General features: G+C 33.0%; 4 protein-coding genes across 5 annotated transcripts; 1 reads left to right on the forward strand and 3 right to left on the reverse strand.

Moving 5' to 3' along the window:
* Positions 1-8,100: 8,100 nt before the first annotated feature.
* LOC115962118 (transcription initiation factor IIA subunit 2) lies at positions 8,101-12,727 on the reverse strand. The gene is made up of 4 exons (XM_031081002.1): positions 12,611-12,727; positions 12,307-12,455; positions 12,118-12,168; positions 8,101-8,449 (listed from the first exon to the last, which is right to left on the reverse strand). The coding sequence occupies exons 2-4, from the start codon at positions 12,433-12,435 to the stop codon at positions 8,309-8,311; spliced, it is 321 nt and encodes a 106-aa protein (XP_030936862.1). The 5' UTR covers positions 12,436-12,455; positions 12,611-12,727; the 3' UTR covers positions 8,101-8,308.
* Positions 12,728-13,887: 1,160 nt separating this feature from the next.
* Positions 13,888-15,135, forward strand: LOC115960728. The gene is made up of 2 exons (XM_031079706.1): positions 13,888-14,221; positions 14,978-15,135. The coding sequence occupies exons 1-2, from the start codon at positions 14,063-14,065 to the stop codon at positions 15,101-15,103; spliced, it is 285 nt and encodes a 94-aa protein (XP_030935566.1). The 5' UTR covers positions 13,888-14,062; the 3' UTR covers positions 15,104-15,135.
* An 851-nt stretch (positions 15,136-15,986) lies between these two features.
* LOC115960726 (probable rhamnogalacturonate lyase B) lies at positions 15,987-27,673 on the reverse strand. 2 transcript variants are annotated; one of them, XM_031079704.1, is made up of 15 exons: positions 27,450-27,673; positions 27,140-27,261; positions 26,929-26,988; positions 25,846-25,965; positions 25,428-25,547; positions 24,955-25,096; positions 24,669-24,839; positions 24,125-24,280; positions 23,936-24,042; positions 18,937-19,027; positions 18,413-18,554; positions 17,839-17,995; positions 17,324-17,440; positions 17,062-17,188; positions 15,987-16,457 (listed from the first exon to the last, which is right to left on the reverse strand). In XM_031079704.1, the coding sequence occupies exons 1-15, from the start codon at positions 27,486-27,488 to the stop codon at positions 16,188-16,190; spliced, it is 1,941 nt and encodes a 646-aa protein (XP_030935564.1). In that variant the 5' UTR covers positions 27,489-27,673; the 3' UTR covers positions 15,987-16,187. The 2 variants fall into 2 exon arrangements, with proteins under 2 accessions (XP_030935564.1, XP_030935565.1); XM_031079705.1 differs by lacking the exon at positions 25,428-25,547.
* A 7,670-nt stretch (positions 27,674-35,343) lies between these two features.
* On the reverse strand, positions 35,344-42,447 carry LOC115960725 (probable rhamnogalacturonate lyase B). The gene is made up of 15 exons (XM_031079703.1): positions 42,288-42,447; positions 41,985-42,106; positions 41,806-41,865; positions 40,568-40,687; positions 40,205-40,324; positions 39,963-40,104; positions 39,594-39,764; positions 38,798-38,953; positions 38,572-38,678; positions 37,945-38,035; positions 37,438-37,579; positions 37,197-37,353; positions 36,718-36,834; positions 36,453-36,579; positions 35,344-35,762 (listed from the first exon to the last, which is right to left on the reverse strand). The coding sequence occupies exons 1-15, from the start codon at positions 42,324-42,326 to the stop codon at positions 35,487-35,489; spliced, it is 1,947 nt and encodes a 648-aa protein (XP_030935563.1). The 5' UTR covers positions 42,327-42,447; the 3' UTR covers positions 35,344-35,486.
* Positions 42,448-62,712: the final 20,265 nt, after the last annotated feature.

Consider the following 62,712-nt stretch of genomic DNA (forward strand, 5'->3'; position numbering starts at 1 on the left):
CAAAATTCACATTAATTAAAAATATATTGAGTGAAGTTGTAACCTTAGGCTGCAACCAAGGTTGTAACCAAACTTTGTCATTTCAATTTTCTTCTTGTGTATATGTCTATTTGATAATTCAATAGTTCAAGTTGGGGGTTTTGAACCTTAAATGTCTTAATTCAAAATATTAAAAAGTGTCAATTGAGTTATAAATTTTTTAGTTTGTTATTATATATTTAATTGTCTCAATTTTGTACATCAATTTTTAATATCAAATCAAGTATGGATGGAAGGATGAAATATAATATATTGATCAATCTAAAATATTAAACATTACATAATAAAATTTAAATGATCAAATTTATTTCTATTTATAATTTGGTAATTACAACAATAAGGGAGGAAAATGTGAATTTTAATAGGTAGTATCACTGAACATATCCAAATTAAAATAAAAAATGTAATTTACAATTTAGTCTAATCAACATGGTGTAAAACTTTTGTTAAAACATGGAAGACATCAAATGGAATTAGATTGGCACGGAACTTATAAATATTGACATTTATTTTTTGAGACTTTTTTAAAGATGAACACAAATAATTTCAAATATTTACATATGTTCTCTCAAAAAATATTAAAGCTACATTTTCAACCACTTTTGAGTTTTGATATGTATTTCAATGTTTTTTTTTTTTTTTTTTTTTTCCACCAAATGACTCCATTTTGAGTTAAACTATGCGTTATTTTCTACATTTTCCTTCCATGACACTTTTCAACTTTCAACAAAACATTAACGTCATTCTCCCCACAAAAAAAAGAAAAAAAGAAAAAAAGAGAGAGAAGAAGATCGACATACCATCTAGATTTTGCTTGACCAAGAAGGACAACAATTCTTTATAAACTATAAGGCCAAAAATGCAATGCCCAATATGTAGAAATGGATTCAAGCGATTCAAATTCTATTATATAAATATATAATATTTTGAAATATGTTTTTACTTTGAGGGCTTAAAATTTGAAATAACTACTTGCTATCAATTTTTTATTTAAAAAAAAAATGCTATCAAAATATACCATATGTCCAATATTATGTTATCTATAATTTTGCTTTTTTTTTTTTGGACATGACCCATTTTATTATTAGAGAACTCTTTGATGATGGTGCTATATGAATGAGGTGCAAAATCTGCTTTTGAGTTTTGATCCAATGAACCTCACACCTTTTTTTTAATTTTTAATGAATACATGCACGATAAAATCTCTTCCTTATCTTACAAGTTACACTTACAAGTGTAATTACTTGTCTCTTGCGTAAGCTTAAGATGGAAACCTTGGTGTACAATTGAAAATAAATCATGCAGGATTATAAGTTCTAGCTAATTTTGGTAGGCAATCTTAGAATATTTGTGCAAATATGAAGAGTTAATAGGAACAACAAATTTATTAGTTGTTAGTCTTGAAATTTGAGTATACCATGTCTTGATGGATAACATTTTACAACTATAAATGTTGCATAAGAAGCATATGAAAATATACCTCGAGGCCTATATAAATCCAAGTGCAGCACCTATTCTGATCATTGGTCTAGTGAGTTAAAGAAAAAGAGTTAATTAGAGAGTGTAGCTGATGGAGTTCCTTTCTGTTTTGAAAATTTTCTTCTTCATGATGATGCTCAATTTATTGGAAACATTTTTGGTTATAAAGAGTTCTGTACCAAAGCTGATCAAAAGCCAAAACGAAGGTCGTTGTTCTTGTTAGAATATCAAGAGAGTTTTTTCTAATTTGGATCTCTCCTAAGCAACAGGTAACCAATCAAGTTTTTAATGTTAATTTTTCTCAAGAATAGTTTTCAATTCATCTGGTAAAAATGTTAGTTATAATTCTACTTAGATATTGGTTTTATTTTTTATTCTTTCATCAACTGAAGGTTGTGCTTTTCTTGAATGTGGCAGGAGGTAAGATGTACTGTGAGTGCAAGCAACATGGAGAAATATATTCATTACAAGAGAAATTCCCTTTGCTTGGAAAAATAATTGAAATATTAATAAAAGTTTGAGACTTTCTTGTAATCTGTTGTGACTTTCATTTTGGGACATAATAATTATATTGTTAACTGTGCATGGGTTTAACTAAATTAAGTGGCATATTTCATGTGGTTCAAATTGTGCAGACTGCAGACATTATCGCAATTGACAAAAAGATATAATATATCCATATATTGAGAACTAATTACTCACATTATGTGAGTCACATAATATGTTGAATATAAACCAATTTTCAGAAAACATATGGTCCCCCCGAAATGAATAGTTATGTCAATTTCATTTTTGAGATTTGTAACTGCTACGAGCCGATATAAGCACAACGCTATTCTATTTAAAAATTTTCTTTCGCTCTTGTTTATAGAACTTAAAATTGCTCAAAGTTTTTGACAGTAAGAAACTCCTTCAAGATTCACAAAGAAAAACCAAACTCGATCTAATTTCGCAGCTCGTTAATTCAAATTGGGTTTGAGGAGTCCGTGACTTGATTTGGCTCCACTCATATATAGAGTCTAAAAATTTGGACTCAACTCAGAATTCTCTGATGAAACGACAACTCTATATCCCATTAGAACTTAAAAAACCCGAAATGCAATTCCCCCAAGAATTTAATTTTAATTAAACGAATAGAAGTGTGCGGAAAAAACATTTACAAGAAGTTTTAATAGTGTCTTCTTTTGGTTGGACTGTCAAGACTCAAGAGTCAGCTACTTGGTTTGTGCTATAGTATCTCCCAACTCCCAAGTTTGCTGTAGCCTTCATGTTTTTTTTTTTTTTTGGTTTTGTTTTCCAAGTAATAAACTAATTTACTTTACAACAAAAAAAAGTAAAAATACAAAGATTCATTCAATAAATTTGCAACATAATCCATGTAACATCAAATAACTATAAATCTCAAGGGTGATGGCTTTACAATTTATATTCAATCTCCCACTGTTTACCAGTTCCTGCAGGTAATAATACAAACTTCAACTTTTCTTCCTTGCCACCATATGCCCATCTACTCACAATAAGGGGGCAATAAAATTTTTGTTATTAAACAGACCACTGTCCTCAGACATTTCATTGCGTGAGCAACTTTGAATCACATGCCACTATTTTCACCCTGCCAACATTCTCTTGGTTCTCCTCACTCTTAAATGCAGCATCCTGTAAGATGAAGGTCCATACATTGTCGCAAAATCTGTAAGTGTGCAGATGTCCCTGTAAGATAAATAAGGAATAAAGTATCAGAATTGGCACTGATATCACATTGCACACTACTATATATGTTTGTTTGAGGACAATTTATTTAGTTTTTTGATGAAAGTGTGTACCTTGAAAAAATTTGAAAGTTTGAGAAAATGCGGGATAAAGTGAGATTTTAAAAAGCTGTACAGAAAAGCTAAAAACTAAAAGTTAAGCTTATAAGCTGATGCTAAACAACTACATTTTTTTAAGGCTAAATTACATTTTTGATCCTCCAAAGATGAATGACGGTATTTTAATTTGGAAAAAATTTTACTACAAACTTGGTCGTAGTTCAACTTTTTTTTATTTTTTTTTAAATTGCTACATATTTTGAAAATTATTGTTGGATTGCATGTTCTTTATACTTTTACGCACATGTCAAATTCTGTGTCAATCGAATATTATTTATTATATGATTCATAAAATTTTTTTTATGCATAATTTTAGACTATAAAAACTTGCAATTTAAACAATTAATTGATGATATAGCAATTAATTATTGGTCTTTGAGAAATTTTGCATGCATGGAGGATATAAAAAGAAAATGTAATCTAATGGTGGATTTGTTAAATTTCACATCAAATAAAAAGATATTGAATAAAGTTGTAACCTTAGACTACAACAAAATTTTTAGCCAAACTTTGCCCTTTTGATTTCCTTCTTGTGTGTATATCTATTTGATAATTCCATAGTTTAAGGTGGGGGGTTTTGAACCTTAAATGTCTTAATTGGAAATATCAAAAAGTGTCAATTAAGCTACAAGATCATTTTTTGTATGTTGTTATATATTTAATTGTCTCAATTTTGTCCATCAATTTTTTTATATCAAATCAATTATAAATGGAATGATGAAATATAGCGTGTTAATCACTCTAAAAGTTTAAACATTACAAAATAAAATTAAAATGATCCAATTTTTTATATTTTAACAATTACAACAATAAAGGGGAGATGTAATCCTAATAGGCAATATCACCGAACTCATCCAAATTTAAAAGGTGTAATTTACTATTTAGTCTAATGTGGTGTAAATTTTTGTTAAAATATGGAAGACATGAACTGGAATTAGATTGGCATGGAACTTATAAATATTATTCTTACTGATTTTTTTAAATAAACAAAAATAATTTCAAATATTTACATATTTTCTCTGAAAACATATTGTTTTAAAAAAAAAATACTCATCTTAAAACAACATTTTCAACCACTTTTAAGCTGTGTTTGGATAGCGACAGAAGAGTTGCGTTTGTGCGTTTTGTTGAAAAAATGTGGGTCTTACAGTACTGTTCACAAACCCACAAAAGTCATCAAAACATAGATTTTAATATAAATCTAGGTCCCATAGCACTATTCACACATTTAAAAATTATTTTGCTATAATGTTATCAGCATTAAGTTTTCAATTTTCAGTAAATAAGTGGTATCCAAACATACCCTTAGTTTTGATATGTGTTTTAATGGTTTTTTTTTTTTCACCAAATGACCCCATTTTTGAGCTAAACTTTGGGTCGTTTTCTACATTTTCCTCCGGTGACACCGTTTCGACTTTCAATAAGACATTAACGACGTACCATCTATATTTTGCATGAAGGACAGCAATTCTCTATAAACTATAAGGTCAGAAATGCAATGCCTAATAATATGTAGAAATGGATGCAAGTGATTCAAATTCTATTATATAAATATATAATATTTTGAAGGGCATTGGTTTAGGAACTAGTTTTTGAAATATTTTATGGAAAAATGATAAAACAATTAATTTTTCTGACAGTTTTTTATATTTCCCATGAAAGTGATGTTAAAACTTTCCTAATATAATTTATTAACAATTACCCTAGGGACACCAGTTAACATGACCATATTTTGAAATATGTCTTTACTTTGGGGGCTAAAAATTTGAAATAAATATTTGCTATCAATTTTCCCCCAAAAAAAAAAAAATGCTATCAAAATATACCATATCTCCAATATTATGCTCTCTCTCTCTCTCTCTCTCCATTTTATTATTAGAGAACTCTTAGATGATGATGCTACATGAATGAGGTGCAAAATCTGCTTTCGAGTTTTGATCCAATGAACCTCACACCCTTTTTAAGTTTTTAATGAATACATACACGATAAAATTTCTTCCTTATCTTACAAGTGTAATTACTTGTCTCTTGCGTAAGATTAAGAAGGAAACCTTGGTGTACAATTGAAAAATAAATCATGCAGGATTATGAGTTCTAGCCAATTTTGGTAGGCTATCTTGGGATATTTTTGCAAATATGAAGGGTTAATAGGAACAATAAATTTATTAGTTGTTAGTCTTGAAATTTTGGGTATACCATGTCCTGATGGATAACATTTTACAACTAAAAATGTTGCATATGAAGCATATGAAAATATGCCTTTAGGCCTATATAAATCCAAGTGCAGCACCTATTCTGATCATTGGTCTAGTGAGTTATAGAAAAAGATTTAGTTAGAGAGTGTAGCTGATGGAATACCTTTCTGTTTTGAAAATTTTCTTCTTCAGGATGAATGCTCAACTTATTGGGAACATTTTTGGTTATAAAGAGTTCTGTGTCAAAGCCGATCAAAAGCCAAAACGAAGATCGTTGTTCTTGTTAGAGTATCAAGAGTTTTCTCTCTAACTTGGATCTCTTCTAAGCAACAGGTAAACCATTCATGTTTTCAATGTTAGTTGTTTGTAAGAATAATTTTGAATTCATTTAGTAGAAATGTTCATTCTAATTCTACTTATATTTTGGTTTTATTTTTTATTCTTTCATAAACTGAACCTTTTGCTTTTCTTGAATGTGGCAGGAGGCAAGATGTACTCTGAGTGCAATCAAAATGAAGAATGCTACTACTTTCAAGAATAATTCGTGTTGCTTTCAAAAATAATTCTACAATTAATAAAATTTTGATTTTCTAGTAGTCTCTTGCATCTCTTATTAGAAGTATGTACAATTACAGCTCTGATCACTTTGGATTTTTCTAGAGGTGTATTTGGTATTGCTTCCTTGATTACAGCAACAATAATGTCACCAATATGAGCAGATCGTCGATTACTAGCTCCTATTGGGACTCAATAATCCTTCAGTTAACCTTACATTGGTTTGACTAATGGCCTATATGGAAGTTTAAAAAAGGAGGGGGAGTAGAGTAGAGGGAGAGAGAGTAATTCGATTACCTTGTTTGGAAGTTTTTTAAGGAAGGAGGGGGAGGAGTTTGGAGAGGTTTGGAAGGGTTTCAACCACCTCTAACCCCTCATTTTTAATTCCCCCAAATTGAAGAGATTTGGAGGGAGAGTAGAGTAGATAAATTATTGACTAGATAAATTTCTCAATTTACCCTTTCTAAATTAATAATAGACCAATGTTGCAAGTCCATTTTCAAATAGGAGTAAATTTGTCTATTTTAATCATTTCCTCTCCTCTCCATCCTAATTTTTAAAACATCCAAACAAGGGGAAGGGCTAATTACTCCCTTCCCCCTTACTAATTTTAAAAATATCCAAACAAGGTGGAGGGGAACCATTTCCCTCTACTCTCCTCTCCACTACTCTCCTCTTCTCTACTCTCCTCCCTCTCTAAACTTTCAAACAGGCCATAAATTAAGCAGCATATTTCATGTGGTTTAAATTGTAATAACATGATGGCAATTGACAAAAGATATGATAGGTTTATTTTAGAAAAAAAAAAAAAAAAAAACCATGTCCATAATTGAGAACTAATTTCTCTCATAATATGTTGAATATGAACTAACTTTCAGAAAACATGGGTTTCCTCAAAATGGATAGCTAAGTCAATTTTTATTTTTTTATTTTTGAGATTTGTAACTGTTTCAACTTTCGAGCCAATATAAGCAAAATGCTACTCTATTTAAAATTTTTCTTTCCCTCGTGTAAATATTATTTGAATTGCTCGAAGATTAACAGTTAAGAGGCTGCTTCAAGATTCACTTAAAAAAAACACCAAACTCAATCTTATTTCATAGCTCGTTAATTTTCAAACTAGGTTTGATGAGTCCGTGGCTTGATTTGGCTCCAATCACATATAGGGTATAAATTTGGACTTATAAATCTGCCAAATGCTACTCTATTTAAACTTTTTCTTTCCCTTGTGTAAATATTATTTGAATTGCTCGAAGATTAACAGTTAAGAGGCTGCTTCAAGATTCACTTAAAAAGCACTAAACTCAATCTTATTTCATAGCTAGTTAATTTTCAAACTAGGTTTGATGAGTCTGTGGCTTGATTTGGCTCCAATCACATATAGGGTATAAATTTGGACTTACAAATCTGCCAAGCACTGGCCATGCGCCACAAATTAACAGATTTTGGGAACCAATCTCAAGTCTCAACAGTCAATCGTGAGTGTTCGATTTTCTTACAAGACCAAACTTCCTTACTTCTTTGCAGAAAATTAGTCAAAATTCGGGACGCTTTTTGTTTGTTTGTTGATTATGCTCCAATTAGAAAGAGGATACTAAAAGCCACAGTTTGTGTATCCCACAATTCTCTGATGAAACGACAACAATTCTATATCCCATTAGAAGAACTTAAAAAACCTGAAATGCAATTCCCCCAAGAATTTAATTTTAATTAAACGAATAGAAGTGTGCGGGAAAAAACATTTACAAGAAGTTTTAATAGTATCTTCTTTTGGTTGGACTGTCAAGACTCAAGAGTCAGCTAGTTGGTTTGTGCTGTCTTGACTCTTGAGTGCCATAGTATCTCCCAACTCCCAAGTTTGCTGTAGCCTTCATGGTTTTTTTTGTTTTGTTTTGTTTTCCAAGTAATAAACTAATTTACTTTACAACAAAAAAAAATAAAAATACAAAGATTCATTCAATAAATTTGCAACATAATCCATGTAACATCAAATAACTATAAATCTCAAGGGTGTGATGGCTTTACAATTTATATTCAATCTCCCACTGTTACCAGTTCCTGCAGGTAATAATACAAACTCCAACTTTTCTTCCTTGCCACCATATGCCCATTACTACCAATAGGGGGGCAATAAAATTTTTGTTATTAAACAGACCACTGTCCTCAGACATTTCATTGCGTGAGCAACTTTGAATCACATGCCACTATTTTCACCCTGCCAACATTTTCTTGGTTCTCCTCACTCTTAAATATAGCATCCTGTAAGATGAAGGTCCATACATTGTCGCAAAATCTGTAAGTGTGCAGATGTCCCTGTAAGATAAATAAGGAATAAAGTATCAGAAACGGCTCCGATATCACATTGCAATGCTAGCACAGTCCATCATAACAATATATTAACTAGGAATAAAATTGAAAGGGAAATTGCCAGACTGACATTAGTAGCGATTTGTCAGCTAAAGAACAAAATATATGGTACCTGAATCTCTGAGAAACTCAACCCTATGTTTCTTGTTAAGACGTAAACTTAAGCAGAAATATAATCAAGTGTTATGAAAAGATAATGTATTCAAAACTCAAGAATAAATAGCCAATAACAGCAGGAATTTACAAAATTTCAGATACCCATATCACATGATGCATTTCATAAACTGGCATGCCTAACATTTCAAATACTAGTCTTCCTAATCAAAGCAGCGGGTAAGAATCAACCACCACATTAATGTTGACTCAAGTGAGATGCAAAATTTTATTCATTATATTCTACTTTGACCCAAAATCATAACTACAAGAAGGGCAAAAAGATAGCAATTGTAGCAATTAAGGCAATCAGTGTGTTCTGCTCCAACATTCTACTTTGATAACGTGTGGATATCTCTTCCATATTAAGCATAACAGACTACAAATGGAATTTCTTTACTCTTTTGCTCATAAACAACTCTTAAAAGATTTTTCCACTTCAGCAGCCATGTAATAGGATCCTTAAAGGAAACACACACAAACAAGCAATTTAGTAGAGAAGAGATTTATAGACGTTTATGACACCTATATGAAATTTTGACAGTATATTGTATAAGTTAAAGAGTCAAAATGCTTCGACTTTCCTTTTAAAGAATAAGTAGCATGGAAACTTCTAGAAGGGGTTATAGCAAAGCATAAGCAAATACAATACTTCTAAGATACTCCTAACTAGACAGACATACATACATATATTGATATATACAATAGTCATTAAATGCATGCAAATTAAAAATAAAAACTTCAAATTCCAAAAAAGTAATAGACACTTATTAAACTGTACCATGGGGTACACTCAAGTGTTAGACTACAACCATCTGAGCGTGAAATATGTACACAACCCTATTAAAATGCATAACAAGGTTTTATAGCGTAACACTATTGTTTAGGGATGCTTGGATGGTCAAATTGTTTTAATTTATGACCATAGAAAATTTAACAATATTTTTTTTTTTTTTTTGTCCTAGAAATTTAAAAATTATCTCTGCCATAACTGTACAATGTCACTTTCATGACTTATATCCATATATCTATCTAACAAAAACGATAGCCAATAATCCTATAGTTAAAGCCTTAAAGGAATACAAAGGATCAAATAAGCGAAGCCATTTACATGAGAACCATTGACAGAAAACTGGAATGTTCTCTCGTCTACATTACTCATGTATGAAAACAGTATTGGAGGTAGTTCACCATGCTCAGCTTACTGCAGAGAACTTCAACAGCATCTCACTCATTTATTTCATTTATTATTGGCAAGTTATACACACCCAATGACTATTGAACCCACAACCTTACTCAACACCTTACTCTTACAAGGGAAGAGGTGCCATTTGAACAAGAGCTTATTGGCAGACATCAAATACCTCCACTCTATGTTACTTCACTTTGGCTCTTTAAAGCTTTTCCTTTGTTCAATTGGTGACGAAGTGGGTGTTTCCTGAATCAATCATTACATTTCTGTGCTATTTTTGGCACTTTGAAGAGGAAAGAACAATTTTTTTTTGGTCTCATGAAAGCATCTGCCATTACCACTTGTCCTCCCCTTACAAGTTGGTAGTGGATAAGGACTTTGAGGTGTCCTGATGTATGCTTTTCTTTTAGAAGGCTTGCCAATTGGGTACATTTTTTTGTTAATTGAAATTGATTACTTTTATTTTATCTATATCTGCATCTGATAGCCATACACTCATTTTAATATCATTTTGTTTAAATCTCTCTCAAAAGAGCTTGTAGAAATCAACTCTAGATATCACAATATAATTATTTCTGAACATATATAAATTTTTTTGGATAGGTATTTCTGAACATATATACATGAAGGCAAGTTATAGATTAACAATTAATAAGCACCTTTGTTGTAAAGTGGAGACGATTATAAGCTATAAGCAATTACTCCTTGCAAGTGCAATTTGTCACCACTAACATTAACAGCAGACAATTAATCCAAAATTTAAGAAAAATAATTGTATCTCATTCTGATGCTATGAAAATCTGAGTCATTCAAGTCAACAAGCGCAAAACCAAAATGTAATCCACAGGTAGAGTGTAATTTTTATTCTATTTTTTATTTTAATGCTTCTTTAAGCCAGGAACCTAGGAACATCTGCAAGCAACTTTAGAAGTACTGGTGACTTGCAAGAGAAATATGGAAAGCACCCACTAAAATAGGTCCACCCTAAATTTGACAGAATAATAGCAAGGCAGGACAAACTCATACCAACTGATTTAATCAATTTTCTGTCTCCAATTATAGTTCTTCAGCAGAAAATAAAAAACCTTAATAATATTACCAATTCATGATTCTGTCATTTGAAATGTGATGGGACATAACACATCTCCTGATTTAGTGTTTTTCAAAGAAGAAAATATTACTCAAGAATTCAAAGGTGCACCTCTTTAGTCTGTTTATTATTTGAAGAATTGTACTTAAGAATTGTACTAATAAAATAATAATAAGGAACCCATGTCTTATAATAGAGTATAGGAAATTGATAGCACTTGAAAATCCATTTCCAAAATAAATTTAATTTCCTTTTTCCCTTGGGGGAATTAGGGAAAAATAAATAATCAAAGTATAATATACAAAAACAATAATAACCATGTCTTAATCCCAAAACTTTGGGAGTGAGCTAGAGATCTGTGATAATCTGAGTTGGCCACATGTATATATATATATATATATATATATATTAATGTTTTCTTTTTAGCCCTTCTATGTGTTCTATCATATCCAAAATCATAATATATGTCACCTCCTTCTGTAAGAAGTTCTTTTTAACTACTATTGATATTATTTTGGGTGCGTTTGTATAAGCTGCTGCAAAATAACATTTTGGGTTTAAAATGAGTATTTGTAAAAAAAGCTATAAGGAGTTGCTCTTGTGAAACATCATTTTGGGTTTTAAAAACGTGCTTTTAAACTCCCAAATCGCTTAACCAAATGGACTTTTTACGTCTTCCTCTATCTTTTTTCATTCTCATCTTAAATTAGCTCACTCTTCCTCTAGTATATTTCTTGCATACTGAGCTTCTTTTCTAATTAAATTTTCTTATTCATCAAAATCAGCTCACTCTTCTTCTCTGGTGCATTAACTGCTCCCCTCTACATACGGCATATTCCCCCAACAAAGTTCACCATTGTCATTTTCAACTTGAAAACAGAAACAACCAGCATGCTACGCAACCCAAACAAGACGCTTTAAAAAAAAAAAAAAAAAAAACCAATTATTCTCAGAATCTCATTTTTTTTTGAGAAAAGAATCTCAAATAATTATAGTTTTCTATATTCTCATCAATAACATGAAAAATGTTACTATAAATAGGTGAATATTGCATTAAATTTATCTCATTAAAAAAAAAAAAAAAAAAAAAAAAACTACGACACTACCTGATCCATAATCAAAATTCAACAATAACATAAACTCAATTTGAAAAAGGAAAAAATAAAATAAAAAGTTTACCTTAATGGTGACCTTGCTTTTCACCTGACTTTCCAAAGCTTCAGTCATAGACTAAAAATAATATTTAAAAAAATTAAAAAAAAAAAAAAGTTAAAAAATAATATTAAAACAAAGATTCCAAAGTGCGAAAAAACAGTGACTCATACACAACCAGCAAAGCGCAAAACCATGAATGACCTAAAACTGTACCTTATCGAACTGAACGAGAACCTGAATGGCGAGCTCAGGACTGAGCGTACCGCTATTCACCATCTCATCCAAAGTCTCCGTCAAGCACATCCCGATCGTCGATCTACGGTACAGTTCAAACGTCGCCATTCTCCGTCACCGCACACGATCTGAACCAATTACACACACACTCATCATGAAAAATGAAAAAAAATAAAAATTGGAATTGAAAATTGAAAATTGAAAATGAAAAACCGAAAAAGAGTAAAAGATGTGAATGATTTGAAGGAAGAGAGAAGAAATTGAATGAGATTTGAGAGGTTACAGATGGTTTTGGTTTTGGTTTTTGGTGTTGAGCTTGTGATTCTTCTTCTTCTTCTTCTTCGTCTCGTTTGTACGTTTAGTCTTCGAAGAAACTTTGGGCGGAGAGATTTGGGGCTTTTTATACCCTAGTTTTTGTAGCTTAGGGGTATATATAGACGCGACAGATCTAGAAATATACGAAATGACCCATTTGCCCTTCCGCTTTTGCTTTTTTCTGTAAAAAACATATTATCGTTTTTTTTTTTTTTTATAGGAAAAAAATATATTATCGTTATTAGTTTCCTGCCACAAAGAAAACTAATAACGATAATATTTTTGGGCCAAGACTGGATTGGAAAGAACAGGACTTAAGGAAAAATACGGCCCAAACTTATCTCATGGTTCTCTCTCTCTCTCTCTCATAGATGGGTGGGCTTATCTAAGATTTTTTTTTTAAATCTCATGGAGCCATAGCATAAATCATCATTTCTAAGAACACACAACTGTAGGTCCCATATGTTGGAAGAGGAATGTTTAACCAAACAATTAAGATAATTTTCCATGTGTTATATTAGTATTTTTTTGACATTATTTTGGTTTGTGCATTAAAATAGAATATTTCGATACTAGTTTATTTTGGCGTACCGTCTTGGGCTTATCAACCGAAATCACCATATCAGATAAAATTTAGTGGAATGGATTAGAATGGGCCAAAATTTAGAACGATAGAGAATAAATAGGTGATTCGTACTGGTTAATTAATTAGAATGAAAAATTTTGACTATTTCGAATGAAATGAAATGAAATTCATGCTTTTTGTTGGTATGTGGTTGTGATGAGTGATTACACCATAATATGATGTACCTTCACATAGACAATAATCCCACTTGATGGACAATATTGTTTCACGAAAGCAATATTTGTTTTTATAGTGAATAAATGATATTTGGATAAGCTTGTAACTGTTGGGTGGATATACCTATTCATTCAAATGTGCCTATTCCTAAGGATGCAAGAAGATTATCTCTAAGTACTAGGAGACTAGGACATTCATTTACATCACGACAACACAAGCATGCTGTTTGACCTTCTAATGTGATTTCTCTTTAATTTTGTTTCCATTCCATAATTTACTGCTAACTGGGCCTAAGCCCAATAAAAAGAAAAGAAAAGAAAAGAAAAAGATCATTGTTCATTGAGCTTGATTCGATTTCGAGGCACATGAAGAGTATCCCATAAAGTCCCACTAGTCACAAGATAATATTTCAATTTTCAAGCACGAGTCATATAGTCTTTTGTTTCGCTGGCGTGAGAATGTAGTTGTGGGTGAGCTCTAAAGCTGCCACGTAGAGCGAGCTGCACAAACGTGTAAGCGTCGTGGCCTTAAAGGAGGAAAATTCAGCACCATTCTCTTCTCTTCTCAGTTCTCACATACCACCACAGCTTTGTTAGAGAGAGAGAGAGAGAGAGAGTAATGGAAGAGATCAGGTCGTCGCCACCGCCAACAGCCGCAAGTACCACGAAGAGAGAACAAGAAATTTCAGCGACGTCACGGTTGAAGAAGGATTGTAGTTGGTTCGCAGTTTCAGTGCAAGAGGGTTTTAGCTATGTCAAAGCCTTCTTCTTTGGCCTGGTACGTATTTCACTCTCTTCTTTTATTAGATTCTTCTCTCTTACCATGTTCGCTATTACTATTATGTACTTACTACTTACTACTTACCCCATAAAAAGAAAATGTTCCTTAACTTTATATTAAAGTTTAAATATTTCATAGAAAAAACAAATGTTGGATGATGGTATAATATGGAGTATACATTTATGCCATTACACACACTTCAAGTCAGGATTTTAATTTAAAAAATAACTTGTGTACTGTGTGCATAACAAGAAGTGTGTATTGACAATTTTCCTACCCTTATATTTTAGTATCTTATCTGTTCATAATTTCACTAATTAGATGCCTTACCCCCACAAAATGGAGGTATACTTTATTAATGTTATAGATTTATTCAAATGACACATTCAATAAAGAATTAAGGATTGTCCCATGGACAAGATGGGATAAGATTAAGTGTGCGTTTAGCATTGCTTTAAAAACCAGCTTTCTTTTTACTATTTAGCCTATTTTGGTTACTATTTATGGGTTTCATTACACTTATTTATGAGTTCCACGATATTATTTTAGCTACCTTTTAGTTTTATCTATAGTACTTTTAGTAAAGAGTTTTCAGTTTCAGCTAAATAAACATAAACTGTTTTCAGACGGACCCTAAGTAGTTATGCACCTATTTTCAACTTAATTCCCTATTTAAATATATACACTTTTACACACACTTTTTGGGGACCGAATGATCGATTCCTTTTGTTGATATGGGAAAATTGGAAGCAGGCGAAAAAAATGACGGCAAAGAAGGAGAGGGAAGCGACTGAAGCTGATCTAAAGGCTGCTAAGATGCAGGTTGAAGCTACTGATGCTGCCGAGGAAACCAAGAAGAGACTTGACAAATCTATGTAATTGACTAATTGTTGTACACGACATTTGTATTATTAGAAATGACAAATTAATGAAAGTATGTTTTTGGCTTTCATAAAAAAAGGGGAAATATGGAGGCTCATTACCAATGAGGAAGGATGATATGGTGTTGCAAATCTTAATTTATTTAGGATGATTTTGTCATGAAAGTGATGGTGAATCAGGCCGATGATTATAGAGGACTTAACTCTTCAAATGTGGCTAGTGTTCATTTGAATACTTTTATAAAGAAAAAATAATAATTTTATTTAGTATTAAAAATTAGTTAAAGGATAATTCTACCAAAAATAAAAAGAGGTTTTAAAAACTATATATAAACAAATAAACTAAAAATAGGTTTAAAAACTATATATAAACATATATATATATATATATATAAACTAAAAAGTTAAAAAAGAAAGTTACTGTTATTTTTTTTTAAAGTACGTTATTGGCGAGTGCATACTAACACGTGCAAAACTGGTTCAAATTGGGTGGTTGTGGTCTAGTTCGAGGTAAAGTTTGTATTTGTATTTGTACAATTGTACTTATACGCATGTGTGTGTTTTTATAACTGAAAACTTTAACTCACGTTTTCCAGTTACAACAATACAGTGTTCCTAAACACTAGCGTGTAGCTAGGGGGACTTTCATATATGCATGATCCGATGTGATACATCATATATGAGATACTTTGTTATGTTAATTAGTTTGAGGCCAATCTAATAACAAATAACAAATATGTTGTAGGAATTACAGCTTTTTAATTTTTGATGTCATTTTGGGCCAGTGGGCTCTTGGTAAAGTTACCCAATAGCCCATTTCCAATTTTGATGAAATAGCATACAAAAAATATTTTTCATTTTGCAATTATTAAAGCTATTAATTATAGAATTATAAAATCTTCAAAATAAAATACAATCATCTTTATGCCCATTGTTGGAAGGCAATTTGTTCTATATGCTAATTAATTAATTATTGGAGATAAAAGATATTTCTTCTATAAAGTATATGCAACAATGTAGATTTATATATATATATATATATACTTATACAAACCTAGATTTATATATATACCTATACAAACCTAGTTTGTTTTTTTCTTGGAATTAGAGGTTGATGGGCCTTCAAAACGAATATAGTCATACATAATCCCTTGCAAAGCTGGAAATTCGCCGGAGGCCATTGTTTGTGTCAAGAAAATGGTATTATGCCCATCCACAAGCTGAGTGGGTGGTACTTCGACATTGTACAGCCGGTAGAGTCCATGAATTCCATGTCTAGCAATTGTGTTGTCATGACCAATTACTCCAGTTGAAAATAGGGGAGGACTTGTTTTTGGATCGTTTACTCGAACCTTTCAAAAATCAGTCAAACAAAATCAATAGGGTGTAAGTCCACATGCATAGCTAGAGTTATAGGAAATGTGTTAGAAGAACAGTTTTGGGAAGTTGCTTAGGTAAAATAATTATCTCGTGTTTCCGGCATATATAAGGTATATGTCGGATTTGGTTAAAATTAAGTAAGATACAAGTTAGACACAAAATTATGGGTTATATGTCTGGTTCAAAATTTTGACACTTTTAAGTGGAGAGTGAAAGTTGTACTCTAGATGTCTTCGTTAGAATCATCAAAACATGTCATTTTGATCTAAAGATCATTGTCTGCTGATGGGGTATGTGAATATTATGTTGGAAACATTATTTTTTTCAACTCAAAAACTGAAGCTCAAGTTAAGATGTGTCCAATTTGTGTTTATTAATCATTTACTTAATACCACTACTTAATTTGAAACTTCCCTTTAACATAATATCCCAACGAATGAAAGAAAGATCGACCATCATGATCCTTCTCAAAAAAGAAAAAAAAAAAAAAATCAACCATCATGACAATTCATTAACATGCTATAATTAGTTATTACGTGTTAATATTTAATGAAAAGTAATCTTGAAGTTCCATACCTGTAATTCAGATATTTGGGCTGTTGCAAGTGCCAATCGCAGTGTATAGGATCCATTTGTATCCACCAGGTCAAGTTCGAACTTGATTTGCCATGTAGTTCCTTGGTATGTGTTATCGCTTAATTTTCTGCCACACAATAATGTCTAGATATCATGAATTCTATTTTATCATTTACAAGAAATAATAACTTCAATTTGAATTATTATTTGATTAATGCAATCATGAGATAAAAGATAAGCTGATGATTGGAAAGAAATGCACCTGGTAACCTGAGCAAAGAACCAATCTTTTTTATAGTCACTAACACCCACTGTGTAAACCAAATCTTCATCAGGATATAAATCTGCATATCTTTCCCAAAGTCCATACTGCCTATACCTGCCAATATAAAACAATGATTTACAATTCCCTACTCTCTTAATGTGCTTTATTTGTTTTTTTCTTATAGTGTCAAGGTCTCTTAGAACAACAAATTAATCTCTCCTAATGCAAAGTCTATGATTTTATGACTTTATCACCCTAATGCAAAAAAAAAAAATGCAAATACAAAATTGATTTTATACTCTTTAAATTTACAAGGAAAATACTATAAACACAAATTATTTTATAAACTGCTGATGTAGTAAATGGTTATATATTAGTATTTAAAAAAATGATGTTAATGGTTAGTTTAGATGAGACTCATTATAAAAATTTGTCAAATCAACAGTTTATAAAAATGCTTTAAAATAGTTTATAATTATAGCATTACTCAATTTACAATAGGAATTGCTGACCTGTCAGGATGATTGACATAAAGTTTGTTAATATACTTTGGATCAGGATCAGGAATGTAAAATTCAGCAGCAGTGCGATCTGGGATGCCTATTTCCCACAGTGTTGGGCCATCTCTTGGTGGCTCAAATACAAGATTACCCAAATCAATATCAAAGCCTGTTTTTGCACAAGTTATTCATATAAGACAATGTATGAACAAAATGAGAACTTATAAAGGGCAAAATGGCCACATACCACTATTTAACAATATATCACTATTTGTGAAATATTTAGCAATTTATCACATTTTTGAAACTCGAGTTTGTTGTATAACTCAATTTCTTTGAAAAAATAGCTTTTAAGTTTGCCGTGCTATTTTTTTAAAACTCATGACAAACTCAAGTTTTAAAAAAGTTGTAGATCTCTAATCATTTTGCAAACAGTGGTAAATCCATACATATTTTAACTCGAGTTTTAAAAAAGTTGTAGATCTCTAATCATTTTGTAAACAGTGGTAAATCCATACATATTTTAGCAAATAATGATACTTGGCCATTTTGGCCCTTATAAAGGTTCAGAGGTAAAGAATAGGACCTGCGTTTATGGTAATGAAATCATCATGTTTATAATCACCAATGACACCAGGAACCCATGCATAAAGATTATAGCTGCCAAGTCTTATATTTTTGATGGAGAAGTAGCCATCTGCATCTGCTGTGGTCCAAAATTGATAACCCTGATGATGTTGAATCAATAAAATTATTATACTTCAAGATTACTTCGAAAATTTTAAATGTAATTATTGTCAAGACAAAATTTAAAAAAAAAAAATGAAGTTATTGTTCAAGATGTGTACAATATTCATTTTAATTTTTTTTAAGTGAATCAAATCAACAACAAAAAAAAAAGGGTAAGGGAAAGATTGCTATTCATCTACTCCAGGACTAACTATTAAACAGATGGCATAGTAGAAATGAAGGGAATTAACTTTTAAACACAACACAATATTAGCATGTCAATTTTTTTAGTACTATTAGCATTTTTCTTTTTTAATAAAAGAATAGAATATGTTGATATTCTTGTTATAAGTAATAAACCGTGTGATGAACTAATATCACCTTGCATTCTCTTTGCCAGGATCCAACATCTCCAGGTGGTGCCAGTCCCACATAAGCACTGTTTGCAGAAATGTACTCATCACTTAAAAACCTGGGCAAGGGCCATAAGAGATGAAATAAACCATAAATAAATAAATAAATAAATAAATAAATAATCCCCTATAGCCAGATAAGAGACGAAAATTTTAGTTCAGGATCAAATATAAAGAGTAAAGACAATCAATAGATGTGTGATATCTCAAATGAAGTAAATTAGTTGTGCAATCTTGTAATATCAAGTGTTTAATTACTAATTGTGGGGTCCAATAATTTGTGGTCCTGGCCCATTTTTACGTTAGGGCCTAAAGTCCGAGCCGAGGAAGGTTATAGCCGGGGATAGGAAATAAAAGTCCAAATAAGTCTTGAGATGTAGCTGAGGACGATTCTGTCCTTGGCATATCCGAGGTCTCCCTGGAAGGAAAGGCAAAAATGGTATAGGAATAGTTTGAGAAAAAATCTTTTGGGGTCCAATAATTTGTGGCCCTGGCCCATTTTTACGTTGGGGCCTAAAGCCCGAGTCGAGGAAGGTTATAGTCGGGGATAGGAAATAAAAGTCCAAATAAGTCTTGAGATGTAGCCGAGGACGATTCTGTCCTCGGCATATCCGAGGTCTCCCTGGAAGGAAGGGCAAAAATGGTATAGGAACAGTTTGAGAAAAAATCTAAAATATCTAGGTCAATAAAGACAGGTGCGCTGGACAGTATAACGACCAAGGACAAAGGGAAAGCTGCCCTTACTGCCATTCAATACTCTGCACCTGACAGAGCCATACTCTTCAGCTTTTCACAACCATCCCCAACTACTTTGGGTATGGACTGATGGGACAAGTATCAGTCCTGAAAAATCGAACCCCACACGTGGACGAAGGATAAGGGACACTTGCTAGTATAAAAGGAAAAGGAAGCAATCCAGAGCGGAGGCTGGGAAAAATGGCCAAAAACCAGAGCCTCCCAGCCCGCCTCCTGGAGAAAGACTCCTAGGACGTACACACTTTAATTATGTATGAACACCACAAAAAACTACCGTCTGGTGACCAAGACCTAACCTTTCAAACCCACGCTCTATAAATGATATTGTTTGAGCCTTTTTACGTACGAACCCAACACTGTTACGGGTCGTTACAAATCGTGTCCTCACAATTGGCGCCGTCTGTGGGAAGGCTTGTGTGTTGGCATAGACGGTAGGTCGAGACAGTTCTCTTGTCATTTCTAACAGCCGGTTGTAGTGTTCTAGCGTAAAGTTCCACTAGGGGCTATGTTTCTTTACTAAGGGCTGCGCTTTGTAGCGTCAGCATCACGGATGGTTCTAGGGGCTTGGCCGAGGAGCTAATTCCCCTAAAACCAAGGTCTCATGCCATAACCGGGGGGTTAATTCCCCCAGTAACTTGTAGAAAAACTGAGTTTTGGACAGAACCAAGGTATTGCATGGTCCTCGGACTCAAACCTATGGGGAAACCAACTACTTAGAGGAAAAACTGAGTTTTGGACAGAACTAAGGTATTGCATGGTCCTCGGACTCAAACTTATGGGGAAACCAACTACTTAGAGGAAAAATCAAGTTTTGGACAGAACCAAGGTATTGCATGGTCCTCGGACTCAAACTTATGGGGAAACCAACTACTTAGAAAAACTGAGTTTTGGACAGAACCAAGGTATTGCATGGTCCTCAGACTCAAACCTATGGGGAAACCAACTACTTAGAAAAACTGAGTTTTGGACAGAACCAAGGTATTGCATGGTCCTTGGACTCAAACCTATAGGGAAACCAACTATTTAGAGGAAAAATCAAGTTTTAGACAGAACCAAGGTATTGCATGGTCCTCGGACTCAAATCTATGGGGAAACCAACTACTTAGAGGAAAAATCAAGTTTTGGACAGAACTAAGGTATTGCATGGTCCTCGGACTCAAACTTATGGGGAAACCAACTACTTAGAGGAAAAACTGAGTTTTGAACAGAACCAAGGTATTGCATGGTACTCGGACTCAAACCTATGGGGAAACCAACTACTTAGAAAAACTGAGTTTTGGACAGAATTAAGGTATTGCATGGTCCTCAGACTCAAACCTATGGGGAAACCAACTACTTAGAAAAACTGAGTTTTGGACAGAACCAAGGTATTGCATGGTCCTTGGACTCAAACCTATGGGGAAACCAACTACTTAGAGGAAAAATTGAGTTTTGGACAGAATCAAGGTATTGCATGGTCCTCGGACTCAAACCTATGGAGAAACCAACTACTTAGAGGAAAAATCAAGTTTTCAAACTTATGGAAATGTCAGCTACTTAATAAGAATTCTAAGTTGCTCAATCCTCGGATCAAGTACCAAAAGAGGTTAAAGCTATGAATGTTATTAGGAAGATGGTGAAACGCCTTATTACTCGGCAACCTGTAGGGGCTGTTCATTTTTGGGTTATATGTCCTCGGATGATTACCTCCTACACCGCACCGAGCATTCAGCTGTCATCTTGGCTATTTTGGGATAAGTATTGTTTTCTCAGGTCGGCATTATTGTGCCAAACAACTCTGTTAAGTTCATAATAATATGTTTTCTTTAGCAAGGGTTTCGACCCTAAGTGTCGTTTGTTCAGGTTGGCATTATTGTGCCGAACAACTTTCATAAGTTCATAATAGTATCTTTTATCTGAGTAAGGGATTTTGGCCCTATGTATCGCTTTCTCAGGTCGGCATTATGGTGCCGAACAATTTTATTAAGTTCATTATAAACATCATTTTCTCAGTAAAGGTTTCTGCCCTAAGTGCCATTTATTCAAGTCGGCATTATTATACCAGATAGTTCCAATAAGCACAGAGCAAGATCTTTTTATTAACTGGGATTTCGGCCCCAAGCATCGTTCATAGTATAAAAATAAAATTAAAAAAGTTACAGGATAGTACGTCTATTCACGGCATAACTATTTCGAAAGAAGAGATGGAATGTACGAAATCAAGAAAATGACGACCTTTATTAATGTAAAGAGGTGTTACAGCGTACAATGAAGGGCTTAAACAAAGCCTATATAGAAAATAAGTTACAAAAACAATTAAAAAAAAAAAAAACAAACAGAAATCTTGTTAAGCTCTGCTCCCAAGTCTTTCCAAACTCTGCTCCAGTGGTACCCATATTGAGAGGAGGACCTTCCTTGGTGGGAGAGGAGAAGAAGAGGAAGAAGGAAAAGCACCAGGATGGATCTGGTGGTGGAAAGAAGAAGAAAGAGAGGCAAAAGGAGGCACCAGTGAAGGAAGAGAGGAAGAAGTAGGGATACTTTGTCCCCGCGTTAGTCCTGACTCCTAACACGCTGGTGCCATGTTCGCTATGCTCATAAGAGAGCGGCTGGTACTGATAATGGGTGATCCCAGCTCAGCCGTACCAAAATTTTGAAGCGACGAGCCCCTGCTTCGGATTTTGACTGAAAGGAGGATGAGAAGTATCTTGAGTCTTTCCCATCCCTGCCCTGACCGAGCCATTCTGAGTTTCGCAAGAATGTAGCATTTCTGGGAAGGGTATGGTCTTTTCATTCCCACTCCCATCTTGGACTTATCACGATTCAAGGTGTAAGCAAGCGGATAAGGGAAACTCTGGGGGAGGCTAAGGATTTTCAGACTTCAAAAGGATTGAAAGGGCTCTGTGTAAGAGAGATAACCTCTTGCTTTCCTTCTTATATGAAGGGCAGAACGGGAGGCATTTACTCTACCCAAATTTCCAAGAAAATCGGTAAACGAGAATATACCCATTCCACTTCCCCACACCGTCAATAACCGTCGAATTTAAATGGTCTCGTAAAGGGAAATCATTAAAGGCACGTTTCGGATAATGAAGCGGCAAGAACGTGCCATGAATGAATTCAAAAGAATGTCTAGTAGTTCGGTATGTTTCCTGGATAGATGAAGAGACACCCACATTGATGAAGGGCAGATCTAAACAGACCGCAATAAAGGCGTGGCATCATCAAAACCCTCCTCTCCGACCAAGAGGTCGGACAGCAGGATTTTGAGGGGCTATTATGGGGTCCAATAATTTGTGGCCCTGACCCATTTTTACGTTGGGGCCTAAAGCCCGAGCCGAGGAAGGTTATAGCCGAGGATAGGAAATAAAAGTCCAAATAAGTCTTAAGATGTAGCCGAGGACGATTCTGTCCTCGGCATATCCGAGGTCTCCCTGGAAGGAAGGGCAAAAATGGTATAGGAACAGTTTGTGAAAAAATCTAAAATATCTAGGTTAATAAAGACAGGTGCGCTGGATAGTATAACGACCAAGGACAAAGGGAAAGCTGCCCTTACTGCCATTCAATACTCTGCACCTGACAGAGCCATACTCTTCAGCTTTTCACAACCACCCCCAACCACTCTGGGTATGGGCTGATGGGACAAGTATCAGTCCTGGAAAATCGAACCCTACACGTGGACGAAGGATAAGGGACATTTGCTAGTATAAAAGGAAAATGAAGCAATCCAGAGCGGGGGCTGGGAAAAATGGCCAAAAACCAGAGCCTCCCAACCCGCCTCTTGGAGAAAGACTCCTAGGGCGCACACACTTTAATTATGTATGAACACCACAAAAAACTACCGTCTGGTGACCAAGACCTAGCCTTTCAAACCCACGCTCTATAAATGATATTGTTTGGGTCTTTTTACGTACGAACCCAACACTGTTACGAGTCGTTACAAATTGTGTCCTCACACTAATATTTCTTGAGTGTATCTCTATCAATCTCATTTTCTTAAATTTGAAATTAAATTGTGATTGAATAATATTTTCTTCCAAATTGGGTTGGATGAATATCCTCCAACCCATTATGTGACAATTTAAAGACTATCTATATGTATTAAATTATGTAATTAAATAAATGATACGATTATTAAATATGTCAGATGAAAAGAATAGACATCATTTCTTTCGAAGGTTCAATATAAGAGTTTTAAGTTAAAAAAAAAAACAAAACCGAAGTGATTTAATTACCGGTCTTGGATTTGTAATCTACCACTAACACTGCCCCTTTGATCAGCAGTTGGAAAATCATCAGAAGCAGGGAAATCGTATGGCCAACTTTCAACTTCAATCATCATCTGAAGATCAATTTAAGTTTAAATTAATACTTCTCAATTACAAAGGTTGTATTTTGGTAACTCTCTATTTTAAATTACTGACTTGATTTTTAGCATCCTCCCAAAGCTGAAGTGGGTCACCACCATCTGTAACAGAATTAAGATACATAAAGATAGGGCCGAATACTTTCTTCCATGGCTCATCGGGATTGAGTTTCAGAACAAGATCCTCTCCTGCATAGTGAGCACTGAGAAACATCTGGTTGAAACATTTAGATCAGGTTAATACGATTAGAGATTATTATAAATCACAACAATTGGTACTAAATACTAATTCATGGCTAGTCTCTCATATGCATGCACGGTATTTTTTTTTTACTTGTTGAGCAAATTTGAACCTAAATTCTCTTTACGATGAGAAACAAACTCGATCAATTTTAGCAATAAGTCCAGTAGTACAAAAATATTTTTTTTATAACTATTTAAAATGGCAAGTTATAATTAGTGCATAATAAAGTGATGTTAATGACTTTGTAATGTATTTATATGAAAAATGATCTTCTTTCAATCGCAATTGACCATGTTATATTAAAAAAAATTCATGAAAAAATTGTATCCTTAATATTACTCTAATTTTTATCACTTACAGCAAGGTTGACAGGCCCCACATGGGAAGTCAAGTTCTGTTTGATGGGTCCACCCGATCGAAACTCACTGCTAGGTGTGATTTGCCAGAACCCCACGGGTGGGTCCATGCAAATCCATCCATGGACCCGAAGATCTTTGTTCTCACAAGAGTACTGGTATTTGTCATCCACCTACATATGCAAGGAGATTAGTCTATAATAAATTGGTTTCAATTAATTTTCTTACAATAATTCTTACCATACAAGGATTCAAAGTCTTAGAGAAAATGTGTGCAAAAAAAGGTACCTCCCCTTTGAACTCTGGCTCCACAGGATTAACAAGCAAAACTGCTTCTGGGGTAGCTAGAGGCTTGCCTCTTCCTGGTAACCGATCATCTGGAAGTGGCATGTACCTTTGCCTGTTATCCGCCATTGCCATGTAGTGAAACCTATATGTCATTCACCAAGACAAGAAACTAATGTGAATAGTGAATACAGACTTACAATTATCATCAAGTGAAAATAATCTTTAACCAAGAGCCTAATAGTTCAATTAATACTTCCTTGTATTTCTAATTGAGACATTTAGGATTTAAATCCCTTCTCTCAATTATCAAATTATTTATTAAAAAAAAAAAAAAAAAAAAACACCCCCTTATTCTAGAGATGTCCGAATTAAGTTTGGTTTTCCATCAACAGGCAAGATACATTTGTTTATTAAAAAAAAAAGGTAAGAAATAATTAATTTGACTAAAGTAGAAGGGCAATATTATTGTGTACTTGTCTTTTCTGAGTTTGAATACAATCCTAGTTTGTGGGAGGTTGAAAGGAGGCCATTCCTTTAAGTGCTCATAGATGGCATAGGTGTAGAAGCCCGGGGAATTACTTAGCATTATAAACCTGAAACATCATGTGTATATGTCACCATCATTAATTTAAATTTTTTTCACAAATATTATCATGACATATTGGATTGATACATAATAAAAGATGATGCCAATAATAAATTTATATAAAAGTAATATTACTGTAATTATAACTTATCACCTTAATAATTATTAAAAAAAAGTTGCGCCAATAAAATTACTCCATCATTAAGCATAAACTAATACTCTAAAGAGTTCATTTTTAATATATATATATATATATATATATATTGATAGATAACAGTATAATACTTTAAGAGTTGATTGAGTACCTTTTGTCTATATTTAAGGGGACGGACTTGCCTTGAAGCGAGGGATCCCACAACCTTGTGAATGAGATCTCTACTTGCATCTCACTTTCCATTATAACCCTAAAACTTGTTCCTTTAATCCTGCATGATATTTATTGCTTTTCTTAATAATAGAGATGAAGAAACCAAAATATGAAAGTAGTTGCTTCTCAAAAAAAGAAAAAGAAAAAAAGTCATACAAAGAACTCACCAACTTAATTTGTTGACAATATTTGATGCATAACGTTAAAAACGGTGACTCATATTAATAATGAAAAAGTAATGTTGATTAATGTGATCTCTATAATAGAGCTGTTATGGACAAAGCAAGAACTAAATGCAACGGAGTGGAGCCCATGAGGCCCACTGGTACTGCACTTTGATTTAAGTTTGCTATGTTAGGGTCGAATGATAGTTGTTGTCTCCATGGTTCATTAAGGATATTGAAAATTCTCCCAAAAAAAAAAAAAAAAAATTGTCAATAAAAAAAGATTTTATAATTCAACTAGCATTTTCTAGTGCTTTTGATAGAAACGTTCAAGATTCAAACCTTTATTCCTCCATTGTAACAATCGAATTTGAAAAAGAAAAAAGAACCAAGTTAAGTGTTGGCAATTTTATTGCACCAAATTATGGTTATATATAACTAGGGACAATATAGGTATATATGTGTGTGTTGTAAAGCCTATTCTTTTTTATAGTGAAAAATATATTAGTTGTAGCTTTTGTTGATGCAGACACATGGTCAAATCACATAAATTATCATTGCAATGTTTTCTTAGCCTTTTTTTCTCTCTAAGTTTCTCTAAATTGCATAGATCGATGATCCTTAATACACCAAAAAAAAGAAAAAAGAAAAAACCATATGGAATTCAACCTTTGTTTAGAAATTATGACGAAAATAACCAAACTGCTAACCAAGGTTGGAGGAGGAAAAAAAAAAGAGGATGAAGAAGAACAAAAGATCAATTGGATTATAAAGCAAAGTTAGAATGAGAAGAAGCAATAGAGGTCATTTTTCTTCATTGCTGAGCATATGTAAAACTGTAGAGGTATTTAACATACACATCAGATGTACCCGTTGTTCCTGTACTTCCTGCTTCGCTCCATACAAGGTCCCAGTACCTACATATATATTGCATTCAAAATAGTTAATAACTAAATTGTGCATAAACTACCTTAAATTGCTTGCTTTCATTGACCCTTAAAAGAAAATCAACAAAATTTAAGACCCCACTTAGAAAACAAAGAGAACAATTGTAGAGCCATATTGTACCCTCTATTGACCTCCTCATTAAGAACTTCAAGCAAATTGTCTATGCCATTATATTTTATCCCTGTAACAATTCCACCTGGCTTTGATAATTTTACTTTTAGTATGCCATTATCCATCACCACCTGCACAAACATATGTCTCATATAAAATTAAAATGTATTTCTTAATAAGAAATTATAAAATTAGGAAGTTAATGAAAGATAGGACCCAAATTTAACAATTTCTTGTGCATAAAATGGTTTAATAATTCTATTTAGATCAAGACCTACACTTAATCATGTTATGTATTACATAAAAGAGAACAACTTACATGACTTTTCTCAATATGCAATTGTACCCCTTGAGACATGGTGATGAGGCCCTTCTTGGTTTTTTTTGCAGCACAAAAAAAAAATCGATTTGGCCAATAAGGAAGAATGGAATTCCTCAAAAGATAAATGTACTAATATTAAATGTTAGATTCTGATAATTATGTGTTTGAGAAAATGACATGGGTCATACAACTTTTTACGGCTTAAAGAGTGTTAGGCTTGGTTTGCTATTGCTTGAACTAGAGACGAAGATTCTTATTTTTTAAACATTTTCTTGGTTTCTTTGCTTTGTCGATCGCCAATGATGTCATAGACGTGCAGAAGTGGTATGAAACACAAGCACATGCACGTTAATCATGAATTATGTGTGACATACTTTGGTAATTATTACCAAAGAACCTCATGTTTGGTATGGCTGATATGGTTAGGTGATTGAAGGAAACTGTGAATGTAATCATTGAAAACTGTAAGAATATATTAAGATATTATAATAAATGTGTAGACCATGGTTTTGTAGAATACCATAAACTACTGTGGTTTTATAATATAATGGTATATTGGGTTCATTATAATACACAATTCAAGATAGCAAAGATATTGTCCGCTAAAGACTTCTTGCCATATATATATGAAAGCTGTAAGAATATATTAAGATATTACAAAAAATGTGTATACCATGGTTTTGTAGAACACTATGAATTACTGTGGTTTTATAATATGATGGTACATTGGGTTGATTATAATACACAATTCAAGATAGCAAAGATATAGTCCGTTAAAGACCTCTCTCTCTCTCTCTCTCTCTCTAACCATATATATATATATTTAAGAAACAAACACACACACACACACAAAAGGTAGAGGGAAATGGGTTTTAACACAAGCCATGGTATCAAAGCATGTTGAATTTCTTATTTCCACTTTCTCTTTTAATATCATCTTATACCTTTTTGTCAATTTTAACATAGTATCAAACCCATGTATCATCTAACGTCACCAAATTCTAACACCCATTCTCTCACATATGGGTCTACTAGACATGTGAGACTTTTTTATGAAGGGTGATATCGTGACAAATTATCACTTGTCTTAAAAGTTTAAGCCGTTAAGAAATTATGAATTTAACTAACAAATATATAATCAAATATTTGTGATGTTTTGTAAAAACTTAAGATATTAAAAAAAATCTAATTCATTTTTGTTATAGGCCCCTTAAGTTGAATAGAGTTGGAGAACTTTAGCTCACCAATTGAAGCTATGCTAATTGTTCACAGGTCCTTTTGGTGAACTTGGTCTTTTAAGGGCATATATGATCTCAAATTATGTCAAGGATTGATAGAGGGAGAGAAGATGCGATGTTGTAAAGCTTAAATTTAGGCTTGATTCCCCAATAAGCTGAGCTAAAGAAGCGCCATGTTAAAGCTCACCGCTAATAGGCCCAAATACATTGACAGGACTGCTCACTTATGCGTTAAAGTAGCACCATATTGAAGCCCACTTTTCCCAGGCTTGTGGCTATAAAAAGCCCATAATCACCGTAATTGGACCCTAATTTAAATTTGCATCCAAAGGCAAGCACTACAAATTGTCCTCTTTTTGAAGAAATACAAAGCGATTGCATTCCTCTCTCTTAAATTTAATTTGAAGCAAAGCATAACGAGACCTTTGTATATATCTATTGGTATTAATGTTTGAATCTTTGCATTTGAGAGTTAATGTAACTTTAATGGGATCAAGTCCATTAGCAGTTGATGAATCAACAAATATATAGAAGTGTAATGACCACTCTCACTCTTATTGATATGAGAATTCGTTCGCATGTATATACCCTAAGAAGTTTTGTTAAGTAGAGGTAGGGGTTTATGTAATGTATATTCCTAAACACACAACATCCCCCATCTAATCTAAATTAACTAGCTCACGCACAAATTGCAGAAATCAATAGTTCAAGTAGCAAGCTTGGCTGACAAAACTTTAATTAGGTTTTTTTTTTTTTTTTTTCCTTCTCTTGCGTAGTCGAATTAGGATTTTATTTTATGTTCTTTCCCTTTTCCTTTCCTTGTTGAATTAAGATTTTATTGGTTTTTCTTTTCTAATTAAGTTGAGTTCTTTTCTCTAGTAGAAGTAGAACTTTGTTATTTCTTTTTTTGAAAGGATTAGGAGATAATTAGAATCTCTTCCTATAAATACTCTTTCTAAGGAGGTGGTGATTATTAAGTTGTTATTAGAAAGTTTCTATTAAGAAATATTATCTAATTCTTTTGCCTACTAGCATAGTGTTCTTGTAGAACTTAAAATTTATGGAAGAGTTATAGTAATTGTGTGTTACACATTGCATCACAACCCTTCAACTAAGCTAAACCATGTTACTAATTTTCAAGTTGTGTATAAGAAATTCTCCAAATACAACACAACACACCAATATGCTCTTTTTTTGGCTAATAAAAAAATATGCATATGTTAAAACATATCACCAATATGCTCTAACCTGAATTTTTTTTTTTTTAATGTTCAGGAAGTCAACTTCAATCTAGGTAATATATATGTTTGCTCACAAATATTAAGTATTTAAGCCCATACTAACATCAAGAAACTTCAAAAATAAAATTAAAAATATATAAACACAATATCCCATAAGAAACAATCAATATACTAATTAAGTACCACATACATATGCTCCAACAAATTATGAACATGATTAAAAAGAAAAAAAAAACTAGTTTCATATTGGAAGCAATACTAATTACTACCATGCAATTGCTTTCAATGGCTAAAATTCGGAATTAAGAAAACAACTTTCAATCTTAATCCTTAAATGAATTAAAATAAGAATGAAAATAAAGTTTAAAAGTAAAGAAGTAAAAAGTTTTCGTGAAAAAAACGAGAGTAATTCCACTGCGTGCAGTACCAGATCTTGATCCCTTGATTATGCATCTTTTTTACTATCTTTTGCTTTCTCAACCAACATAAGAGCAAAACGGAGTGATCCTCTCTCTTGACTAGAAGAAGAAGAAGCATTGTCACTAGATTGTTGGCCAAGCCGGAATGACCAAACTTGCACTACATCATGTTCCTCGACTTCATTTGACAACCAAACCTCATTCCAATCAGTCCTCAGAGCGTACATCTAACTCACTTTGCCCGTATTCTTTGGCATGTCCCACTACCTCAAAATAATCTTAAGCTCCTCATGTCTAGGATCAATCAACATTGTTGGGATTTCTTCTTGTGCATTAAGCATTGATTTCTCTTCCTCAGTTAAGAAATCCGACCTTAATTGCTTCAAAGGCATCGACAACCGGGTTAAACCTTTGTCTAAGTCACTCGGAAATAGCTTTTTTTGTATCACCAACATTATATTAGTCCCACCCATTGCTTCAATCTTATCAATAAACTCTTTAGGAAATTTGGGTGTCAGATTTTGATTTGTTAGGTTTCCTTTACAACCGGACCTCTTTATCTTGGCTTTTGAACCCCAATCTTTATTCTCCTCTTCTTCACAACTTCTTAGCTTTTGTTCATTCTTTCTTTGTGCTTAGAAGTCAAGACTTGATGCAATTGCAAGTGCTTTTCCTCAAAAGTGGTCAAAAGTCGTGGATTCGAGTTTTAGGAATGAGACTGCTTATCATGACTTCTCTCAGATCTCATGAAAGTAAGAACTTTGCACATTGAGTAAGGCCTTTTTCTTTGTGCTAGGATAGCATCATTCATGAACTTTTCTGGCACAACTTTTGGTTCTTCTTTTGGCATAACACTATTATTCTCTGGATGTTTGAGCTTGTCAATGTCATGCTTCATCTTCGCAGCGCGTGTAGCCATAAACAAAATATCAAGCGGACACAAATCTTCAACACCACTATGATCCTTCATAACTTCATCTTCCAACAGTGACAACTTCTTCTTACTCATCTCACTACTCATTCTCGTCGAACCCACTAGAACGATGTTACAAAGTACACAAAATCTATGGCTTCCCTTTTGTTTATACACTATTGCTTGCACACAACACAGCAATTATTTACGTAACTATTCCTATTATAATTTGAAATCATGTTCGAAATGGACAGGGTTTCCTATTTCTTCTCAAGCTAGAGTTTAATGGGTGACACATTGTAGCTTTTAGGGCTTGTTTGGATAAGCTGTTTTAAAAGGTACATTTTCAAAAAATAGCGTTTTAAAATGAGCATTTTGAAAACTCAGTTTTTAAAGCTACATTTGAGCATTTGGTAAAACATGTTGTTCTAAAATTGTTGTTTTGAGAAAATTACAAAAAAGGACACGACCGGCTATGCTATAATAATAATAATAATAAGAGTAATAGTATATATATTTTTATTTAATAATTTAATAATAAGAAAACATCCCATAAAAAATTTAATAAAGAAAGTAGTAATAATAATAATAATAATAATAATTGTAAGGACGAGATTTGAGTCCTAAGCCTAAATGATAAAAGGATTTAGACCCAAAGAGTCCAGTACAATGAATTTGTAGATAGTGGGTTGGAAAACTAGGTTCTAATGAGTTAGGTCCCCGTTACAATGGATCCAGTAGACAATAAGGCAAAAATAGACTGGATTTATCTAAAGAAAATCGTCCTTGACACAATTCGAGGAGATTAGTTCTTGTATATATTACTTGAAGTTGGTTACAAATACAGTTCTTGATTGCTACAGTGTTTTTCTCTCAACTTCTCGATCCCCTCCCCTCAAGGTCCCCTTTCTATTTTATACTATCTTCCTCCTTCATCTTTACCCTCTATGTGTAGACTAGATTACTGGTGTTGATTCTTGTCCTATCAGCACTTTCTTGAAATCTTTGAGGAATAGTTGTAAGGCTGAAAGATACTTTTCAGGTACCACTTCTTCATTAATGCGGCCAGAGAGTTAGCTACAGAACATTTAATGCGGTGGTAGCAGCTTTCCCTTTAGATATTTCATGGCCTCTCTTTGTCTTGTTCCTTCTGGATACTTATCCTCATTAGTGGAACCATCCAGAACGTTGCTCTTAATGTCAGACCGTATCTTCTAACCTTGGCTTTGTCCAGCCGAGGAAGCATTTATTCTCGGATCACTTCCTTGGAACATAACCCCTAAATCCCTTCCTTTATTTATCAGTGCTGACCTCAATCACATGTCTATCTATCCTCGGACTTATGAAGTGTCCTTGGATTGGGCCCCCGACCCGATACATTCTACTGGACCTAATATCCCTACAATAATAAGAAGAAGAAGAAGAATAACTAGTCTCGTCACACGCGCTTTGCATGTGTAATGTGGCTTTTTTTTTTTTGGGTTTAGTGAAAACGTTGGGCTTCGTGCTCCTATTTTATAGCCCCAAAAAAAAAAAAAAAACTGTTTTTATTTTTTATTCTAAGAATCTAATTTATAAATAGATAAAGTGATTTGAAAATTAACAAGAGGACCCTACTCTTTAGGCAATGTTTTAGTGGGAGTTAGAGTTGTATTTTTACTGAATTGTCATTTATTTTTATCTCTGCATAAACATAGAGGTGTAGGGGTATTTTTGAACAAAAAAAAAATGAGAATCCCAAACAGGAGAAGCCCCTTAAATAATTTAGCGTGTGATGAGGCTTTTTTTTTTTTTTAGTGGTCTTATTTTGTAGCAAAAAAATGTGTTTTTATTTTGAAATTTTAATTTATAAGTGAGGCTTTTTTTTAGTGGTCCTATTTTGTAGCAAAAAAAAAAAAAAACATGTTTTTATTTTATATATATAATTTTTATTTTGAAAATTTAATTTATAAGTAGATAAATTAATTTGAAAATCAACAGGAAAGTGACCTTATTTTTTAGGCAATGTTTTAGTGGAAGTTAAAGTTATGTTTTTACCAAATTATCCTTTAGTTTTGTCTCTACTTAAATATAAGGGTGTAGGGACATTTTTTAACTAAAAAATGAGGAATCCAAACAGGAGAAGCCCCTTAAATAATAGTATAGATAATAATAATAATAATAATAATAATAATATGGTTCCATTTAATAGTGTATTTTACTTTTGTTATTATAATAATAAAAAATTACACAAGAAGGACACCTAATTTTTATCTTTACCAATGTCTATCTCCTACTACCTCAAGCTTCTTCTCCTTCACTTGCTGGGTAGTTGGACAAAAATCCTCTACTGCTAATCACATGGTCCGCATCTAAACTTAGTAATTTCCAAAAAAATTCATTCAATTGCATCCAAGTTTCTCCAGACTCATCTTCTTTGCGTCACCCACAACCTCATCCCATACCAAAGTAATTTTTGTTTGCACTCCAATTTTTGCATGCCCAGGATATTCAATTAATGAAAAAAGCTAGAGAGAAGAAATTTCATCAAAGCCGAGTAGAATTACATAGTGGCAAGCAGGGCCGGCTCTATGGTGGAGCAAAAAATGCAACCGCCTAAGGCCCCAAGTAAAAAAAAAGGCCCCTAAATTTTAACCAATAGAATTATTTATAATCAATAAATAAAATAATTTTTTTGATTAGATGAAAAACAAATAAAAAAATAGAGAAAAATGCAACGTCGTCCACAATATTTTTCACAACACTTTTACAACTAATGCTAAGTAGCAAGTTATTACAGCTTATTGTTGATGGCAAAAAAATAATTATAGTGATATTTTCAAGTAAAAAACAAAAAGCAGTTTAAAATCTAGGATTTGTTGTAAAAAATATTGTGAATGTTGCACTTCTAAAAAAAAAGAATAATAATAAGAGTTTAATTAGCAAATTTTTACTAGTTTTTATCTAAATCTACCACTAACACCACTATCAATCTACCACATCAACAAGTATGAAAAATTTTATCAAATTTTTTTTTGACTTAAAAATTCAAAAAAAAAAAAAAAAAAATTCTATGTAGTTCATGTTAATTAGTAGTAATTTTGCATCTAAATAAGATAATCAATTTTCGCCTTAGGCCCCCAAATGCATCAAGCCGCCCCTGGTGGCAAGGCCTAGAAGAGATAGATGATGGTAAGGTTGCGCCCATAGGTAGCAGGCAAGACATTACCATTTGTGAGGTTATTTTAGGAATTTCAAACTTCAACCGACTATGATAGTTGCGTTTTTTACCTGGTTTTTTAAAAAGCTATCCACGGTTGTGTTTCACAAACGTGAATTTTTAGAGTTTGGTATGGCATTTTAAGCAATAGTTTTCAGTTTTTAAATAACATTATACATTTTTTCACACATTTTTTCACCCATACGTATTTCTAAAAAATACAAACAACATTATTAGAACAACGTTACCAAACGGCCTAGTAATTTTTCAAAAAACATAATGCCAAACGCATAGCTTCCAGCGTTTTTTATTATAAAAAATGCGAGTTTTCATTTAGAAAACGTCTCACCAAACGGAGCCTTAAGGTTATAAGTTTATCTTAAACACACTTCTAACTCCTAGAGACATTTGGACTTCACTTCATTGTAAACCCGGCAGCCCAAAAACGTGAAATGGTGCCCAAGGTTTTTTTCTCTAATTTGGGGCTATACCAATTTGCATTGCTCCGACTTTATATTATTATGCTATCTTTTATCTAAAAAAAGAAAACTTTATTTTATTATGAATTCCATGCATTTTTCCAAATTAAAAAAAAAAAAAAATCTTGTTCTTAACTTCTTATGTGTTGTTCTTTACAAATTAAGCCGATTTCATGGCAATTAAACCAGTAATATAGAAGGAATTCATCTATGTTGGTATGAACTAGGGTACAAAATTCGAATATTAGGTTCATGTTGACTTTAGTTACAGTGATGATATGTATCCAAATTATGGATTAACGAAATCTAATACATTTTGTGTGTTTTTTTTTTTAAATGATAATATATGTTATAATATATAAAGTTTACAAACAAATTTATCATAAATTACAATAATAATTATTCAAAAATTAATTTATTATGGGAAATATCGTTTCGCCCATTGTTGGAATGCAATTTGTTCTACATGCTAATTAATTAATTATTGGAGATAAAAGACATTCCTTCTATACAGTATGCAACAATGTAGATTTATATATATCCACCTATACAAACCCAGTTTGTTTCTTGGAATTAGAGGACGATGGGCCTTCAAAACGAATATAGTCATACATAATCCCTTGCAAAGCCGAAGCATCGCCGGAGGCCATTGTTTGTGTCAAGAAAATGGTATTATTCCCATCCACAAGCTGAGTGAATGGTACTTCTACGTTGTACAGCCGGTAGAGTCCATGAATTCCATGTCTAGCAATTGTGTTGTCATGACCAATTACTCCAGTTGAGAACAAGGGGGAACTTGTTTTTGGATCGTTTACTCGAACCTTTCAGAAACAAACAAAATCAATATCAACATGCATTTATGGAGTTACAGGAAATGTGCCCAAAGAACACTTTTGGAAAGTCTTTTAGATGTAATAATTATTTCATGCTTCTGGCATATATAATATGGTTTTCACGTCTTATGTGATCCACATGTATGAGGAGGTATATGTCAGATTTGGTAATAATGGCTTGCATAAAAATTAAGTTTGGTACAAACTGGGGAAGAAGAAAAAATATCCTTTGACTGGAACCTCCCAAAATACTAGGAGGTGGTATTACATGCATTTGATACATGTATTACATGGGTTATATGTTTGATGCAGATTTTTGATACTTTTAATTGGAAAGGGAGAGTCGAATTCTAAACATCTCCATTAGAATCATCAAGAAAAATCATTTGATCTAAAGATCATTGGCTGTTGAATTAGGTGTGAGATATTTGAATGTTATGTTTGAAACACCATTATTTAAACTCAAAAACTGAAGCTTAAGATGTGTCCAATTTGTGTTTACTAATCATGTACTTAACAGTTAACACTATTACTTAATTTGAAACTTCCCTTAAACATAATATCCCAACCAAAGGGAAGGAAGATCATCCATCACCATCATGATAATGCATTAACATTTCTATAAAATCAATTACTCAGTGCAAATATTTAATGAGCAATAATCTTGAAAGTCCATACCTGTAATTCAGATATATGGGCTGTCGCAAGTGCCAATCGCAGTGTGTAGGATCCACTTGGATCTACCAAGTCAAGTTTGAATTTGATTTGCCATGTAGTTCCTTGATATGTGTCATCGCTTAATTTTCTGCCACACAATAATGTCTAGATATCATTAATTCAATTTTATGATTTACAAGAAATCATAACTCCAATTTGAATTGTTGTTTGATTATAATTGCAATCATTATATAAAAGATAAGTTGATGTTTGGAAAGGAGTTTACCTGGTAACCTGAGCAAAGAACCAATCTTTCCGATAGTCACTAACACCCACTGTGTAAACTAAATCATTGTCAGGATATAAATCTGCATATCTTTCCCAAAGTCCATACTGCCTAAACCTGCCAGTATAAAACAATGATTTACAATTCCCTACTCCCTAAATGTGCTTTTTGTTTTTTGTTTTTGCTAATAGTGTCAAGGTCTATTAGAACTAATTAATCTCTCCATTTTGTATAGGCTTCCCGTCTTCCATATATCTGATAATTACAATTAGAAATCCCTTTGAAAATGGTCCCAAGATAGTAGGTAAAAGACTTGAATACAAAATCTCTTGAATCATATGAGGCTTAAAAATTATTATACCAACCAAGAAAACAAGCAAGAATTTGGTATAAAAAGCTAACAAATGCAGTACTACTTCTATGTTCTAAGTCTATATGATTAGTGTATACTCTCTAAATTTGCAGCTGGAATTGCTAACCTGTCAGGATGATTGACATAAAGTTTGTTAATATACTTTGGGTCAGGATCAGGAATGTAAAATTCAGCAGCAGAGCGATCTGGGATGCCTATTTCCCACAGTGTTGGGCCATCTCTTGGTGGTTCAAATACAAGACCACCCAAATCAATATCACAACCTGTTTTTGCACATGTTATTATTCATACAATGTATGAACAAAATGAGAACTTAAAAAAGTTTCATTAGAGGTAAAGAATAGGACCTGCGGTTATGGTAATGAAGACATCATGTTGATAATCACCAATGACACCAGGAACCCATGCATAAAGATTATAGCTGCCACATCTTATATTATTGATGGAGAAGTAGCCATCTGCATCTGCTGTGGCCCAAAATTGGTAACCCTGATGATATTGAACCAACAATATTATTGTTCAAGATTATTTTGTCAAATGAAAATTTACAATGTAATTATTGTCAAGAAAAAAAAATGAACTTATTCTTCAAGAGTTACTGGTTTTATAGATACAAGGGGAGCAGCTTTGAAACCCAAAACAAAATACAGAAAATAGTAGTTAAGAAAATTATTCATTATATTAACGATGTGATATCAATCAAATTAATTAGCATGCCAATTTTGTAAGTATTTTATAATAACATTCATGGTACTATTAGCATTTTCTTTTTTAATAAAATAATAGAATATACTGATATTCTTGTTAATTATATGTAAAAAACCATGCTTAGAAATATGGTGAATTAATATCACCTTGCATTCTCTTTGCCAGGATCCAACGTCTCCAGGTGGTGCCAGTCCCACATAAGCATAGCTTGCAGAAATGGACCGATCACTTAAATACCTAGTAAGGGCCATTGTAATAAAATATTTTAACCCCCTATAGCCAGATTATTAGAGATGAAACTTTTAGCTCAGGAGCAAGTATATAGAGTAAAGACAATCAATTGATGTGGTGATAGATACCTCAAATTATGTAAATTGGATTGAATGGGTGTGTTTTTACGTCTCACATCAAGTTTTTATTAAATCGATTATAAGTAGTTTTCATTAATTTGACTAGTCTTTTTAGGTATATTGCCGATGTGACTAATGTTCTATGGGAAATTCCTTAAATGTTTTCAAGAAATATCCATATCAATATCTTTTTCTTATATTAGAAATTAAATTATGAACAAAGTTTTCTCCCAAATTGGGTTATGTGGCCATTTAGAGACCATTCATATGTATTAAATTACATGATTAATTAAATCATTTAATTAAGTAATATGAATATGATTATTAAGTATGTCATGCAATTAAAAGTATGAATATTGCCCCTTTCGAAGGTACATAACAAGGGTTTTAAGTAAAAACACAAAACCGAAGTGATTTAAGTACCTGTCTCTGATTTGTAATCTACCACTAACTCTGCCCCTTTGATCAGCAGGTGGAAAATCCTCAGAAGCTGGAAAATTGTATGGCCAGCTTTCAACTTCAATCATCATCTGGAGATCGATTTAGGGTTAACGTAGTACTTTTCAATCAAATACTTCAAAAAAAAGAAAAAAAAAAAAATCTCAATCAAAACGTTGTTTTTGGAAACTCTCTATTGTAAATTACTGACTTGATTTTTAGCATCCTCCCAAAGATGAAGTGGGTCATTTTCATCTGAGACAGAATTAAGGTACATAAAGATAGGGCCAAAAACTTTCTTCCATGGTTCGTCGGGTTTGAGTTTAAGCACAAGATCCTCTCCTGCATAGTGAGCACTGAGAAACATCTGTATGAAACATTTAGATCAGGTTAACATGAATGGAAATGGTAAATGATAACAGCAATTGGAATTATATATTAATTCCTGGTGGGTATAATTCACTAAATATTTATATCGTGTGCATGTAACTTTATGGACACATCACTTTTTTCAATAACACATTGGGAAGTGGGATTTAAATCCAAGTTCTATTTATAAGTCATATATTATTATTGAGCTACAAAACTCTTGAGAGATGTATACAATACTTTGAGCTTAATTGTAGCAATAAGTCTAATGATACAAAAATTTTCATAAAATTTTGCACAATTATTTGTAAAATTATCTCAATTATTACTTATTTGGATTTATTTTGGTGCAGGCAAAGTTTGAACCCTAAATCTCTTATTCAAAGATAATAAACTTTATCAATTAAACTAATTGGAACCCACTACTTTAGACATTAATTAACACCTTAATAAATTGTGAAAAAAAGATTATGAAAAATGAATTGTGAAGTTAGCATTGTTATAATTTTAGTGGGATTGAGATAGTCCAATAGCTAGGGTTATTATACCGTATAATACCTTTTGAATGGTTCAAATAAAAAAAAAAAATAAAAAAAAAAGTTTGAAAAAGTTGAAATTTGATGTGGGAAGTCACTTACTGCGAGGTTGTAAGGCCCCACATGGGAAGTCAAGTTCTGTTTACTGAGTCCACCTGATCGAAACTCATTGCTAGGTGTAATTTGCCAAAACCCCACGGTCGGGTCCTTGCATATCCATCCATGGACCCGAAGATCTTTGTTTTCACATGAGTATTGGTACTTGTCATCCACCTACACATGCAAGGAAATTAGTCCAATATACGATAAATTAGTTTCAATAATATCCCTTACAAACTATATATGCTTAAAGTTATCTTAAATTATTTTCTTGTTTGGAGAATAAGTTATAGTCTACTTCGTAATATACAAGAATTAAAAAAAAAAAAAAAATAGAGAAAATGAGTGAAAAGAAGAAGAAGATAAGAGTACCTCCCCTTTAAACTCTGGCTCCACAGGATTAACAAGCAAGACTGCTTCTGGGGTAGCCAGAGGTTCACCTCTTTCTGGTAACCGGTCATCTGGAAGTGGCATGTATCTTTGCCTGTTATCCGCTACTGCCATATAGTGAAACCTATATGTATGTTAATATACCCAGAATAAGGAATTACTAAAAATGCAGACTTAGAAATTGCTTATTTGACTAAACTAGAAAAAGCAATAATATTGTGTACTTGTCTTTTCTGAGTTTGAATACAATCCTGGTTTGTGGGAGGTTGAAAGGAGGCCATTCCTTTAAGTGCTCGTAAATGGCATAGGTGTAGAAGCCCGAAGAATTACGTAGCATTATAAACCTAAAATGTCAAGAATTTTTGTCACCATCATTATAAAAATTTTCACAAATACTATCACAACCTTTTGGACTGATAGATTAAAAAGATGGTGTCATCAATAATATTGTTGTAATCACAATTTATCAACTTAATAAATTTAAAAAAGAAAAAAAAAATTAAGAAAACACTTGTGTCAATAAAATTACTTTATCATTATCAGCGTGAAGCACAAACTAATACTCTAGAAGTTGATTGATTAATTACCTTTTGTCTATATTTAAGGAGACTTGCTTGCCTTGAAGTGAGGGATCCCACAACCTTGTGAATGAGATCTCTATCTGTTCCTCACTTTCCACAATAACCTTAAAACTTGTTCCTTTAATCCTGCATGATATTTATTGCCTTTTTTTGATAACAGAGATGTAGTAAACCAAGACATGAAACTATGAAAGTAGTCATAGAAAGAACTCACCGAGTTAGTTGACAATATTTGATGTATACAGTTAGAGATGGTGACTCATATTCAAAATGAAAAAGAAATGTTGGTCTCTACTATGGAGTATGGAGGTGTTTTATGGATAGAGCGTGAGCGTAATCTACCATAGAGGTGTTTTATGGCTAGGGGCAATATATACGCACTAAATCTTATTCTTTTTGTTACTTTATGATGAAAAATATAAAGTCTAGTTAATGTATGTTCTTAGGACATATATATATATGTGTTAATTATCTATTTTAAGTAATATTTTATGAAAAATTGAAAAAATTGTCAAAAAAGTTAATTATTTTTTCACTTTTCCATAAACAATTTCCTAAAATAGTTTACTAACATATGTCCTAAGGGCATACGTTAGTAAAACCCAAAAATATATTAGTTATAGCTTCTGTTGATGTTGACACACTGTCAAATTATATAAACTCTTTGTGTGATGTTTTCTCTCCATTTTTTATGATTACATTTCACTAAATTGCATAAATATATGATCTAAAAAATATATGGAATTCAACCTTTATTTGGCAATTATGATGAAAATAAGAGAGAGAGAGAGAGAGAGAGAGAGAGAGAGAGAGAGAGAGAGAGAGAGAGAGAGAGAGAGAGAGAGAGAGAGAGAGAGAGAAGAAGAAGAAGAGGATTATAAAGCAAAAGAAGTGGATTATACAATTAATAAGTATATAATTGTAAAAGTTTACAAATTTGCTATCGTAACTATGTAAATTTATACTGACATTATTTATTTTGCATTTAATTTTTTATTCTTTCTTTACATATCCTGGTAACGAAATAAAAGAGTGAATGATGGTTATTGTATGTGAAGAAAAAAAAATTTAAAATAAGAAAAATTGATATTTTAATGAAAAATAGTGTAAAATAGATAATTTGATGTGAGTTGTTTTGAAAAATGAGTATGTAAATTTTTTTTTTTTAAAAGTAAATTCTTATACTAAAATAGATATAAATTTTTGGACAAGCTAATGTAAGAACGTAGAGGCATTAAACATACACATCAAATGTACCCGTTGTTCCTGTGCTTCCTGCTTCACTCCAGACAAGGTCCCAATACCTGCATTTATATTTCAGTCAAAATAGTTAATAGCTAATTACATAACTACCTAAATTTAAGGTTTTCATTGAAAAATCAACATTCTGACCCAAAAACAGAGCAATTCTAGGGCCACTTACCCTCTATTAACCTCCTCATCAAGACCATCAAGCAAATTGTCGATGCCATTATATTTTATCTCAGTAACAATTCCATCTGGATTTGATAATTTTACTTGTAGTATGCCATTATCCATCACAACCTGCACACATGTCTCATCTAAATTAAGATGTATTTCTTAATAAGCAATTTTAAAACAAGCAAGTTAATGAAAGATAGGACCCAAATTCAAAAAGTTCTTGTGCATAAAATGGTTTAAACTGTATTTAGATCAAGACCTACTCTTAATCATGTTATGTATTACATAAAAGAGAACAACTTACATGACTGTCCTCAATATGCAATATTACCCCTTGAGACATGGTGAGCCCCTTATTGCTTTTTCTGTCGCACAAAAATTTCTATTTGGCTTATGAGGAATAATTGAATTCCTCAAAGATATATAAATACTAATAATGATAGTATTAAACTCTATCTTTTGCCAATGATAGAAAATCTTGTCTGTCCATTTCTTGTTGGGACATGACAAGGATCATGAAAGTTTTTACGGCATAAAAGAGTGTAAGGCATGGCTTGCTTAAAGCCTTGAACTAGAGACTAGAGAAGATTCTTACTTTCAACTTTTTTCTTGGTTTCTTTGCTTTGTCGATTGCCAATGATGTCATAGACGTGCAGAAGTTGGTATGTACAAAAAAAGCTCATGCATGTTAAATCATGAATTGTGTGAGACATACTTAATTTGGTAAATCCAAAGTACCTAATCTTAGGGCCTATGGTATGGCTTATATGGTTATGCGATTGAAAGAAATTGTGAATCTAATCATTGAAGCTGAAAACCATGAATTGCGGGAGTCATACATTGAGTTCATTATATAATACACAATTCAAGATTGCAAAGACATAATCCGCTAAAGACTTTTAGCTATGAACATGTGTCGTTAGGTCGAACAATGTTAGTTCTCTTATTTCTACTTTCTCTTTCAATATCATCTTATCATCTCCTATCAATTTTAACATTGTATCAAAGTCATTTATGGTATATCATTTAACATTACCATATTCTAACACTCTCTCCTTAATGTAAGATGCTAGACGTGAGATTTTCGTTTTCATTTTCTTTTTGAAGGGGACATGTAAGATTTTTATAATCTTCGAATTCATAATAATTGCTTTGATATTGTGACAAATTATCACTTGTCTTAAAAAGTTTAAGCTGTTAAAAAAATATGACTTGAATTATTTAATTATTAGTTTGACAAATATATCATCAAATATTTGTGATTTTCAAACAAACTTAAGATATTAAAAAAAAAAATCTAATTCATTTTTTGTTATAGGCCCTTAATTGAATAGAGCTGAATAACTTTAACTCACCAATTAAAGCTATGCTAATTATTCACAGGCCCTTTTGGTGACCTTGGTCTTTAAGGGCATATATGATCTCAAATTGAGTTAATGAGTGTTTGGATACAACTTATAATTCTTGTGTTTGCGTTTTTGCCTTTTTTTATTTTTTTGCTTGCCGTTGTTTTTGACTTTTCAACCCATTCACTGTTCACTTTTCATCAACCCGTGCACTGTTCATAGCAAAATAAGCGGAGGAGTGCACACCAGTGGGTCCCATGCACTATTCACGGGATCCACAAATCTCACTTTTTCATTAAAAATGAGTTTCACGGTACTATTCACACATTTAAAAATTATTTTGTTACAGTATTTTCAGTTTTCAATTTTCAATTTTTAATATTCAGTTTTTAGTAAAAATAAGTTATATCTAAACGGACTTTAGAGTGAGAGAAGATGCATAAGTTGTAAAGCTTAAAATTCAAGCTTGATTGCCTAATTAATAAGCAAAGCTAAAGAGGCACCATGTTCAAGCCCACTGCCAATAGGCCCAACACGTAGACAGGACTGCTTATTTTGCATTAAGCTTTCTCCACATCGAAGCCCACTTTGCCCACTCTGTATAAAACTACTGGCATTAATGTTTGAATCTTTGCAACGACATGCCGTTTGGGAAACTCTTAGTCCACCGCCAATACGGTGCGTTTCAATGTCTTAAACACACTCCTAAGACACTTGGGACTTCACCTCATTGTAAACCTGGTAGCCCAAGTACATGAAATGAGCCCAAGGTTTTTTGCTCTAATTTGGGCCTATAACTTTGCATTGCTCTACATTCAAAGCAATTGAACCAAAATTATAGAAGGAATTCATTAAAATTGGCATGAACAAGGGTACGAAATTGGATTCTATATTCATGTTGACTTGGTTACAATGATGACACGTATCTAGATTATGAATTTTATGAATGTATTATAATCTCTGTGTTTTTTTAAAAAGATACTTCACATTATTATATAATATAAAGTTTACAAACTAATGTGTCATCAATTAGGATAACAATAATAATAATTCAAAAATTCATTTATTATATTGTTGAAAATTTATCAATAAATTTCATTGTCATTAAAGTTTGTAAACTTTTTATAGCAAAATTTGCTGTAATTTGACATTTTTCTTTTATTGGAGGTTGAATAATTGGAGTTGTGTCCTTTTGATCACATTTTGTAAACCACATGACCTTTTCTTTTATTTCAATTGAAAACTGATGCATTCTTGTTTAAAATTTATGGTATGGGAATGCTTTCTTTGTCCAACAGGGTTTTCAGAAAAAATGGTAATAGGAAATATTATCTCTTCAAAGTAACAGCACTAGATCGAGTCTCTGTGTTGGACTACTGAGTTTGCATGTGCATGTAAAATCTAAGCCTGAACCACAACCATAAGAGATTCTTTAACTTCTATGTACAGACATCAATTTAAGCCTAAAGAAAAATTTTTGGTCATGGAACATGTATGACTTGCAATGAAACTACTATCATCCATGTGGAATAATTTAGAAAAAAAGTAAGTACCAAACATTTGTGTAGTCCTCAAAAACAAATTGGAGGGCCATTTAATGGTGTTAAACGAACCAAGAAATCTTATAATCTGCTTGGCTCAAAGCACCTATTTGATTAGCTGTAAATGTCGCCAGAAATAAGCATAAGAATTTTTAAATGTACAATATAAATATTTCTTCTTGTTAGAAGAGTCTGAACTTGTTAATTTAGATTTTTTTTTTTTTTTAATCAAAAGAGAAATATTTTCTGAATTCTTGTCTCAAATTTGATTTGGCCTACAATTCCATTCTAATTGCAGCCTAATACAAAAACACAAATAGTTTTTTTTTTTTTTATGCAGGATTTGGATCCAAGCTCTTTATTTCAATGGGAAAAGATTTATCGCTAACTCAAACCCTTTTTTCTTTTCATCCTTTTCCATGTGAATGCTTTCAAAATGTTACTACAAAGTACTGACTATATCTAAAAGAAAGAAAAAAGAAATGAAAAAGAGAAGACCATATTTGAAGTTGAGAACTAACAAATATAGCATGCAGTTACAATGGGAGATAGAATAGTTGGCCCAAGTGCTAGGGAATGGTCATAACCACTCTATTTAGCTATGAGTTGTTTACATCTATTCCTCTCTTTTTTATTTTTTTGGTAAAAGAAGGCATAGCCACAGATTTAGTTGATAACGTAGAGCTAAAGATAATCAAAATTTTATTATTATGTTATATATTATAAAGTAGATTAAGTGGTTGGACCCCTCCACCATACCCACAAGGCCACAAAAGAATTATAATACTCGCACTAGTAAAACACGTGCGAGAATATGTAAGATATATAATATATATAATGACTTATAATACTTCAAAAGTATCATAGCCACATCCTAATTTAGAGAAAGGGTACTATTCATTTGTCCTCCTCCCCTTCCCTAAGGAGATGGAAGATGGGCAGGACCATCGTTGCTTGACTATGTAAATCATGTTCTTCATCATTCACTCAAGTGGTCCATTGCCATATGAGCTACAATTATTTTGGAACCACCAAAAAGAGAGTTGTCCATAATGTATTAATGTTATTTACTATAATTCTAAAGATTGGACCATAAACAAATGAAAAGTTCACCCAAAAACAGTACCATCATTTCCAAACCTCAACCTCTTTTCTGAAGAAGATTACTATATATTCTTGGAATATAGTTACGTGATATTCTTTTCTCTTATATAAAAGTAAATTCTACCATAAACTTAATTAGTAGAATCTATTATCGTGTAAGAGAAGGGAGTACCAAGTTGTTGTACTTTTAGAGTACTAAATTACTTCTTTATGGAACCCAATTGCTCTCTTGAGTCCAACCTCTATTATTGACACTACTATCTCTCTCTTTTTAAAGAAGATTATTATGTTCATGTTGAAAATTTAGGTCTGCATTCAACCTGCCAATCCAATAAAATTGACCAAACCCAATTCAATGCCTCTAGTTGTTTTTCATGTGTTGGTGGGTTGGGTTGGATCGGATTCAAGTTGATAATTTCTTCAATCTATATATATATATATATATATATGTATGTATGTATCATTATCCTTATTTTATTTATTTTTCGTTTGATTGATTTCAATATTTTGAGAATTAGTTTTGATTAATTTGAAATATAATGAAGACACATTTGATCAAATGTAACAATTTATTGAAATCAAGTACTTAAATAATTGATGAATGTCTAATCGTTTGCAAGGCAGTAAACATATATACACAACCCAGAGATCCTACCTAGCTCATGTGGGTTGGGTTGGGTTAAAAAAAAAAAGGCGAAAAACACATTTTGGTCCCTACATTTTTGCACGATTCCTACTTTGGTCCCTAAATTTTATTTTTACCGCTTTTAGTCCATGTTTAGAAAAACGCATTCTGTTTTAGTTCTTTCCGTCAGTACCGTTAGGGCACTGACCTACGTGGCAAACGGAATTATTAAAATAATAATAAAAAATTTTATTTTGTCATTAAAAAATGCCAAGTTAGCATTTAAATTTTAAAAAATAATTTATTAAATTTAACTAAATAAAAAAATAAAAAAACAGAAATAAAAATAAAAAATCACATTTATCAAGATTGAAGTGTGTCTTGAGCAAGAAGAACAAGAACACTAACCCAGATTTAAGTACACAAACCCAGAACACAAGAACACAATTTTTACCCAGCAACTGGTGGTATCGGAACATATTGGAAAATCCAGAAACCAATAAAGATGGGGAAGAAGAGGGTTTGCCATTAACAGGTTGCCCACCGGAGGAAAAGACATCCCAGGAGTTTGGGAAGTCCTCCGCTGGATCATCAGCGACCGTCACACTAAAACCCATACAACCCACCTCAGCCTCGCTTGATTTAGGGTCCACTGAAAGACCATCGACAGCCCCACCCTGACCACCGCACCCATCAAACCTTGTAAGGACACCACCCATCTCGTCGGTGCTCGGAAACACCATCAAAGACTTCTTGGATGAGCCGTGGGGGTCTGATCCTTCACTAAACTGGCTTCCCGCCGAAGAAAAGTGAGTCATAGTACACCCATCGGTCCTTGGGTGGTCCCCATCCAACTCATTGAGAAACCCAAGTTTCACCGAGGCGACTTGAAGAGAAGCTTCAGATTCCGGCACCGTTGCAGTCGTCGGCGACACGAAATCCCCTTGTACCATATGCTGAACATTAAGGTGTTGGTATTTGAGAGAGAAAGAGAGAGTCATGGATCTGAAAAGAAAGATCTGGAAATGTTGTGTTGTGTTGGAAGAAAAACAAAGACAAATAATGGATCTGGACACCGTGTAAGTGTTGTGTTGTGCTGGTTTTATTTTAATTTTTTGGGTATGTGTTTTGTGTTTGTTTTTATGTTTAATTTTTTGTTTAGGTTTAATTTGATGTTCTTATTTTTTGGGTTTGAGATTTTTGAATTTTAATTTTGTGTTCTTGTGTTCTGGGTTTGTGTACTTAAATCTGGGTTAGTATTCTTGTTGTTCTTGCTCAAGACACACTTCAATCTTGATAAATGTGATTTTTTATTTTTATTTCTGTTTTTTATTTTTTTATTTAGTTAAATTTAATAAATTATTTTTTAAAATTTAAATACTGACTTGGCATTTTTTAATGACAAAATAAAATTTTTTATTATTATTTTAATAATTCCGTTTGCCACGTAGGTCAATGCCCTAACGGCACTGACGGAAAGGACTAAAACAGAAGGCGTTTTTCTAAACAGGGACTAAAAGTGGTAAAAATAAAATTTAGGGACCAAAGTAGGAATCATGCGAAAATGTAGGGACCAAAATGTGTTTTTCGCCAAAAAAAAAAAAAAAAAAAACCCTTAGACCAGACTTATGCACACCCTAACTACAACTTCTCTTCTTTTCATATAAAGATGGATCTCACATATTAGTTTCACATAATGATCCCTTCAGATAAGAGGAGGAATCCGCCAAAACGGACCACCTTAAGTATCTATCTTACTCTTGCCATACTAATTATTAATGTAATACTTTTGTACCTACCACAATCATATGGAAGGAAAGAAAATATACTTGCTCTTGATAACATTTTTCTCGTTGGAACATTCTCTTGTGTTTGTTAGAGCATTCACAATAGGGATTGTAAATGGGAAATATAAGGGAAATTTAGCATCAAGGCATAAAAAGAGCCCAGCAGCCGAACTTGTAAAATCTGAGAATTGCAATTTTTTTTGCAATTGTGCTACAATGCCATCCTAAATGTAGGATGGTACTGTAGCACAATTGTAAAACTAAATAATAGTTTTTTATTCACCCATAAATGAATCTAACTTTTTCTCTCTCTTTATTTTTTGTTTTTTTTCATCTCCTCTCTCCTTCTCCACAATAGCCTCTCTCTCATCACATCTCTCTATCATGGCGGGCATATTCTGGCGTGGGTTTGACGGCGGCGTGGGTTGCTCAAGCTCGCTGATGATGGGCTATGATTATCGCTGATGATGGGTTGCTCAAGCTTAGTGAAGATGGGCTGAGTTTTGTGTGTTGTGGTGTGATGAAGGAAACATTGATCTAGTGGCGACAGTGCGATGTGTGTTGTGTTTTGTGTGTTTTGATCGGCATTGATTTGGGTTTTGCTCAACAAGTGTGTTTTTTTAATATTTGGGTTTTGTGTGTTGTGTTTTGATTGGGGTTGATCTGGGTTTTTTTAATATTTGGGTTTTGTGTGGTGGTGTGGTGGTGATTGGGTTGTTTGGTTGCTGAGAGAAAGACATAGAGGCAGGGACAGAAATGAGAAAGAGAGGAGTGATAGATAATTTGTTTATTATTTTAATGTACTGTATTGTAAAATAAAAGTTGGGATGTTGGGTGTATTGTAAAATGGTATGGTATAATTGATAAAATAGCTTTTTGGGATGGTAAAATAGGATAGTATGACATTTTCCATTGTGAATGCTCTTAAAATGCCAAGTAAAGGGGTAAACTTGCATAATCTGAGAAAAAAACATTTGGCTAGACAAATTGTACACTCTAGTCTGCTCCATTTGAAGTGAACTGTAATAAAATATAGGATCTTAAGCTTTTTTCAATCAAATTGTCTCGAATGGTTTAATCATCCACTAAAAAATTACTAGTTAGTGATTTGAAGCTTGAACTTTTGAATGCATTTACACTGTTATTTTAGAAAATAAGTTTTAAGTCTATGAGTGAGGTTGCAGTGAGGCTTATCTTACTCCATACAACCGCTTGTACAATGTACAGTTGTACTTTTGAACTTTTTAAGTGTAATTGTTCTTCGATGAATTAGGTGTGTCCATAAAAAAAATTATTAAAAAAAAAAAAAAACACTCATTGCATCTAATGCCAAGCCTTAAAGGAGGGATTTTTCAGGTTTTTTTTTTTTTTTTTTTTTTTTTTTTTGGGAGTGTGTGTAAAGGTTCATCTCTTCATTAGCAAGAGATGAATGTGCCATAAGAATCATCTTTATATGAGTTCTAGTAAGTAATGAATAGGACATTGCATACAACTCCAAATCTAGAACTAGATGCGAAATCAGTTGTTGATTTACTAAATAGCAATGTTGACTCTTTTGTTGATTGTGCACCAATGGTTAATGATTGCAGGAGCTTACTAACTCAAATTATCAAGTGAAAGATAAACCACTATTATAGGGAAGCAAATGTCTACGTAGATTAGCTCACGAGAATGGCAGTCCACCTCCAACAAACTTTTTGTAATTTTAGACACTCCTCTTGTGGAGATGCATTTGCTTTTACTATATAACCTTACCAGTCTCGGATGTAATAGATTATGCACTAAACCTGCCCCTTGGCTATGTAGTTTACTGCTTCTGTTTTTATAATATTTCCTATTACCAAAAAAAAGAAAAAGAATTGGACATCTGATTCATAGGAATCATAAATTCAGTGCCAATGCTATTATGTCTAAGTTCACACGCTCTATTGGATATTCATTTGTTTTGAATTATTTAGCCATTACCTTTTATTAGTATTTGTTTTTAGCTTCTTTGTGTTAGTAGAGTTAGGGGAGATAATGATAATAACAATCTAAATAGTTATCAGATTGAAGTATTAGGGAGTTGGTTTAGGAGTCTTGCTTATCCTTATCCAGTTGTTGAGTTGTTTAGGAATATTGGAGTTGTTTATTGGTTATCCAAGTTTGTAAAGCTATTTATATAGCTTCACGTTATATCAATAAAAAATCAATCAGAATATTATTCAACAAATTTGCTAATTGGAAGGTCTGGTTTTTCCTCGAACTAAAACCAAATTTATCCTCTTTATTAAGTTTGTTACAACAAAGACACCATAGCTCTCTGCGGTAAACGTGGTGGTAGTCGTGGTTGAGGTGGTCGTAACAACTTGGTATCAAAGCAAGTCATGGATGATTCACTTATCGATTGTTTAAAGGCAAAGATAGGCTCCGTAGTTGCGGGGCAAGACAAGAAGTTCTGTGAGTTACAGGAACCTTGATGAAGGCGACTGCATCCATGAACACTTGATTAGATCACATATTGGGTGGCCAGAGTCTCGAACAAGGGGAGAGCTCACAAGATGGTGGTGGATCTCAATGATTCAACCATAGGGGATCTCATGATTCCATTGAGTCTCATGGTGCGGTAATTCCAAAAGTTACCAAACTTGATTTCCCTCGCTTTAATGGCAATGAAGATCCGACGAGTTGGATTTGCTGAGTGGAGCGATTTTTCGAATTTCAAAAAATTGCTGAGGAAGAGAAGGTTCCCTTAGCAACGAATCATCTACAAGGCGAGGCACAACTGTGGTATTAGATAATTAAGGAGGAAGAGAAGGAAGTTACATGGCCTTTACTCAAGGAAGGGTTGAACTCGAAATATGGACCAACGGAATTTGATGATTTTTTTGGAGATCTTACAAGGCTCAAACAAATTGGTTCAGTACAAGAGTACCAAATCCAATTCGAGAAACTCCTCAGCCGAGTGGGGAAACTAAATCAACCTCAACAAGTTACTTGTTTTGTCGGTGGTCTAAAAGAAAGCATGAGAATAGACATACAAGCCATGAAGCCGACAACTCTTTCAGCAACAATAGGTTTGGCTTGGCTCTATAAGGTTAAATACCAGAAACAATCCAATCCAAATTTTGAGCTAAAGAGGGTCGCATTAACTAGCCCAACAATCACGAGCCGTCCACCTCCATCCACTCCTACCATCTGAAGGTTGTCACCAACTGAGATGAAGGAATGGCGAGATAAGGGACTTTGCTTCAGTTGTGACGAGAAGTTTGCTCTTGGCCATCAGTGTAAAAAACTTTTTTTGATTGAAGGTTATTGGCTAGAGGAGGATAGGTTTGATGAAATTGGAAATGTAGAAGAAAAGGAATCCAATGAAGATTTGGAGATTTCTTTGCATGCAATGGCTGGTTCCCCAGCTCCTTAAACCATGCAAGTCCACGGGGTCATCAATCAACAATCACCAATTGTCTTGATTGACTCAGGGAGCACCCACAACTTTATTAAGGAGAGGTTGGCAGGGAAGTTGAGAATAACATGTAACATGGAAGGACAATTTAATGTTAAGGTTGCATGTGGTGGAAGGATCTCTTATAAGGGAAGGTATATTGGAGTGCAAGTCTGGTTACAAAGGATTACTCTTGATGTAGATTTCTACCTCTTACCATTAGAAGGGTATGACATGGTTTTGGGAGCACAATGGCTTAGAACGTTAGGAATGATTGAGTGAGATTTCTCTAAATTGCTTATGAGATTTTAGTATGGGGAAAAAAAATCTCTTTATAGGGAATGCCTAACCCACACCTGCAGATTGATGGGAATAAGATGGAAAAAATTCTTAAGGGAAGCAAGCATGGAGCTTTTATACAATTTCACACCATTGCTATGGGGGAGAAGGAGAAGGACCACAACATCATTACAAAACAGAATCTCATTAATCTCATCAAATCATTCCAGGATCTTTTCAAAGGGATTACCACCATCACAGGTTCATGATCACTGTATTCTGTTGGCACCCGGAAGCGAATTGGTTAGTGTAAGGTCATATCAGTACCCTCATTTTCAAAAGGCAGAGATAAAGCGACAAGTGGAAGAGATGTTCAAGTCGGGTATTGTGAGGCCAAGCAATAGTCCCTATTCATCGACAGTCTTGCTCGTCAAAAAGGGTGATGGTTCATGGAGAATGTGTGTCGACTACCAAGCACTCAATCGAATTACAGTGAAGGACAAGTTCCCAATTTCGGTCATTGATGAACTCCTAGATGAGTTACACGTTGCAAGGTATTTTTCTAAACTGGATTTACGTTTGGGTTATCATCAAATAAGGGTCCATCCTCCTGACATTTCAAAAACTACCTTTCGTACTCATCATGGACATTATGAGTTCCTTGTGATGCCATTCGGACTGACTAATGCGCCATCCACCTTCCAATTTTTGATGAATGACATTTTTAAAAGGTACCTTCGGAAATTTGTATTGGTGTTTTTTGATGATATTTTGATATATAGCCGTTCTTGGAAAGATCACATGCAACATGTCAAGATCGTCTTAGACACCTTACAAGCCTATAGTATTTTCTTAAAAGGGGAAAAATGCCAATTTGGTCAAACACAAATCAAGTATTTGGGACATTTGATAGGTTTGGAGGGAGTATCAGTGGATCCTCAAAAGGTAGTTGCCATGATGGATTGGCCAAAACCCAAGACTCCAAGGTCCATTCGAGGATATTTGGGGCTTACAGGTTACTATAGAAAATTCATTCGTGAATATGGAAGGATTGCGTTGCCACTCACCAACATATTAAAAAAATATTCTTTCACATGGACTCCAATATCCGTAAAGACCTTCCAAGATCTCAAGGAGGCAATGACTTAAGCACCAGTATTGGCCCTTCCCAATTTTGCAAATATATTTGTGGTGGAATGTGATGCTTCAGGGAGTGGTGTAGGTGGGGTTTTAATGCAAGAAAGACGATCCATTGCTTTTTTCAGTCAAGCATTGCAGGGAAGGAACTTATTGCTCTCTACATATGAAAAAGAGATGCTAGCCTTGGTGTTGGCTATTCAAAAGTGGCGGCCTTATCTCCTTGGTCGAACTTTTGTAGTGAGAACCAATCACCGAAGCCTAAAATTTCTATGGGAGTAGCGAATCACAACATATGCACAGCAAAAAGGGCTGTCCAAGTTAATGGGGTATGATTTCCATGTGGAATACAAGAAGGGAACAAAGAATCAAGTGGCAAATGCACTCTCTAGAAAGGAAGAAAATGCAGAATTTGCTACAATCTCTACTCTAGTTCCTAGATGGCTTGATACCATTAAGGAGGAGGTGAAACTAATCCAAAACTACAACACATTGTCAATCTTTTTCAAGAAGGGGAGGCTGTTGGACCATGGGACTTCAAGGAAGGAGTATTATTTTTTAAGAATCGGATTTATCTTAGTTCTGATTCTCCATTGCTTCAGGATATAATCCAGGAGTTTCATTCTAGTACTCATGAAGGCCTACACAAAACATTACAAAGGATCCGATCAATTTTTTATTGGGTGGGAATGAAGAGACAGATACAAGACTATATCCGGCATTGCGATGTGTGCCAGAGACACAAAAAGGAATGCACCAGTCCAATCGAACTTCTCCACTCTACCTATTCCAACTAAGGTATGGTCTAATATATATATGGATTTTGTAGAAGGTTTGCCAACTTTTATGGGTAAATCAACCATTTTTGTGTTTGTGGATCGGCTTTCCAAATACACACGTTTCATTCCCATTTCTCACCCGTACATAACTCAGAGTGTGGCCAAAGAGTTCTTTGATCATGTTTTTTGATTGCATGGGCTACCCGAATCGATAGTGTGTGATCGTGATCCTACTTTCACATGTAAGTTTTGGGAGGAATTATTTCGCCTTAATGGAACTAGCTTCAATATCAGCTTTGCTTATCATTCACAAACCGATGGGCAAACGGAGGTGGTTAATCGCACTTTCGAGATGTATTTGCGGTGTTTCTCAAGTCCTCGACCCAAGGAGTGGGTTATATGGATTTCTTGAGCTGAATATTGTTACAATACAAGCATTCATACGACCACCAAAAAGACCCCATTTGAAATTGTGTATGGTAGGCCCCCAACAAATTTATTGTCATATGTCCCAAGTACAGCTAGAATTGAAGCAGTGGAGAATGAATTGATAGCATGGGATGAGGTTGTGAAGGAGTTTCGTGAAAATATTTTGTTGTCACAGTTGAGGATGAAGTTTTATGCAGATAAGAAACGTAGAGAGAGATCTTTTGAAGTGGGGGAATGGGTGTACTTGAGGTTACAACCTTACCGCCATTTATCTGTGGCCTTGCATAGGAATTTGAAGCTTTCTCCCCGATTTTTGGACCTTTCTAGATCACACAAAAAGTTGGTGTTGTTGCCTATAAGCTTAAATTGCCAGAAAATTCCAAGATTCACCCTGTGTTTCATGTTTCCAACCTTAAATAGTCACTTGGCCACAATGACCAGCAGGGTACTACCTTGCCAGAAATTCATGGTAGCAGTAGTGTTGTGGGTCCTCTTCCACAAGCGGTCTTGGATAGGCGAACTTGGAGAAACAGAGAAGAAGTTTTGATCCATTGGCAAGGGCTATTACCAGCAGATGCTACTTGGGAGGATGCTTGCACAATGAGGCTTCGTTTTCCTAATATTACCCTTGAGGACAAGGGTCAAATTTAAGGGGGAAGGAATGTTAAGGAAGTGGCTGGAGCAATTGAGTTCACACGCTTTGTTGGATATTCATTTGTTTTGAATTATTAGCCGTTACCTTTTATTCGTCTTTGTTTTTAGCTTCTCTGTGCTAGTAGAGTCAGGGGAGATAATAATAACAATCTGAATAGTTATCAGATTGAAGTATTAGGGAGTTGGTTTAGGAGTCTTGCTTGTCCTTATTCAGTTGCTCAGTTGTTTAGGAATATTGGAGTTGTTTATTGGTTATCCAAGTCTGTAAAGCTATTTACATAGCTTCACGTTATATCAATAAAAAATCAATCAGAATATTATTCAACAAATTTGCTAATTGGTAGGTCTGGTTTTTTCTCGAACTAAAACCAAATTTATCCTTTTTATTAAGTTTGTTACAACAAAAACACCATAGCTCCCCGCAGTAAACGTGGTGGTGGTCGTGGTCGAGGTGTTCGTAACAAATGCATTTTGGGGTTCTTGGATTTGTAAAGAAAAGAACCCATTCTAGTTTATAAATGTATATTAAGATGGTCTAACCGTCTAAGTTTCATAACAAGTTAACAAGAGAAGTGTAGTAAAAATTGTTAACAGAGTAATTTGAGATTTATACTAAATTCAAAATCTGTGTTGTTAGATTTTTCTTTTCCTTGAGAATTTTAAAAAACCGACCATAGTCACAGTCTAATGATTACAGACATAAATTAGTAGCCCTTTTATTCTCTTCGTTGTGTATGAAGAATCCGTCTCTGTTGTGATGATTGTACATGTGAACCAGTCCTTTATTGTAACAAAAAGTTTGTAGGTCACTTCTTAAATTGACAAACTTTGAGGCTACCACACTCATATCAATCAGTCCTCTTTTGTGCCATATAATTTGTTCTTGACTGTGAGTCTGTAAAAATAATACATGGGGCACATTTTTCTAGTAAATCTTCATAAATAGAAATAGGTTTATGGAAGGATTATAACTCATATAAACATCCACTATTTGGGCCAAGCTGGCCCAACCTTACAGGCCTTTTAAGTAGGCCCCTTTAAGCCACTACTCCAATGAAGTTAAAGAGTTGGTAGCTAGGTAATTGCCTAATTGGTATCATGTGCTTTTTTTTTTTTTTTTTTTTTGAGAAACTGGTATCATGTGCTGTATACCTAATTGGTACATCATTCACCAAACCCAAAGACGGGGGAAAAAAAAAACTATGTTCATTTGTCAAGCATTTTTTTTTTTTTTCCTAGAATCTCATAATGTAATTTGTCATTATATATGAGTGGCTATGGTAGAGAAAGGGTGTAATAATTAGAATTTCTTTTTTTCAAACGTTTCTTACTTATTTACTCAATCAAGCCAGTAAAAATTACAGATAGTAACGGTGTGGGGTGCAGTCTAAAAATTAGAGATGGTGATGGTGTGGGTTGGAGTAGGATCAAGGGTGTCCTGTCCCTATCTTGTCATCTTTTCAAGATGAAGAAAATCCTTGCAGGGCAAGTCGGGGTAGAAAATGTTGGAAGAATTTTTCATCCACAATGAGGTGGTTTCACCATTAATGAGGTAGAAATGAAAGAAAAAAAGGGGAAAGAGAGAGAGAGAGAGCGTGTGTGTTTTGGGGATTGATAATAGAATATGTCCCAACAAAAAAAAAAAGATATGTAAACAAATAGCTAAAATTATATATAAAATATTTAAATAAATATATATTAATGCACATTCAGGGTGGAGCAGGATGAGACAAGGAAAACTCGTTTCCACTTTGTTGCCTCTTCACAAAATGGGCTCGTTTGTTTAGAAAAGTATTGATGCTACTATTTAAAGCCAAAGCCAAGCAAAATTTACACATATCTTCATTTAAGAACTCAGAAATCACAATTAAGAACAACGTGCACTAAGCAAATGAGTTAAAATTAGCAACTAAAAGACCTTTTGAGGGTTGTTATAGCATTGAAATGGATTAAGATTTTTTATAATTATTGAGGTAACACTATCATATACTAGTTAATAAAATCTTATTCATCAATTTTGAAATGAATAAATGAGATTTTACTTTAACAGTATGACATAATTAAATCCACTCATTCAAAATAAATAGATTACTTTTCTTTTTTCCTCTCAAAAGAAGTAGTTATTAAATAGATAAAAGATTTTTATAACTTTATTATAATAGAAGGTCACGGGTAAAACATCCACGAGGATGGACTCAATGGTTGGTCCATCCATGTACTAAAGAATGAGCACTTCTCTTTTTTGCTATGATCAGTGTACACCTTTTCCTTTTAATAACACGCTGAAGATTTGATTTGGTTAAATATAACGTAGAGCTAAAGATAGTCAATTGTATTATTTAAATCTATAAAGTAGATTCAGTGGTTGGATTCCACCCGACCCACGAAGATATATAATGAAGCTCACAATTATAACATGCCATACGTGAAATATAATGATTCATTGATTTGTAATAATTATACTCTATAAAAGAAAAGAAAAGAGTAATAATTGATACTTGTATTAACCCCATAATAATTGATACTTGTATTAACCCCATAATACTTTATAATATATTTGGTATATATGCGGAATCAACATAGAATACAATATGGGTAAGCATTACAAAGAATCAATATTAAATTATATTATAAATTAAAATTTTCATTTTGCCAACATGAGCTACTCCTATATATGAATAATGGCTCAAATAGTTTTTTTTTTTTTTTTTTTTTTTTTTTTTTTTTTTTTTTTTTTTTTTTTTTTTTTTTTTTTTTTTTTTTAAAAGAGAGTTTTCAATCTACGACACCCACTATAGGAGTAGATTGAATTCTAGATCTCTTATTCAACTATCAGAAACTTTACTAATTAATCAAATAGCTATTTCATAAGAAGAGTTTAGCTTAGCCCTAGTGCTTTTTAAAAAGGAATATCCTTTTATTTTAATAAGAGATTGCCACATCACCTACTAACTAAATAAAATGTGAGGATTAAAACTCACTATCATTTGTCATTGTATATTTAAAACAAAATGACATATCCAGTTAAAAATGTACTGGAGGTAAACCAAACCCTCATACGAATAATTATTTTTAATAGATCTACGTTGAATACCAAATGAAACTTCAATTAAGTGTGCATTTGTCTAGCGTTTTAGCTGCGTTTGGCATTTTTTTGGGTCCCACGACATTGTTCATGGGACCACAAAACTCAGCAAAATGCGTATACCTATGCATTTTTGGGTCCCACAGCACTATTCACACCTTTAAAAATTATTTTTCTATAGTATTTTCAGCAATAAGTTTTCAGTTTTCAACAAATAAACAGTATCCAAATAGGCCCTAAAAAAGAAAATGAGCTAGGGAAGAATGTTGTGGATGACCTATGGTTATTTATTCATAATAATATTTTTCATCATTCAATTAAGTGGTCAATTATTAACAACTCCTCTCCCCTCTCCCCGAAAGAAGAAAGTATAAATGCCTATGATGTTTTTTTTTTAAGAGTGGAATGCCAATGATGTTAAGTTTTAACTATAATCCTTCAAAAAAAAAAAAAAAAAAACTATAATCCTTCAATGGACATATAGTGGTCTTGGACCTCTTTGTCCATCCCAAATGAAGTGATGAGTTCATAAATATTGGTACTCAAAAATAGAGAGGAAAAAAAAAAGCAACAAAAAACCTCCCATATCTCTCGTTCTCTATCTTTAATCTTTTGCCATGAATCTTGGGTCCATTCTCCAACCCTTCGTACAACAAATACCAATTTCCTACTTTTGCAGGTCAAGCTTACCAAACCTAATTGCCTGCAGCGACTAATCATCTAACATTAGTCCCTTTCAATATAGGGTTTGGTTTGTATGTAGTGTTCTTTTGCACTAGACGTGACAATATGTCCTAAGATAACGTATTTCGTTGCATATCAAATCTAATATATAGAAACATTGAACAAAAACTTTACCTTTTGATAATATGTTATTTATTTATTTTGTTGATCGTAACACAATTTTTATAATTGTTCTATCCAAGAAAAACCAATAATAATTTCAACTGCTTGCCATCGTTTATTACCAAATTTAAGTTTGCCCTAGTCCCTAAAGAAAAGTAACATAAAAAGATGACTTACACAAATCAATTTAGATAATCTTATTTGAAATCTTTGCCACTTCTTAAAAAATTAAGACCGGGCTAAAATGGGTCAATTGCCAAAATCCAAATTCAAAATAATTCTTCTATAACTATCCAGTATGTGTGTGATGGGAAGACTATATTCACTTGGATGCCCACATTAGCCAAAAAATAATAATAAAGGCGTTTTGTGAATTTCAATCATGTTATGGTACTGTTTTGACTTACCTAATTGTGGACAGGAATTTTTTATGTCATTTAATCAAAAAGAAAAAAGAAGAATTGGTTATGTCAATGCCAAGGTCCATATATATAATGATAGGAAAACTTGAAATTGAATCATCCTAACAATGTCAACAGACACCAGCTTTTCAATTCTACATTGTCACACTCAAAGGCAACCATTTTTTCCTCCAAAAAAAAAAAAAACTAATTCATTTAAAAAATATGAGAAACATTCTCATATTTTGTTAAAGGAAAAAAAAGTAAAGAAAAGAAAAAAAAAAGGACCACCTAAGTTGTTTTTGTTGGCTTTTATACACACTTTCAACGAAGAAGGAAAGGAAGAAAAAAACTAATCACAGAGAGGTGGAAGTTGAGCAACTAAGAACACTTTCAAAACTGCTTTTTTGTTGCTTTAATATTCAGTAGTTTGGATGGTGGATCTGCCACATTAATGGTTGGTCCATATGTTAAGGAGGGACCAATAAGTAACCACTCTTTCTTTTATATATTGATCAATTTTAAACCAAGCTTTTCATTTTTATAATAATGTGTCAAAGATTTAGTTAATAACGTAGAGCTAAAGATAGTTAGGCTAAATTATATTAAATCCTACAGTACAATTAGTGGTTGTATTCCACCACACCCACATAGAAATTATTAGACTACTATTAAAATGGGTGCTGAAATATGTAAGATACAATGAATTACATAATTGCAAATTATCATAGCCCCATCTTACATTAGAAAAATGTAGTTTTTTTTTTTTTTTTTACTTTTTATTTATTTATTTTATTATTATTTTACTTCTTCATTTGCTAAGGAGTACTTGGCAAATGGGAAAGACCATGGATGCTTAAAATCATGTTCTTCATCATTCCTCCAAGTGGTCCATTACTAAATAACCTAATACATTTGGGAACCTAAAAAAGGAAAGTTGCCTAATGAGTAAAATGTTCACTACTTTTTTTTTTAGAGGAGTATAATGTCACTACATAGCTCTACATTGTTGTTAAAAAAATAAATAAAAAACCTCTCCATAGTTGACCCAAAACAAAAAAGTTCCCAATTATAAGGAAAAAAGAAAAAAGAAAAAAGAAAAGAAAGATAAATATTCAACACCCATGACTCTCATCTCTCTCTTGCCACTATTAACCATCAATTTATTGTGAGTTTCAATTAGCTCATTTGATAAAGTATTTAATCATTGAATAATGGACTTGGATATCAAATTCTCCTTAAGGGTCTGTTTGGATTGAGGGGGGAAGGATGGGGAGTGGAGGAGAGTAGAATTGGTTGAAAATAAACTAATTTCAGGCCAAATCTACTCTACTCTATTCTACTTTCCCTCATTCCTTCAATCCAAACGGACCATATGTGTTTATATTTAAAGAAATCAATTAATGTTTTAGTTTAATGATTAAAAAAAATTATATAAAATGATTCCATTGAATTAAATCTTATTGTATTAATAATTTAAAAAAAAAAAAAAAAAATACTGGTTTCCCTCTTTTGCAATGATCACAATATCAAAGAATAAAAATTATTGTCACCAAATATCTGCACTCAGCATCATTGGATATCATTATTTCCATCTTGAGACATTTCTATAATCTATATATTGTTCTACCCAAATGGAGAAAACACCAATTGCATTCAATTTTCAACAACTACAACTGATTTTAATAAATCCTAGGCCATATGAAAAGTAACACAAAAAATATAACCCATTTGCACTTGATGATGATAATTTACAAAGCATGATGTTAACAGTATTGTTTTTGTCTGCTTCTCTCTGTGTTGTCTCTATGCAAAAGCTAAACACGGTAAACTTACATAATTACAGAGAAGATATTTAGATGGACAGACTTGAAATCTTTGCCGCTACATGGTAAAATAGGGTCCACACTGCCCAAACTTCAAATTCAAAGGCTTTTGTGAATTTCATTCATTCCTCCTAACGGTCTCTTTTTGAAAAGTTAGTAAGACCTTAGGACCCTATTTAGTGTAACTTATTAGTGTTAGACAGCACCATATACTTTAAGTAAATTTGCAATCACCTCCCACCTGAATAAAGATACTTTAATTTTGACTTTTTTCGCATCCACATATATGATTATTAGGATATATACCTACTGCTGTATATCACATCTTCTTTTGTTTTGTTTTGTTTATTTTAAAATAGTTTTCCTTTCAAATTAAGGAAAAAACTAACGTTTAAGGGAATGGTAAATTTTATTAGTGGGTGTTTGGAATAACTTTTATTAGAAGCTTATTTGCTAAAGATTGATAGAAGTATATATTTGTATTTAGATAAATAAAAATTTATAAAAACTAATTCAAATCCACTTTTAAGTTACAATTAAGATGTGGGTTCCAGTTAGTTCAATTAGTAAAGTCTTTGATAGTTGAATAAGAGATATAAGGTTCAATCTCCGCTTACACCAAAAACCGATTGATATCTTGGTCTGATGATAAAGAGTTATTATCAGGAGCGGACGCCATATGTTGAAACTATCTTAAAAAAAAATAATAATAATAATTACAAACTAAGATGGTTTTTTGTTTGTTTGTGATGATACCAAATATAATGAGTGGTATCAATAGGTTACTGTTTTCCCGTGCCTATGTGCTTCATTAATCCCCAAATTCATAAGGATTTGGTAAGTTTGATATGCATAAAGTGAGTACTTAATAGCAAGGTAATTTGTCAATTAATGAACCAAATTTATGACATCCTAAATATTTTTTAACAAAAGGCCATATACATCAACAGAACTCGAGTATAATATTAATTAATCATAAAATAGTTAAGGTTTACACATGTAATAATCATTAAGCACCTATCAGGCTATCACTATCAAATACTAGCTAATTACTTGCTCCACTTATTTGCCAAAAAGTCCATCATATCCCTTCATAACTAATCGATTAACATATACTAAAAGTATACATTGGAGAATGTTTGAAAGTTTAGTTGTGAACATACCTAGCCACATTAAAAGCATATGATAGAAAGTCTAACTTCACATTATTATAGCCATACATGGTTATGCTCAAGAATTACTAGTTAATTATTGGAATATCAAAACAAACTTTGGAGTTCATTACATATCTAATGTTATAATTAACTTGACACTCTTTGTTTGTCTAACAACTGAGCAATGATGTAAAAGCCTTTGTATAAAATATATGAAGAATGCTCTTTGCAAAATTATAACAAAGTTTGGTAAGTTTGATTAGGAAGTAGGAACTAAGGTTTTCAAGACATGCGCTTATTATTATTATTATT

The sequence above is a fragment of the Quercus lobata genome, chromosome 9 (genome assembly GCF_001633185.2).
Source record: "Quercus lobata isolate SW786 chromosome 9, ValleyOak3.0 Primary Assembly, whole genome shotgun sequence".
Taxonomy (NCBI): domain Eukaryota; kingdom Viridiplantae; phylum Streptophyta; class Magnoliopsida; order Fagales; family Fagaceae; genus Quercus; species Quercus lobata.

Coding starts and splice junctions, on each gene's coding strand:
- LOC115962118 (XM_031081002.1), bottom strand. CDS start 12,435: ATGGCGACGTTTGAACTGTACCGTAGATCGACGATCGGGATGTGCTTG. Junction 12,169..12,306: donor TTCTCGTTCAGTTCGATAAG/GTACAGTTTTAG, acceptor TATTATTTTTAG/TCTATGACTGAAGCTTTGGA. Junction 8,450..12,117: donor AAAGCAAGGTCACCATTAAG/GTAAACTTTTTA, acceptor TTTATCTTACAG/GGACATCTGCACACTTACAG.
- LOC115960728 (XM_031079706.1), top strand. CDS start 14,063: ATGGAAGAGATCAGGTCGTCGCCACCGCCAACAGCCGCAAGTACCACG. Junction 14,222..14,977: donor AAGCCTTCTTCTTTGGCCTG/GTACGTATTTCA, acceptor AATTGGAAGCAG/GCGAAAAAAATGACGGCAAA.
- LOC115960726 (XM_031079704.1), bottom strand. CDS start 27,488: ATGTCTCAAGGGGTACAATTGCATATTGAGAAAAGTCAT. Junction 25,097..25,427: donor TTCAAACTCAGAAAAGACAA/GTACACAATAAT, acceptor AATGACATATAG/GTTTCACTACATGGCAATGG. Junction 19,028..23,935: donor AGATTACAAATCCAAGACCG/GTAATTAAATCA, acceptor GCCCTTGCCCAG/GTTTTTAAGTGATGAGTACA.
- LOC115960725 (XM_031079703.1), bottom strand. CDS start 42,326: ATGTCTCAAGGGGTAATATTGCATATTGAGGACAGTCAT. Junction 40,325..40,567: donor TCCTTAAATATAGACAAAAG/GTAATTAATCAA, acceptor TTGACATTTTAG/GTTTATAATGCTACGTAATT. Junction 39,765..39,962: donor AGCCAGAGTTTAAAGGGGAG/GTACTCTTATCT, acceptor TTGCATGTGTAG/GTGGATGACAAGTACCAATA.